The following is a 66,733-nucleotide window of genomic DNA, read 5'->3' as shown; positions in this document are numbered from 1 at the left end:
TCAATAGGAAAGCCTCTGCTCCCAAGACCAGCGACACTAATTGTAATCCATTGCATCATTTTACCCAGACCTGCAATTCTTTGTTGATCTTTCAGGTCTTTGCCTTAATAGTTGCTGTTTGTGCAGAGGTTGGCTACTGAGAATGTTTACTGAGTACTTGTTTACCACCTGTCTGACCCCTTCCATTCCACTGCCCCTATAAAGAGGGTTTCATCAGATCTGGCAGAACCCAGGAGCTGATTTTAAGGCCATAGACCCGATGAGGCCTCTGGTGCATTTGTGCTTCTTATCCTCATGCATCAGTTTTTCTACAGTCACCCCAATACTCTCCTTGTTAAGCTTCTAAAAGGCTTTTACATGAACCATATGGAGAACTATACAGGACACTGATAAGTCACAACACACCTCTTCTGCCGCTCTGTTATAAATATTGATCCTTTAGCATTATTCAATATCTGGCTTTATCCCAAATATATACATAGGGTTAGTGCAGCTTTTACATGTTAATAGCCTTTGTTTGTTAGGGTGGAGGAACATGGAGCTGTGATGTAAGGGACATTTTAGTAATGCAAGATTGATTGAGACTGCAGCAGTTTCACTGTTGACAGGAGTTTGTACAGCAAGACAGATCATATGTATTCAGTGAGGCAGTCTCCCTACAAGGACTTCCTATGTTCAGAAATCATTGGCAGACATGCAGCTTTTTTTTTTTTTAAAGTGCTATAATTTTCTAACTTGCCCTCCCCCAGTGGAAGATGGCAGTAAAATACAGGTCATATGGCAAGAGATCCACAAGTGGGAAATTCAGACACCTGCATCAACCAGATTGAAATTTAACAAAGAAGCCTCAGGGTCAGGATAATCTCAAGGACAATCAGGAGAAAAATGATAAAGGTGGATTTAGTGCTTCAAGAATTGAATTTGACATAGCTAGACCCCCTGAAACCACAGGCTCAAACCCAGAAAAGCATTTTTCAGGCCTTTGTTCCCCTTAAATAAATTACCTTCCAGGTGGCCTTCTGTGCTGTAAACTTTCAAAAAATACCCTGGCCTTTCACTCATTCAGGGAGGCAGAAACCATGTTATGCTGTCACATTGCCCCTTCTGTAGAAATAAAAATAATTTTACTGGGATTATTGGCATATATAATTTCTCATATTAAAATATAGTGAAGAACCATGAGGTATCTAAAAACATTCAATCACTTTCTGCCTGAATGATTCACAGGACCATAAGAGAGTTGGAAGAATTGGAGACGCAGGATGTGCATGTCCTTCATAACAATGCTATCAAGAAAAATTAGCAATCACTAATCATTCAGTATACAGACCTTTGAGATTCTAAAGAAAACACATTCCTTTTGTTTTCTATGCTACATCTAATCTAGGAGATTATCTGAGCTCCTCAAAGCTCACTCAGGGATTTACCTGAACAGGTAGAAGTGTTGCTGCATCTAGACAATTAGTCACAATAGAAGGCTTATGCCAGTCTTCCCAATTCAACCAGTGTAAAATGCCTGTCCATCAAGAATACATAGCCTGAATTCCTCCTGTAATTGCCCTAACCAGCCTAAATTCCTGTAACACTGACTTTCTTTAGCTAAAACTACAGTCCTGGAGTCCCAGTTCCTCCCTCTGTTCTTTGTACTAATCAGTCATTATGCTTGCTTTCATAATGCAGGATATTTATTATAGTATTAATGTAATCACAGTAGTAATGATACAGAGTTCACAAGCAAATAGTGCCTTGTGATATTTGCCAGCCTGAATCACTGCAACTTCTCCACAACAGCATGCAAGTAGGGACTTGATTTTGTGAAGTTGTGCCCGTGTGGAGCTGAAAGTCTCCATAAGGAGATATTGTTGTGGGACAGTCAAGCCTTTAGCTCCAGCTGTGTCCTTCTCTGCAGCCAAAGAACGCAACACTATAGCAATAATCTGAGGTAACCTTTAATGAGTACATTTCCCAAGCATGCCAGCTTTATTTTGTTTGTTTCTTCATGGCTCTGTACAAATAAAATGGTAAGGACAGGACTACAGAAGGTCAGGGTTTTCTTGAGATGTAGCATAGACATTACTGGCATAAATTTAAATGCTGAAATGTTTTTGGCTGGCATCTCCTCTGTTTACTCAAAATTTCCATTTTAAACTAAAGTGTTGCCTCAGTTGGGACATGAATCATTGATCTGAGTACAGGATCTCCAAAAGACCAAATCAGAACTTCACATCCAGTTATATTCAGTGATGACTGTTTTGGGTCTGGGATCCATAGCTCGTTTCCAATTCCCTATCTTGTTTTCTTGGTGTGTTTTGGGTTTTTTCCCCTTTTCTTTTTTCCAACATAAACCAAGCAAATAAACCTGCCTCACATCAGATTGACAGTATTTTATATGAATCCCACAGATGGCATCCAGGAGTTAAGAACAACCCAGCACACATGCATATGGATAACAGGAATATCTTTTACTGGATTACACAAAATAAAAGTGAAACCCCAGGTATTTCAACTACTACCTCGGAGGTGAAAGAAAAACTCCCCAAGAAAAGGCAAAAAGTTAACAACTCACCAGCAGTGATGTTTCTGCTTCTTCCTCTGGAATATGGAGTAGTAACTCAAAGGGGAAGAGAATACTGAACTGGGAGACCCTGGGTTTCTCTTCCATGAGGTGAAGCAAAGAACGAATAACCTTTAAAAAATGCTGTCTACTACCACCTAGTGGAAAACACCATTTCAGGTTCCTTGACCTACATAAATTTATAGTTTCATCTTGGGGATAGTCATGATTGTTGTTTCCCCCAAGCCCACCCCCCAATGTTATATGGAAATAGCTAGCAAAAAATTTATTTCTTTCCAAGAACTCTTTCTAAAACTGAATAACATAGTTTCTGGTCTGTCATCTGAGCTAAATCTTCAGTTTTGTCACCCGCAAAATGGAGGTAGGAAGACCAGGAAGAATTTTATTAAGTTTAATTAGCGCAAAGTGCTCTTAATAGCAAATAGAGCTTTTGGTCCAAGGATCTCAGACTACTTTGGTCCAAGTACTCAAATTACCAAGGCTTCAGTCAGCAATCCAAGAGGCAGATGTACTGCTGTGCTTGCTGTATAGAAAGATAAATAGCAGGGGTTGCAAAGTTACAGTTGCCTGAATTCACATAATAAATCAATATGAGAGCAGGAGAAAAAAATCTGCATAGTTGCAGAATTGTTGGATCCCTGCTGCTTGTATCAAGACAGTTTTACCTCTGGTAGCTTTTGGAGAGAGACCACCTTCCTTCACCTTTGTATATGCAAAATATTTTGTAAATGGAGACCAGATTCTGGCAGCCAGTGCAGTACAAACAACCCAGAACAGGTCCCTGTGCTTCTCGATAGAAGGTTGCTCAGACCACACTGGCCACACGGTATTCATCCAAACATTACCAGAGAATATAGGGAAGGGAGAGTACTAGCCCTTGCAGTAACACTAACTCAACTGGACAGCTTGTGCTTTGGATGAGGAGGTAATTTTCGTGATGCTGTTACATCTGGTACCTCAGGGGCTGTACCAAATAGATGAGATTTAGCTTGCTGAGTCAGGAGGAAGGCCTGTCTTTGGCAGAGGAAGGAGACGGGCTTAGTCACCTCTCAGCTCTTTCCTAGGTCTCTTCTCAAAAGCACAGCCCCTGCAGTTAGCCAAGGGAGAGTCCTTACATCTTGGGAAGAGGGGAGCAGGAGGGGGCCAGGAAAACAGCATGCATTTATCCTCCCTGTTCTCTTTTTCTGCCAGGTTCTAGTTGCCAGTACTGCTGAGCTGCTGAAACCCCATCTCTTGACTCTGAGGTGGTGTGGCAGCAGAAAAGGCACCGCAAGAGCCCGTGGCTGACAGCTCCTGACATTTTTGTTTTGCCAGTGCACATTCACACTGGCATTTTGCTTGCAGCTACCCACTGGATGAGCCTCTGTTACTTAAAGAGACGGTCTCCAAGCTGGGTTTTGCCACCTTACATCAAGTGCATGAGTGGCAGTTGTTCAAAGCTGTGGCAGTAAATGGCAGCTTCTATTGACAGATGTGTACAGGCAGGACCAGAGCAATTTATTTCCGCTTAATCTACTTCCAAAAGGCTGTGCACATGGTGCACAAAATGTTTTAAGTCTACTAGAGGAATTTTATAGCAGAGAATAAACCAAGATTTAAGCCACCTCCCCTGGGAGTCCAAATGGAGGTCCCTTCCTTTGCAAAGAACAGGCAGCAGCACCCTTGTGGTTGCTTACTCATCTCAGCAGAGAAGTGAGAGCAGAGAATCCCTGTGTTAACCTTCCATTGCTTGAAACCACTTGCAAGCCATTCTGAAAAAACATCCATAATCTGTTCAGAGAGGAAGGATGGGCTTGGACATTGTCATTACTTTTATCCGCTATCTCCCCATGAGTCATTTAATTCTTCATGTGAGCATGTTGTAACAAAGAGTGATGTCAGGAATGATAGAAAAACGATTGCTGCAGAATCAGTTCCCTCCAGCAAGTGGCAAAAGACGAAATAAATTATCATGGTGCTGAGGCACAAGTTAATGATCAGAATAGGCAGCACCACCATGAGCCCTCTACAAAGCTGCTTGAAATGGAACCGCCTGAATCACGCTGCGCAGACACTGGGAATCATTCACACACAGCTAGAAGAAGAGCTCCCCAAGGCAGGAGGGAGAACTGGGCCCAAACCAAAACTCACTGAGCAGCTTGAGAGCTGGAAACTGTCTGTGGCAATACTTCTCAGTTCCTTCTTTCCCTGACAGCTGAACTAACACTTGTCACAGAAGCGCAAACCAGGCAATTATAGCAAGCCTGGATGCCACAGGGCTGGACAGGCTCACTATTTATAGTTCTCTACCAGCAGAGCTTTCCCACCGTGCTGCTGCACACAGGTTAAGGTACAGTCCATGCCTTGAAGGGCTCAGTCTAAATAAAAATAGAAAAAGGACTAGCAACCCCTTTTTATGATGAGAGCCAAGGCTCAGAGATGAAAAGATAAAAAGGAAATCCACAGCAGAGTCTGGAACAATGAACTCCAACTTCTCCCCTGCAAATTGCCCTTTATTTTATTAACTCCTTCCCTGCCTGAAGTGCCACCTCTCTGCTACTCATTTAGTGCTTAGCAGTGTGATACAGTATCACTGAACTGTTCTTGCAAGCTCTGGCCTGTCTTGCCACTGTAAAATGATTTTCCCTACCTACAGCAGAAGGGAGAAGGGATGTGTGCCTGCCCTTATCTCCCTCCTGAGACCTGGGCCCATGCCCCGTTGACAGGGTGGGAAGCAGCAGACCAAAACAGCATCCTGGTGTGCTGACCCTGCTAAAGGATGAGAAACTCCCTGGAGTGGAGCAGGCTGCCAGCTTGTCGAAGTCTGTCTCCTTTGTTTCATGGAGAGAATTAAACCACAAGTTGTTTGTAAGTTGAACTTTGAAGTGTCATCTTAGTCTGAAACACTGTCACCCAACAAAGACAAACCTTACAAATCTGTTTTTTGTATTTGAAGTTGGAGACCATCCACAGACCTATTCTTAGGCATACATTTGAACTGGCCATGTTACAATCCTACCTCTATTCTCATGCAATAAAAGGCAGAGAGGATTCACTCAACCTGCGGTATCAAATACAGAGGAAAAGTCTGGAAAAGAACCACCTAAAATAGCAGTGAAGAAGTCACACTGTGACATGAACTTTTGTGTTGAGAGACAAGAAAAATTAGTATTGTAGGAGCTGGTGACTTTTTCTAATGACATATTAATGAAAACAACTGCTAGAAAATTATATGGTGATGCAAATTAGTATTTGTAGGTTTAAGGACCTGAGATCTTTCCCCTTTTACACTAAATACACTACATGCATAAGAAATAATCATTGCTGAGGCAAGTTCTCAGCTTTCTTCAAGGATTCTTTCTAGATCCACCTGACATTTCCTTTGCTAAAACATGGCTTTTAGCTCAGCAACTGATGCTCTTGCATGAGTGAACCCTCTCCTCTGCTGGCAGCTGGGTTTTGGTCAATTGGTTTGACCACTTGTGTTAAATATGATGCAACACAGTATGACAAATGCAAGCGAACATCAGGGTGAAGCGTGATGGAAATGCTGCATCCCAGCTGACAGGTCAGTGGGAGGGAGAGGAATTATTTGCCCTGGTAACAGCACATGGAAAAGCAGAAGCAGGGGGTAGGATACATTTGCAAACATCTCGTGTCCCCTAAACTTTTTTACAGCCCCTCATTAGGCTTTGCAACATCCTGAAGTAGACAATTATTACCACATTCATTTTCTGTCTTTCCCCTCTTTCAAGAAGCTGGGGAAGGAACCAGAAGACCTGACTGTGGATGTATTAACTTCCCACTATCATGTCAGCAAGACCCCATGTACCATGCACTTCCCACTGGCAAGGAAAGAAAGGTTAAAACCTTGTATGACAGGTTAACAGCATGATTTGCAGCAGCAGCTTAAATAAATGGTTGCAGGCATGAAAGACTAGCAGGCAGCTAATCCTTTAAAGACTTAAGAGCAGCTACTACTTCAGTCCAAGTAAATATTTCAAAACAAAATTAATTAGTGGTGACTGGTAGGTTTTTTTGCCTCTTTTAACAGCCCAGGCTGAAATAGTGATTCTTCCACAGAACTTATGCTTTCAGTGCCAAAACTGCTATTTCACGGGAGCAGAAAGAGTCCTCTCAAAGAAGATTCATCACAGCAGTTTTGTTCCTTACTGTAATTGCAGCCGAACTGGAAGAGCTGTACATGAGTCTCATAGGTCTGTGATGCTGTCAGAGGGGCGAGCTCTAAGAGCAGCCCGTATGCTGCTCCAGAGCTGGAGGACAGCATCGCAGCTCAGCATCCAACAGCAGTACAGTGTAGAGGAAGGAAACATTCACTTCCTGATTCTTGTGGTAAGATCTGTCCACTCAGGCCACAGAAAAAAACTCCTAATAACTGCATTACTTCCAATCAAAAGAAGTTTAACACCTTCCTAGACGTGGGTGACAGAGCATGGAAGGAAAGGCCTCAAGGTAACAAGTACACAGCCAGCACAACCCAAAATCTACCAGAGCCTGGAGAAGCAAAAAGTCAATGAAATAATTTGGAAACAACCATTTCTAATCCACAATTAGGCTTTTTTTTTTCCCTTGACCCTTGGCTCCATCTCAGAACAAAGCCAGTTCTCATGGGAGAGGGGAATCTGTCACAGCCTGCTGAAGTGTTTGGACAATTTTTAGTTAAATCCAGCATTCCTAAAAACCTCAAGCTGCTTTTGTATTAAGGAAGGAGACAGGAAATGCTGTGAACACACACATCCACATTTCACACAGGAAGCACAGAACACAGCATGCCAACGGCCTTGCAGCATGAAAGCATACCTGCGTCGAATGCAGAGCTCTAGGCAAAAGGCAAAGAACATTTCTTTCCTCCAGGTAGAGCAAGCAGAAGATGAAGGCAGAATTGCTGACTTCCTCAAGTTGGAGGAGGCAAACCAAAGGTCTTTGCTAGCTGCCAGGAGGCCAGAGAGACCCCAGGGGCAGGCAATTTGCACTTACCCTCTAACCTGATGAGCTGCAGCTCCAGAGTACAGCAATGAGGAGAGTGCCAAGGGAAAAGGCAGGATCAACCAAGGAGTCCCAGAAGCAGAGATCTTGCTGGGAGGAGCAGGACAGACACCTCAAGGGAAGGGCCAGGAGAAAGCTTTAGGAGTGGTTTAGGGAGAGGCAGAAGATATGAGAGGCAGTTGTATGAATGGGCTGATGCTTGGGACTTTTAAGGACGAGGCATGAGGGGGAGGAGTATGGAGAGAGCGTGGAGAAACTCGTTTAGGCCACAGCATAAGTGGAGCATAGCACAAATCTGATTAGAAGGGACAGGACTGTAGTGCCAAGTCATTTCTTCCTGCCCTGCAGGGTTCTGACGTCGTCTTTTATGCTAAGCAAAATCCACACTGCTCTGAGAGTAGCAGTATAGCACTGAGCCTCTCAGTGGCAAATGTTGCTGAATTTGGCTAATTGCAGTTGACAGAAAGAAGCAAACCCCGACCGCAGGGGCTGGTCTAAGTGTTCCTGCACGATGGGTACCAGAAAAGCACTAGAGATGCTGTTGCAGATTGTGCTGTTTGTTCAAACGAAGCATTTGGTTTATAGCTGTATTTATAGCATGGGGGTCATAGCCAGCGTGCTCCAAGTGAGTCATCACGTTCTCTCCCTCATCTCCACAGATGTTTCACACAACTTCTACTAAAATATTTTCAGGACTAAGATCAATAACCAGCTGGCCAGCTCAGCCCCCTTCCAACCACCCAGCTCTGCTGACAGTTCAACATCCAGCCAGGCCTTGAGGATGGGCTTATCAAAAGGGTAAGAGGAAATACAAATCACTGCTGAGAAAAGACTAACAAGGAGTTCAAAACTCAGATTTCCTCTTACTACGTCACCACAGGCTCTCTGCCCTTCCCATGAACCTCCATCAGCACAAGTACATGGAGAACCTCAGCAAGAACCATCAACAGTGATGCCAAGGAACATACACAGCATGTGGAAAGTTGCTACCTGGAGTACTTACACCGACTTTTCCAGGATCAGACTGCAGTGCTAGCAGCTGCTCCCCTGTAGAGGGAACACTGTCTTTTTACAAGGCTCTCTGTACGGACAGATGCAAAATCATGAGCCATATGATATTATATCATCAAAATAATAAGAACCACAACATTCTGGCTCTGCAAACCTTAAAACCAAAGAATTGCAAGACCCGGATAGGGGGATAAGCCCTTCAGGCTAGTCAAACACCTCACCACATGAAGCAACCGACAGCACACTGTCTGCCTCTTCTCTCAAGGGTTTATCAGAAGCATTTGTGCAATTCTTCTGAGAATTCTGCCTTTTCCTACTGGTCCTTGCCACTGCTGAGTTTATCTGCATCCCTTCTATTTTTGCCATGTGATAGAGCCCCTTTCAGGCAGGGGAGATCCTTCTACAGGATCTCTCAAAACAGGCATTAGCCATGACCTTGGAGATGCAGCCTTGGATGCGATGCTTCCTATAAACCCTCGCTGTCCCCAGCCTTGTCCAGTGCCCGAGCTGGCAGAGACCCTCACATTGCTTTTAGCAGCATCTTTGGGTGTGAAGCCTCTCCTGGAAGCCCACTGAGGTCCCTCAGCCAGCGTGTGGGCAGCAGGTTGACTCCTTAGCTCTACACTTGAATGTCACCCTTTGGTGCAAGCCTGCTGCCTGACTTCTCTTCTTGATGGAAACTGGCTGTGGGAAGTGTTAGAAAATTAGTTACACCAGCATCTTTGAGCCAGGAGCCACTGGTGGCCATCTCAGCTGGTGGCATTTGCACAACCAACAGTGGTAAGGAGCCTCCTGGAGAGGAGAGGAAGGGAACAGGCCCCATTCTGCCTCAGGGAGCACAATATGCTGTTAAAAATGAGCCACTGCAAATGAGGAGCTGAGAAAGAGCCATTTTGGACCCAGCAGCAGTTTCCAGGGCTTGCAGTTAATGTCTGCAGCTACCCAGCACTGTTTCCACTGCTACCTTGTTTGTTCTCCCCAGTTTATTCACCTAGGTGCTTCAACACTGCTTGTCTGTAAGGGGAGTTTCCTCTGATATGCTGCTGCTGCGGAGCTTTCATTAGCTTTGTTCAGTAAAATAAAGAGATTTACTTAAAATGAATCTTTGCTTTTATAAATATTACATGGGGGGGCAGAATTTCTCTGGGACTGCTGGTAGCTCAAAGGACTCTAGAATCACACTTCCACATGTCTTTCCAGCAACTTAATGGTATTATATTTAGTATGCAATCATACAGATACACCATATAGCAGCAACAGAAGAACATCACTGAGGGTACATGAATTCAAGCACTCAAACTAGAGAAAAGCCTAAGATCTGGGTGCCTGTTCTTTCTACAGAGCTTCTGTGCATAATAATACCCCATCAAGCTCTATAAATGCTGACTATTTTTTCTCTGAGACAGCTGCCTTGCCGAGTGCCCAGAATGGATGATGCTCAATAAAGGAAATAGCTATTCAGTATTATCCTCATTCATCAGTGTTCGGCCAGCGCCTTATTTGTCATTCAAGCCCTGCTCTAGAACCAGAAACTTCTTCACAGGCATTTTCCTATTACCCTCCCCACTGCAGTGAGTCAGGCTGTTCTCTCCAAACCCACAACAGCCATGATTTTACAGAAGGGGAACTGAGGAGCAGAGTCATTAACTGTGGGGTTTGGCAGCAGCATCTGGCACCCAGGGTCAAGGGAAGGATACAGCTACACAGTCGGGGAGTTCAGGGACGGCAAAGGAGCCAAGCCAGCCACACAAATCATGCATGCAGGTCCACAGCGTGGCAGGAGTGGGAGGAAAATTAAAAAGATCCTATTGTAATGTATCAGCACAGAGGCACGGAAACAACAGCCCCATTTGGGAAGAAAGCTTCGTCGTTATGTAATGTTTTAACAACTAAAAGAGCTGACAAGCACCAATTACACTCAAAGCTACACCAGAACAGCACCACTGCTACCTATGGACCAGGCTCAGAGAAACAAAACATTTGCAGTAAAATCTTCCAATCTCTTGAAATAAATGTAAACTCAAGCTATTTTGCAAGAGAAAACTGAACCCTGGCTATTAGCTACATTACAGCTAAACAATTAACAGATATTTGAATATCTAGAGACATGCTCTGGAGGAAAACCATGCTTAGAATGCAATGTGTCAATGCAAAGAATGAAGTCATTTGGATCTACGTTTTTCCAGCAGTCAACATACCTTATTTTTTTTCCCCCAGAAGTATCTTTTTTTCCAAATTAGATATAAAACAATCCCTGCAGAGAGGAAAATTTCCCTGTGGCCATCCCTCATACAGACAGCCCTGGGAGCATTAGGGCAGGCACTGTGCTGCCTGAGAACTTTGCTTCTGTCAAATAAAAAATAAGTTAATTAATTGCCTTTCCACCAGAAATGTCAGCATGTTCTTCTCTTGTCCCCTACATTTACTACTTATCCTCCTTAGTCAGCTCAGGGTTCCCAGCCTTCTACATCGTATCAGCCCCACTTGAAAACATCTTCTCCCTCCCCCTTTTCTTCTTCTATCTAAACTTCCTTTTCGCTTCCTCTCCCCTTTCCCAAAAACTAAACTAACCCACATTCTTAGCCCCTAATAGAGGCTGATTCATGGTTTTACGTCAGCAGCCACTCTCCTGGCCAGACCCAGCTTTAATTGACACATTTCAGCTGCTGCCAAGCAGTACGTGACAACATCTGGGAAGCAGGGCTGCCATCAGCCCAGGGGCTGGCGGCAGCAGGAGCGTGAGACAGGCGAGGGCTGGCGTGACGCAGCAGCGTGGGGGAGAACGTGCATAGCTGCGGCCTCCAGGGATGGCAAGGGAGATCCTGAACTCGGGTATTCCTCAGAGTGCAACACCGGGGCACCTGCAGACCAATTAAGTCAAACAAGGGAAGAGATGCAAGTTAAAGATCTTGGCTCAGGCTTTAATCTAGGGTTTATCTAGAACACTGGAGGAGATAAAAGGCAATTTTAAGAGTACTTTCAGAGTAAGGCATTCACAAAGTCACCGAATCAGAATCCTCTGGGTTGGAAAAGCCCTTGCAGCTCCTCCAGCCCAACCATGACCCTCCCCCTGACCGTTCCCAACTGCCCCAGATCCCTCAGCGCTGGCTCAGCCCGACTCTTCAACCCCTCCAGGGATCCCGGGGACTCCCCCCCTGCCCTGGGCAGCCCATTCCAACGCCCAACAGCCCCTTCTGCACAGAAATCCTTCCTCAGAGCCAGCCTGACCCTGCCCTGGGCAGCTTGAGGCCATTCCCTCGGGGCCTGGCGCTGGCTCCTTGGCTCCAGACTCATCCCCCCTCTCTGCCCCCTCCTGGCAGGGAGCTGTAGAGCATCCAGCACTGTTCTCAGTATCTCCATGGACCTGCTCTGCATTAACAGTGATACACGCATGACCCTCTTCCTTTCAAAAGTGTTCAGTCCACATGAGGCACACCTGACAATTCTGGAGTACCAGCACCAGCCTGCAAGCCATATTCAGTCACTGCTCCTGCTACATCACACAACAAAAGGAACTGGATACTTGGACCCTGATGCAAAGCAATTAGGAGTCTGGGGTCTTTGTACATGAGGTTCAAAAGGCAAATCCTGACCTTCTGGAGAAGCACGTTTTCCTGCCACACCCTGGGCACTCTGGATTGCTGCACTACAGAGGGTAATCCCAGCTCTGCCCCAAAGCCAGCCAAGGGTCCTGGAGAGCAGATGGAGCCATTCCAAAGCTGCTGGCTCAGCAAAGCCTAATGCTGATTGGAGCAACTACATTAGCAATGGGAAACAGGAGGCAACAGCAGATTCAGCTAAAGCCTTAATCTGGTTGTCCAGCACAGTTTTTAGGCCATACATCTGTGAATGTGAAAAAAACAAACTTATGATTTGTACACAGAATATAGTGACGTTTATTCATATTAAATACATCTCCTTGCATCACTACTTGTCACATACTTGTTCTCCAGGACACTGAGTTCATTCCCACTTCAGGAGACAGACGGTTTTTACTTTACATAAAATAGAGCTACCAATCTGTTTTCCCTGAAGAACATATCACTGAAGCTAGCAAAACAATACACATGGGATTTATTCAGTACAAACTATACAGAGATTTCCATTTTACTGGTCTAGGGAGTTATGCACAGCATATTATCTAGACAAGGACAAAATGATTCCAAATAGACAGATGGAATTCAGGTGTCTCCAATATCCACACTAATCAAACTCAAGATTTTTTGGTATTTAGACACTTGACTGCTGATCCAGATTCCAATTCTTCTCCCTGTGTCCATTTGGTTTAAAATAATAAGCAAAATCCAACAACAGTCCTTTTCAAGGATAAGCAGATTTTACCAAAAGTAACAGTGGCATGGGAAAAAACTTGCTTCTGAAGCATTTGCTGAGTAAATAAACCTGGTCAGTCTGGCAAGAGCTGTATAGCAAATGCACTACGTGTAAGTTATTTCATGCAAGCACAGTTTTCCCCCTATTGTATGTATCTGACTCGTATTACTCCAGACAAGCACAGGACAAGTAGATTGGAAGCATTTCTGATGGACAGAGAAGAAAAGGAGAATTTAACTATGGTGTTTGTCTGCAAAAGTAAACCCAATGATAACCACAATCTCACTGAAACCGAAAATAAACACTACAACACAGTTAGAAAAAACAAAATATCTTTACTGCTGAAACTGGCTCACCTATTTTTGGAAAATTGTTAGAATTGCCTTGCCCAAGAAGAACTTCCTACAAGCAACCAGCATTATGTGACCGAAAAGAGGAAAAATACAATAAATCACATGTTCTTCCCACCTAATGTTGCAATCCTTTTGGTCAGTTCTGTGTTCAAGCCCCCATCCCACAACTGAAAAACCTCCATCACCTTAAAACCAGGAACTGGAATCTTGTGACTGCTATACTTCATCTAGAATCTTACAGGTCCCCTCAGATATCCAGCATAACTAACAGTGCTTACCACCAACCTAATTAGAATGCAATTAAATACATTGTTCAATCATCAAAATCCGGGATATCATCATAGGAATAGCCCCGATAGCCTTTGGAAGCGTAGTATGCGATGCGCAGGTGGTAGAAGCCTGGGAGAAACACAAGGATCCCAATGATGAGCACGGGGATAGCACGGTCCGTTCCCTGCAGAAGAGAAATTCAAGTGTAGTAAGCAGAGATCTGTATGGGGGAGTCTTTCCTTTTTCTTCAGTCCTGCCTCAACTATTCATCCCTAAGGCTTGGCTAGCTGATGAAAATTAAAAAAAAATTCATCTTAAATCAGAAATATCTCAGTTTTCTTCAGGCTGAGCACTAAGTTCTCTCCTTGGCATCTCCTCCTTTCTACAGGAAACCCTCAACTGAATTCCTCCTTTGGATAGGGGTGGGTCCGAGCACTAATCACAAAGCTGCCAGCCACAGGCTGGGTGCTGCACACTTGGCCAAAAGTGAGCTTGCCTGGACTGCTTCTGATACTGCCAAACTGCTGCTGTTGCCACAATGATAAGTAGCAGCTGCCAACCGTAAAGCAACTCCATTCAGCACAAGGTAAAAGAAGAAGTGTGCCACAGAGGAGCACCAAGTCAGCTGCAAACAACAGATCCACTTTCAGTGGATCATAAATACAGAGAGATGAGAGAAGTGGTGCTGTGTCCTATATAGTGGTCTGGTATCTCCTACATTATCTTCACTAGAAGAGTGATGATCCCTGCATGAAGTTTTTCCAGGACAGCAAGCTGACCTCTGCAGGGAGGTAGCATTAAAATGCAACCATACGCCAGGGAAGACACAGAAACTCAGCCCTCCCTGGCAGATCTCCAATCCAGCTATGAACCTGCTCCAGACTTGCTAAGTGAAGACAGGGCTCTCTGAAGACAGAGAAACAGGGCTGTCAGACACCAGCAGGGCAGTGGAGGGGATTATTTTCTGGCTTCCAGGCCTTTTGCTCTGAATTTCTACACTGAACACGACAGTTCATGGCAGGCTTTGAGGAATGGACAACACAAAACTCTTAGCAGAAAGGTAATCAAACCACTTACGCCTTTGCTAATGTATCCTGCCAAGAGGAGGGCGCCTATGATAATGAGGAAGGTCCCGATCATGAAGAGAACAATAGCCAGTGCAATTGCCTTGTAGGGGATTTTTGGTGGGCTCTTCTTAAACTGAATGGAAAAAACCCCAAATATTAAACAGTTTCACTCAGCACAGTTCCCCTCCCACCACAGCAGAGACAAATCCCACAGGTAGCAGCGATGACATGGGACAAGCCGTCACAGCAGCTCCGCAGTGGAACCTCCCGCAGGAACCCTCCCCATGGAGATGCTGAACCAGCATTTACACCCCTTGCTTCCAGATCTGCCCTGATTTTCACCTCCCTCCAAAGAAATGCATCTGATGCTACTAAACCAATCTTGTTTCCAGTGAAGCTCTACAGACTTTCTGGAAAAGAAGGGCTGAAGTGGTGGCTTGCAGCCACCTGTGGACCTTTGAGGCTGCTCTGCTGGGCATGAACAGAACAGCAGCCTCCCGTGCACATGTACAGCTGTAGCAGCCTTTCTTAGTAGTTTACAGTCAAAGCAGCAGCAGAAAGAGGTTTTCTTCCCCACTTTTTACCTGCAGGTCAATATATCCATCATCAGTGCTGGAGAGCTTGGAATATTTGACTTTGCTACTGGGAATCCCAGCAGTCAGATTCGTACGTGATGGCATCATTACAAGGAACCCTGGGCATCAGCTAGAACCTGGAAAGCAATAGCAAAAAAATAATCAGAGCAAACTAGATGACAGAGTCTGAGACATATAGATCAAGTTTCTTGAGAAACAAAGTTAAGCCTGTACTGAAAGGCATCTTTGTTTTTTCATAATTTTTTTTAAAGCTTCGTATTTATGCCTAAAATACAAAAGCATGACTACAGCTGCAATAGGGTTTGCCAATATTTGAAAGCAAAGTTAAACTAAGGTAGAACTTGTGTTTATAACAAGATAGAAATTCCAGAATAATATACAATCTATAAACCAGCTCTGGTTTTGCAAGATCACACTTCCAGCAGGGAGATGTCTGAGGTCCAGCTATTTCTAAACAGAGACACTAACAAATAAACCCAAACCAGAACTAAACAAAGCAGCTTTTCAACCAGCCGGATATTTTGCAATAGATCCGTTTTGCAAAAAAAAAAACCAACCCCACCACACTGAAAACTAGAATGAGGTGTAGCTGTCATTCCCGAGACAGCTCAAGTCATGACTCAGAAGGAACATGACAAGGGGATGGAGTGGTTAGTGGATGAGGTAAACTAAAAACCAGTGAGGAGCTAAAAAAGCACAGGTCACTTGTCCATCTAGCTGCAAGGGAGGCAGTGCTCAGGGTAGAGCTGTATTTAGTTACGCCAGAGCTGTACCCTGCAATTTCACCACGCCACAAAGCCAACTCTTGTTTTGCTGCCAGCAATGACAGTCCCAGGGAGAGGGGCAGGGCCAGCTTGTGTCTGCTCCTGGGAGCCCAACTTCTCAGAAGCTGAAGCCTGGATCCAGCCTGCCACATCCCTGCCGCACTGCAGAGCCACTTCAGAGGGCCTGACATCACCCAGCAGGACCTGTGCATTGGGAGTCTGCTCACCCATGGCCTTGAACCTGCACTGCAGCCCAGGGCTACGATTCCCAGACGTGAGGCAGACAACAGGCTTCCCACACAAATTCCATAGCTTTTTTATTTTCTGAGAATGTAAGGAATAAAGAAGTGCAAATCCCAACTGTTCCAACAGGAAGGGACAAAGATGCTTTTTCCATCCACAACACTATTTGGCACCTAAGGTAACTGCATCACCTCAAAATATTTAGTCCCCACTTGAACTGAAATCCTTTGTCTCTTGCCAATTGCTGGCACATTCCCCTGCCATCAGGTCTGTTCCCCCTGCAGTAAATTTGACTTCTATAAAAAAAGCCAGCACCCTCTGATCTTAAACCCCCTCAGCTATACCTTTAACATTTATTTTTTTTTCCCTATAGCAAAACCCAAGCACAGACAAAACACATTTCTAGCCCCAATCAATAACTGAAATATCACCCGCCCACAGGGTGGGAACACTCACATCCTCAGCTCTGTACACAACTGTTTTTCAGGTCACTACTCAAATACCCCCAAGGCCTCCCACATGCCCATGCAGGAGGGGAGGAAGCCAAAAGAAAATCAGCACATCTGAAATGTGTCGGATTTCCTGCTTCTGCCCCATTTTACTCTTATGGACCAGAGGGCTTCTTACTAACTGCCTCAGTATTTACCAGGTTATTCCTAGTGGCTTCCTAGGAATTATTTCCAATTTACAGCTGCAAAAATGGTCCAGCCCTTCCCATTAGCTGCTTATCAAGAAGAAAGCAGCTAGTAGGGATAAATGTAAAAAAAATATTCAGACCACATATTTAAGGTCCAGGTTCAAGTCCACTAAGTTTCACTCGCCTTGTGCCCTACATTGGTTTAAGATCTTTAAGAGGCAAATAAATGGTGAATCATGCTGATAATTGAAGTTTCCTAACACAACGCGCTACAGTCCTGTTTTCAACAGCCCGAGCCCGCACTGCCTGGGGGAAGGCTTCCAGCAGAGCGCAGGCTCACAAGAGGAGCTTGCCAGTAACTGCAAACATGGCACTTCGAGCCAAAATCCTGTCTATCCCCTAAATAAAAACAATATATTTTTTCTACGCAGGAATAAGGAAGGGGAATGTCATTTCTCGCCCTTTCGAGAGCTCAAACCTCACACCTAACACGACACGAACACACCCGACTCCCCTCCTCCAGCCCTGAAATGGTTTCTCTGCTGCTCAACAGGAAATTCACAACGTGTCTGGGAACTCCCCAAAACTGCAGGTGCACCCCCTGCCTCCGACAGCTTCAAACTATTAATACTAAACACACACAAAGGCTGTTACCTACTATTTGCGCTGCTGGTCAAACCCATCTCCCCCGCTGTCGCTTCGCTTCCGCACTGCCCCGGCCGCAGAACAACCCAGGAAGTTTATTCCTGATGACAGCGATTTCCTTCCAGGTTAGAGCAGCAGCCTCTGCCTGGCTCAGCGCCGCTGGGTTATTTTCAGGCTCACACTCCGGATTAACAAATGGAATTAGTGTCCTTGGGCCGGCTGGCATGAACCGTGTTCTGGTCACCCAGGCCCACGTCATGCGAGACCCACCGGAGCTCATCTGGCATCTCAGGGCTGGATCTGTAGATGGTTTATAAAACAGCATGTTTGTACGCATCACCCCTACACATACTTTAAAATAAAGTCTATTTCCTAAAGGAAAATCTGGACATAATTAAACTGTCAGACACAGCACTGCCCTCCATTAGGGCCAAGTATGTGACAGACAAGCTCTTGCCAGGAAATTTCTAGCACCTGGAACAGTATTAACCCATCAGATGAAACACAGCTGGGGATCCACTTCCTCCAACTGCTCCAAACAAGGAAACTGCAGGAATTGCCATGGCTCCAGTAAATTAATAAAACATGCACTGGATTTAGACCCTGAAAAACCCAGTCTCCTTAAGTTTTAAGGAATTCTCCCTCCCTCTTATTTCTTTTCTCCTTGGTGAGAAAGGCTAAACTTCAAAAGTTTACCCTCTCAAACATGGAGAAACTTTACTAAGCCTCTCCCACTTTTTTTTTAGGGGACATCTTAATTTTCAGTGTTTGGGTAGGGCAATAGCAAAGTAAACATTCAGCAGCTTTAAGGACTTACACAGAAAGCAGCCAGTACACAAGTGCGTAGGTACTAACGTTAAAGGAAGTTTCTTACATGAGGCTCCTCAATTTTGTCATCACAGCTGTAAAAAACCAAATAATTTAGCTTATTTTTCCAGTGTGTTTACAAGTAGAATAGCATAAATAAGGGTTTGGTAATCCCCACTACAGGGGGTTGCACCAGAATTCGCTACAGTCTAGCCCAGCTTTACACAACTTGTTGAAACCCAGATTCCTTCCCTATTTCAGCATCACAAATCTTTTGATTCTTTGCTGAAGCACATTACTTGCCTGTGGGCACCCGTGACTATCCCATTTGAGAGGCATCCTCTTTGGAGTGAAAAAAGCCTCTTGGTTATCCAAGGTATCCACTACTACTGTTCTGGGCAACTGATGAAAACCTTTAGGACAGCTCGGCCAGATTTTACATCCAAGATGTTTTCTTAAAAAGGTATTGAATTAATCAGCAAGCTAAGAAAGTTCAAGAGAATAAAATGGGGTATGCTCTGGAGACACAAGAGAAAGCTCAACATGGGAACTGAAAACCATGCAGGGAGCGGTCTGCATCACAGAAGGAAGCCTCAGCCTAAACCATTTCTACTGATAGAGTAGTGCTACTACCAACAAAGAATCGAAGGCAGAGGCATTAAATCCTGTCCCCCAGCTTCAAGTAGGGACAAGTTCCTATCACAACGGTAGCCACATCATTCTGACACAGCAGAATTTGTTTCTTAAATCAGTACTGCCACCTTGTGAAATTCTTCTGCTAAATCAGTTGGGTTTTCCAAGAGTCAAGTTTTCAGGCAGTTTATGCTCAAGATACTTTTATTGCCAACTAGCAGCAGGTACGTGGCCTCCTAAAAAATAGTAAGCACACCCAAGAGCACTCCAGAGCCTCTAAGTTCTACTTACCACACAGCACCGATCAAGCCAACTGAAGTGCTTTCTAGTGTTTCTTCATTTGTGAGTCAGCGGCATTGCTCAGGTTCCAGACCGGGTATTTACAGCTAGCTGGTAGCAGTCAGGAAGCAGAGAAGCACAGTAGCTGCCTGAAGCTGTTTTTCAAACCCTATTTTTCATGATCAAGCCTTCAGGGTGAAACATGCTGTAAACCATAGTTTTGTATCTTCACCAATAAAATGAACATGATCACAAATATCCTCGATTAGGACTGCTGGTGGCACAGGTGAGGGCAGTACACGTCAACAGAAGTGTGTAAGGTGGGAGACAAAGGCAGACAATGAATGCAACCTGCTGAGGAGCAGCTCAACATCAATAACTCAGAAAGAGCAGACCCTGACCCAGGAAGGGCTCACACAGTTCAGACCAAGCTGCTTGGTCACGGCTGCACCACAGCATGTGCCCACAACGCTCTCAGACTTCAAGAGCCAGGGACAGAGAGAGCTGCCAAAGCTGATCCATGAGCTAAGGAAAGCCTGTTCCACAATCCTCTGCTTAAAGGGAATGGCATCACAGAGCAATTAATTACTCAAACTAACCACACCCCTCCAATTAAACACATCTAAATGATCAGAGAAGCTGATAATTCCAGTGCAAAAGAGCATACACATGCCTGCTGCTGTGCCCCTGGAAAAGGAGCTAGGGTACAACATAGTTTTGACAAAGCATTGATTCATCCGTCCACATTTAAACAGGATAAAACCCACGAAATTACATTTTTTATTTCCATTTTCCAAGTTTCAGTCAGAATATCAGCTTTAAAAATAAATGAAGTAAGGTCAAATAAACTCACAGCATAACTGAACAGCAACTCTAGTCAACTACAGGTCCCCAAGTGAAACTTTGGGAAACATCATCTTTACTCAAGTTAAATATTGCACCCCTTCTCTAACACAAGTTGAAAGGAGTAAGATATTTCACCTTCAGACAGCATCTAAGATTACTGGAAGTACAGGACTAGACTAGAAAAATCAAAATTTCCTATTTCTAGAGACATCAGTATAGCAAAATAGTAAGTTGAAAAATATTTACAGAGATATCTACACAATATGCCTAACAGTGCTTATATAATGCTTCAATGCACTGAAATTGCTAACACCACCATCTCCTTCTTCAAGTCAGCTGTCTTCCCCGAAGAGCTCAGATCTCCCCCTCAGTCCTACTCCAATTAAGAGCCTTCTTGTTGGTCTTCAATCTTTGGAGCCAGGTAGTATTTTAAGTGTCCCATGTCAGCAATCTTGTACTCCACAACTGGGAAAAAGAAAAAACAGTATTCAGAAGGTTCTTCAGAGAAGCCATTCAGGGAGTTCTTAATGCAGTTCTAAGCTGGCAGGTTTCTACCAGATTTTTCAAGTAGAGCTGCTTCTACTTACCAAGAGGAACATCTGCAGACATGCTGAGTGTTACTGTAGGTGACAGGGGAGTGGCTTTGGTAAAAAAGTTCAAGTACCTCAGAGCAAAGGTCAATTGGACTGGCTCATTCATCTCTATTGTAACCTAGAAAACAATCAGCCAGGTTAGACATAAATCCAAGCTGCAGCAAGTTCACTCAATTCAGACAGCGCAAAGGCAGTCATGGCTACTCCCCACTCTGTTCTGCTGAGTGCTGCTTGCAGGCCCTTGGGGTAAGGGCCTAAAGCTGGCAACAATTTGCTAACCTATAAACTAGAGAAATGCACGATCCAATCACCCAGCTTTAGCCCCCAATAAGTCAGATAATTAGTCATATTCATAGAAACCTCAACAGTGAAGACCCCACAGCAACTGTGAATGCTTAACTTACAGCTTCTTCCTCTTTATCCACATTGCTGGTCTGTGACAGTTTGATGTTTCCATTGCCCAGCTCTCCATTAGCTGAAAATTTCACACCATCTTTTGCACAGGAGATGACAACTGCATCGCCAATGTGGCTGAGATCTCTACAGATGCGTGCGAATTCAGCAGAGGGCATTTTCACTACACAACTGTATTCTTGTTCCTGTGAATGAAGTGTCACAATTAAATTTCTACCAAGAATCCCAGTGTAGTCACTACACCTGTGTTTGTCCAGGCTTTCCAAAGGAACTTATGTTACAAGCTCAAAGTCCAAGTCTGGTGGGGATATAGGAAAGCACCCATTTCTAAGAGATAGTGTAGTCAGTCATTTGAGGTACTACTTACTGGAATTCCAAGCTGCTCCACGTCAAGATCCATTAATTTCATCTCATAATCAGAAACCTTTTCCTGATCTAAAGAAACAAAGGATAGTTTGACAAGGTGTTTCTGAGAAGTTATCATCCTGAATTTAAGTTTTATTCTTTTCCCCTCTGCCAAGCAAAAACACCTCAGTTGTGACAATAAGATCCACCTTGTTTAATTGGGGCTAGAAATCAGTAAGTGACCCAAAGAGGCTGTAACAGGACAGCAATTCACTAAGAGCATCTGCACATGGCTTTTCTTACGAAGAAAGCATTGGTCAACTTGACTAGGCTTACATCTCCAGACTGTTTGAAGTGTTTGATTACCAGGTGACCCTTCCCATTTCAGAAGTATTAATTGTCATTTCCTTCCCACCCTGCATCTATGTGATTTATGAAGACTACCTAAAAATATCACTGTAGTAAATCAGTGCCCAAATCTAACACTCACTTGGTGCTTCAAACACTAGAGCCAAGGTATCCGCATTGTCTTCTGCTCGGAGAGTGATGATATCTTCGTTTCCTGCACATTTCAGTATTTTGGACATGCTAAGGGAGGGAGAAAGGGGCGTTACTCACAGGATTACAAGCAGACAGAGCAGGAACACGCATCCCTTGCCTACTACAGGGTGAAAACAAGGCCGGCAAGAAGCAGCCAGCAGCTCAGCCGCGGCACACGGAGCTGTGCGGAAGGCGCAGAGCTGGGGCTCGGCCCCCCGCTCCGTCCCCCTCCCCGGGCGGCAGAGCGAGGGCCGGGCCGGGCGGCGAGGCGCCATGGCGGGCAGGGCTGGGCCTGCCCCGCTCCCCGCCACACTTTCCCGCCACGGCGCGCCGGCAGTGACGTCACCGCCGCCGCCGGAGCCCCCCGCGCGCCGCGAAAAACGGCGCGAGAGCTCTGAGAAGGGAGGGGGAAGGGCCGAGAGTCTCCAAACGCCGCCCGCCCGCCCGCCCCAAGACCCGCTCCCCCGCTACGACGAAGGCAAAGGCGGCCCCGCGCCCCACATCTTGCCCTCATCCCCCCCTTCCCCACGGCCCAGCGGCCCTCGCCTCCCCTCAGCGCCTCAGGCCCAGGCCCGGGCCCGCTCCCCCGCCGGGAGAGGCCCCGCCGCCCTCCGCACCTGGAGAGGTTGACGCCCATGGCGATGTTGCGGTCGCAGCGGTACGTGTCGAAGCCTTCGGAGCGCAGCGTGAGCTGCACCAGGGAGACGTGCGAGGAGTCCATGCTCTGCAGGCTGATGCCGCCCGAGCCCAGGTCCCAGCAGGCCTCGGTGATAAGGTCCTTGAGGGCCTCCAGCACCCGCTTGAGCACCGAGCCCTGCACCAGCCGCGCCTCGAACATTGTCGCAGCAGCACCCAACACCGATAACCCGCGGAGCGCCGCCGGCCGCCAAAAGCCGCGGCCCGCCAAGCGCCCCTTTTATATCCTCTTCCGCCCCGCCCAACGCCGCGCCGCAGCCAATCGCCAGCGGTCCTCGCCTCCCTCAGCGACACCCTATCTACGCTCACGTAACCGGACTCCGCTCCCTCCCCCCAGGCTCTCCGACCAATCCCGGCGCCGCTCCTGCCCTTAATCCTGCCCCTTAACCTGGCGGGAGCCAATCACCACGCGGGTTACACACTCCCAGTGGCGCGAGCCCGCGTCCCGCCTCGCCGTGCGGCGATGGCCGGCGGGGCCTAGCGGGAACGGCGGCGCCGGGAGGCCGCGCTCGCCCCGGGCCGGGCTGAGGGGGGGCTCTCTGCCCGCTGCAGCCCGTCCTCCGCCTGCAGCGCCGCGGTAGTGCCCCACCAGGGCCTGTCCGTAGGGACAGCTCGACGCGCCTCTCCTCAGGCGCCAGTTCCTGACAGGAACTCCAGGCCTGAGTGACAACCGCGACAGTCTCCTCTGGGAGACAAACCCGCCATGATTCTTCCCGCGCGCGGGCCTTTCCCGATCCCTCCCCCCGGCGGCAGCTACGCACTTGCGCCCACCCATGATGGCGCCGGCGGCCTCACATCCGGGTACACCTGGGCGGGGCCAGGGCGGGCAGGCCCCGCCCCTTCTCCCTCCCGCGCCGCGGATTGGGCGGCGGCGGCCGCTCTGCCCTCGCCCGCCCCCTGGCGGCCGCGGGGGGTGAGGGCGCGGCGGCGGCGGAGCGGCGCGGAGCGGCCGCGGGCGCGGAGCCGGCATGAGCGAGCTGCGGCAGCGGCTCGGCCGGGAGCCCGGCGGGGCGCGCGACCCCGAGGAGAAGGTGGGGTGCGGGCCGGGGAGCGGAGGGGGCAGGCCGGGGAGCGGGGCGGAGAGCGGCGGGGGGGCGCGGGGCCTGCGGCGGGCGGGCGGGCTGCGCGGCCTGCGGACCGCGGGGGTCCCTTCTCCTCCCGCCGGGGCTGAGGCCGCTGCTGCGCGACCCCCGTCCTGCCCCTCACCGTGCGCCTCTCCCTGTGCTCTTGCAGCGCCTGCGGGGACCGTCGCTTGGTTTATTTACACCCCCCCTCGCGACAGCCCCAAAACCGGCCCCGAACGGGCGAAGCCGGGCCCCGGGGGTGTTTTTATCCGTAGCTGCACAACCGGTCCCGGTTCCCGCCTTCTAGGAGCGCGGAGATCTGTGCGTAAACGGATTTTGTTGGGTATCTCAAGTTGAGGTTAACAAAACCCCGCAGGTTGCTTTAGGTAAGACTTTGGTATCTCCTAAGTCATCCCTAAGTATGTACCCCCCCCTTGCAGTGGGGTGCTTGCTCTCCATCGATAGTTCAGTGAGGTTTATCGGTTTGTGTTTCTCCAAAGAAGAGCCGTGAAAAGAAAACCTGACTCTTTCCCCGTAACATCTCCTGTTCCAAACCCATGCCCAGTTGGATGCTCCGAGCTTGGCAGTCGCTCTGTGAGTCGTGTCGTCACCCTTGTCATCTTTACTCCAGCGCCTCCCCAAAGGGGAAAGGAGCAAGAGGAATAATCAGTCAAGAAAAACTTTGTAAATAATATTTTCAGGGCCACAAAGACGAAAAACTGGAGGGAAAAGCGGTTCTTTGCGGTATCGGTGTTTAATGCGCATGCGATCTTGGGAGCAACCCTGTAATTGTCCGTTTGCCCTTAGTAGCATCATATTGATGTTTCCTTTGTTAATGCATGAAGCACACGATTCAGAGAAGCGTGAAATCATGTGGCAAAACTGTCTTTTGCAATTTAAGTGTCACATTTAACGCTGTTTTGAATGCCAGTCTAACACCTGCTAGGAGCTCTACAGTCAGGTTTGAGGAAGCTTTATTGTTCTGATGTGATTAGCGAGGGAACTGGGACAGAAAGCGCTGACCGCCTCGCCAACGGGTTGCCTTGATGTAGAACTGAAGTTTCTGCTTTTTTCATAGCTTCCCTGAAGCTGCCTCACATGATTTGCCAACCTCTATTAAGAGAGCAATAAGATGGCTCCCCTTTTGTTGTTGTTGTGCACAGGGCAAAGCTGTTATCCTCTAGATAAGTACATTTGTCTCGGTTGGAATTTACTTCGCAGCAGAAAATCTTCAGGGACTTTTGTATTCCAGAACTTTTGTGGGAGTTGGAAGACGTCCCTCAGCAGCCTGGAAGGACTGGTACTGCTTAACCAGCATGCAAACAAACTCCCTCGGCCAAGCTGCGATCATGCTTTAGCTTCTTGTCATGCGTTCCCAAAGAAGGTCAGAGGGCCGCTATTTTGAGTGCAATCTTGTTATCTCCAGGCAAGTATGCTTTTTACATACAACGAGTCTTCTGAAGGGCTCCTCTAATACTACTTTTGAGTCAATGACTTCAAGTGTCTTTACTAGAGAGAGGGAACATTTATGTCATCCTGCTCATCCTAAAGCAGCTCAAATGAATTGCAAGAGAAAATAAAAAAGGAAAAGATGTTTCCAGGCACTGAAGAACAGCTCCTCTGAGGTGCTGAACGTGATGTCTCTTAACAATAGAAAGCAGTTACAGCAGGCAGAGAATTTCCCAAAACTGTTAAAATCAAGCCTGGTAGGTGGTTACCTGGTAACAGTTATCCTCCCATTAGTAAAACCCCACAGTGTTGTGCTTTCCGTGGCAGCAGACCTCAGCGGCAGATTTTTCTTTCCTCCCCTGAGATCAAGCCGTTGTGTTTTTAGCGCTTGGGAAATGCCTGGCAGAGCCTGGGAATAACATCAGTATAAAGCCAACGCAGCAAAATTGCTCATGCGCGTTCTGTTTATCGGTGGGCTTAGCCTGCCTGCAGGTATTGCTGTCGAGAGGGGAGATTCCTGTTTCTGCTTTGTCATTCAGTAAGCCTTGCCAAGAAAAATGATTTAGCAATGCATATTGTATTCTACAGAAACCCTTATGTCTTCTGAAAAGTGCTCTTAGCATATTAAAAGAAACGAGTTAAAATGAGATGTAAACATCAAGGCTGATTTTAAGATTAGACCCGGAGAGTTTTGTTTTGTACTTGTTCCCACTTTACTGTTTTGATAATGGAAAGAGAGAGGCTGGTTTCACTTTCTGGTCCTCTAACCCTTGCACAGTGTGGCAGCTTTGATGTTTTCCTCCCTGGTGGCACAGGGCAAATGCTTGTAGCTGAAACTGTGCTCCTTCAGTTGAGACCATCGTGCCAGAACATTTTAAAATCAGTTTGTGTTAAAACTTGTGCAATACACAATCTTTGTCTCAAAGGGAACAAGGCAACATCTGTTTACTCTGATCAGTGAACGCCTGATCTCTCCAGTGAAAACAGAGGGAAACCTGCTCTGGTGTTATTTGTGCTTGGTACCCATTTTCTTAGCCCAAGGACTTCTTAGATGCTGTTAACTGTTGGTGTAAGTGTGTAGATATCTGAGATTAGATGACTGAAACGAGCTCCGGTTTCTTGTTATTACAGATCCCCTTCTCCCTTGGTCTTTGGAGCCTTGTCCCTTTGCTTGGTAGACTCATTCATTATCTGAAATCAGAGGTCAATGCCTTCTCTCCTGTGTTGTGTGTATCCCATTAAATCACATTTTCTCTTCCAGCTTCCAAAGAGAACAGGAAAAGTGTGAAAGCAAATTGTTTCATGATGGATGCAGAGCTCGGGAACACCTTTGCTAGTTCAATGGGATTTTAAGGTTGCTTCTCAGTAGCGGTTTGCACTTTGTGTGGCTCAAAAGTGAGGACAAAGGGGTTTTTTTCCTTTTCTGTCCTTTTGCTAGGATGCTTGTACTGGTAGTTGTCTGAAATTAGCAGAGGGGGTCTCAGACATCTCATGGCCTAGTCCCATGGAAGGGGACAAGGGCAGGTCTGTTTAGAGGCAGGCTTATCTGGGCTGCAGATCACACCCCTGCATCACTTGTGGCTTTGTTTACCGACCCCTTTGTCACTGTCAGTCAGTGTCTGGTTGGAAATATTGTCCCTTTTAAGAGAGGTGGCAGCTGCAAGATCAAATGGAAGTGGTGCCAGCAGCCGCTCTGCTGTGCAGTGGCCCAAGCAGGTGGATTTTTCCACGGTGCAGCGTTGGGCACCTCACTGCACCTGCAGCAGCTGGGCGTGCTCCTTTCTTACAGGAAAAGTGCAGGAGCATTGCTTCGCTGGTACAAGGCCTTGGAAAGCAGGCATGAAGTGTGCAAGTGGGAAATGTTTTTGTATTTAGGAAGGGTTTGATGATGAGGACTTTTCTTCTTTCCAGCCTGGTTTTGTGGTTGGACTGACAATGTGACTTTTTATCTGGCTACATCTGTATCATGTGGTACAAAACGTGAAAGACTTTGGCTTCCAAGCCTCTTGATTTCTTGTGCTTCCGGGCATTTTGCAAGACTTCCCTAGTGATCTAAAGTGCTTTGAAGGTGCTGAGCTAAGGAAATGCTGGTGTTTGAATGCTTGTGCTGACAAGTAACTGTCCCTTAGGTCTGCTTGGGAGGGTGAAGGGTAGATGAGAATGCTGGCCTGGTCTGTGCTGGAAAGGATGCAGCGGCTCTGACTTTGGTGTTTGGCTTGGGACAGGGTGCAGGGTGTAGGGAAATCACAGAGCAGGTGCTGTGGAAATGTAGGCAATTCCAACTCCTGTTACTTCCCAGGTCACAGGAGAGCTCCTAGGATTTGGGAGCTTGTGATAACAAGATGAGGTTCTTGTAGGACCAAAACCAATAAACCACTGCAGTGACGCCTCTCTTCATCTTTATCCAAGCCTGCTTCTAGACCCACCCCAAAGGCTTATTTTTTTAATAGCTCTTAATATTATTTTAGGCTTGATACCACACATCACTTGCTTGGCTTCTGCTGAATCATGAGCCTCCTTTATTCTTGACAGACGCTAGCAATCTCAGGTCTGATGTAAGAATACATTTCAGCCTTCCTTGCCATATGATGCTCAGCTTTATGTGTGTTTACCAACAGGAGTGCATTGTTATCTGCTGTTGTTAATTATGACAAAAAGAAATTGGACTGATTGCATTTCTGATTGAGTTCATTATAACTGGCTCTTATATTTAATACCTTTGCCAGCTTCTGGCCTGCCCTGGAGCTGATGAAAGAGCTGCATGTCCTTTGGATGGTGTTTGACTCGACCGCTGCTTTTTGCAGAACGCGCAGCCTCTCCATTGAACTGCCCATTTCTTTGCTCATTTGTGGTGATGCCAGAGAAGTTTGATCACAGGAAGATTTTTGTCATTTTAAGGGTTGGATGTCTCCACCTCAGGCTGTGAGGAGATCTTTTCCTTCCCAGTCTGCATGGAGCTGTGGGCAGTGCTTGTGCATGACAAAGCGAGTTGGGAGACTCTCAACGCTCAGGTTAAACCCCACAAGTGCTTTTTTTGTTACTCAGCCCTTCGGATAATTCAGTTCTGGCTTCTGTTTCCTATCTTTATTTAATGACTGTCTGGTCTGGAGAGCTACACAAGAGACTGTCTCTCTTGGCAGTATCTAAAAGTCGCCGTTACCTCCAGGCAGATGGCTGACCTGTTTTCTGAAGTGTTCCCGCTGGGTCTTAGTGGATCTGGGAGCTTCTTACTGAGTTGCCTCTTGCTGCTCCAGCGCGATCGCGTCTTGTTATTGTGTACAATAAGGTCAGCGTAGCATGGAGTGGTGGAGGGAGGCTGTGGCACATCCACAGCTCCTGATGGATATTCGTGCTGTCTTTGACCCCGCCGTTGTAGGTTGAGGTCAGGGCTCTTGCGCAGTGCTCAGAGGAGCTGTTCTGCACGTGAGGAGTGTCTCTGTGTGCGCTTCTGAAGCCGTGTGCTTGCAGTGATATGCTGGGGGTGATTCTTGTGAATGGAGGGATGTTTGGTGCTGAGAAGAGAAATTGTGATGAGATGTTTGCATTTCCCAGCAGGGAGGAAAACTGAGGACTGATTCCCCTGTCTGTCAACCACATACCACACATTAGGTGGCAAGAAAACCATTTTATGCTCCTGCCTGCTTTTAATGAGCAGTGATGTGCACCAGGGGTAGACTAACCTTGGAGATAAAACCCTTAGGAAAACAACTTATGGGAAGATGCAGTGTTTCCAAGCAAATCAATATTTCCTTTCTGAAAGTAAAGAATACTGCCACTTTTCTTTGTATTGGCCAGGACACATCTGCAGGAGTTTGGGATAGAAAATTATTACTGTGCCTATTAATAGCTCTATTGTTTTCCCCCAAAATCTGGTCTGTGTTAGCATGTGTCCCTCCTGGTGATCTGCTTCACTTGAGTTTTCTCTGATTTATGCTTTCCAGGATTGTAAAGGACCATGAAGATTCATAAATTTCTCTTTAGAACAAGGTGTGTGAGGGTCTGTAGGTTTATGATGATAGCTGTGACTTCAGAGTATTGCTGACTTGGGTTCATCAGCATTACACTTCAACGTACCGCTCCAAGTCCTATGACTCCTTTCCCTGATTAGTTCAAATAAAGCCAATGGGATTGACTGGTAGAGAAATGTGAACAAGATTGTGGTACCACCTTATAGTCTGCAATTTAGAGTGGTGAGATTTTTTTTCTGATTAGATTTTGGAAAAATATATATAACTCCAGAGGAGTTGAGGGTCAGAAGCCATTGGCCTTGGCGTAATGCAAGTTATCATTTCGAAGGACAAAAATAGACTTTTCCTGCACTAGCCTTCCGATGAGAATAGTGTCCCCGTTGCTGCAGAGCTGTTTGTTCTCCCTCTTGTTTGTCACAGCTCTTCCAACTAACAGCAGATTGCAGTATCTGTGCAGAATCGGGCAGATGCAGCTCCAAGCCGGGGCAGCCTCTTTCAGACACTAATTCCTCGAGGACTTTAGGAGCTTTGCTTTCTCGTTTCTGTACGTGTTTCTGTGTCTGCAGGGACAACAAAGTCTGCCAGTTTGGTAAATGCCCCTGTAGCAGAGGGATGCCAGTTAGATCCAGGAGAACCCAGTGCTGAAGCCTATCTCCAAAACATCTCCATCATGTGTTTCAGGGGGGGAGGCAGGTTCCTTACTTAGCAGTAAGAAATTCTGGAGGAATGCCAGAACTAGCAATCTATTTTTGTGCTCTTTTATATACAACAGCTTCTTGAAAGGACTTGGAGCCTGATGCATTTACCTTCCTGATTTCCTGGAATAAACAAACCCTGGAGTGGGCGCTGCATTGGGGGCCAGGCAGAGGATTAACTTGTGCTAAGTGAGTCACAGGGATACGCCACTTTGGCACGAATCATATTTGCTGACACTGAGATCAGGCTCTTGTATCAGACTGTTGTTCTGCTAACTGCAGACTGTGCATACCTCCGATCACATCCCACTGGCTGAGCTTGCTTGTGTTCAAAACAAAGCGGGCCGCCATGGGAGTTTTCTTAATTATTTCAGCCGCTATGCAAACATTTATGCTTTTTGTGATGTTGTCTGCTAACGGTCTCCGTTTTTAGGCATGCCCTAATTTCTGTGCCTGTTTTCAACTGGAATATTTTTTTGGGGGGATGGGGAAGGGAGTCCCATATCAACATAAATGAAACCTGAGCTTCGCTGATTTTTTTGAGACAACGAATCAAGCAGTCACTGCTAGATGCCAGCTTGGTGGGATCTCTTGATGGGGGACATGAGAAACTTGAATTTAATTGTCCAGCAGATAACTTCACAGCCCGAGAAGTTTAAGCCCTTTCCCCTAGACCAGCACACCAGGACAGGAGCTACTTTGTGCCCACTTGCAAAAAGTCAGTTCTTTTTTGGGACCTTAGTACAAATCAAGCCTAGACGCTTGTTTGCTTCTTACTTCTAGTGTTAATGGTCTCCAAACTTCCTTCTCTTGTTTCACCCTACTGAGCTTGTAAACCTCTAAAAGAGAATATCCTATAATTAGGGAGTAACAGGACTTTTTTTTGCCTTGATATCACCTTGGTGGATCTGTCTGAGGTGGCCCAGCAGCTGTTGGAGATGGTCAGGTGCCGTGTAGGTAAAGCAGCGAAGAAGGGGAGAGGGGAACAGAGCAGTTTCCCGGGCGTAGGAAGTAAAATCAGTTTTGAAAAACATTGTGATTTTCATAACTGACGCCACTGGGTTTGTATCCATTAGAGTAATTATATTGGCCTCGATTCTGCAAATGTGCTGAGGTGAGAATAGCAGAGGCTTTAGTACAGTTGGTCTCTGTTGTTCTAGCTGTCAATTATACTGCCTGAAACAGCAGCTATATTTTTCTCTTTAGCAGTGTATTAGCATTTTCCGTCACAGCTTTTTGTTAAAATCTGGCAGGACGTCTAAATAAAACTGAGTCTTGCTTCAAGAAAGGTGCACAAATAATGGGATTTCTTGAACTAATTTAATCCACCAGCATTGAATACTTAACTGTATCTCTGTATTAGGCAGAAAATTTTTGGCAGGGAGATAGCTGACTTGTTTCTATGACAACGGAGATCATGTCATGGATATTTGGGCAAAAAAACCCCGAGCGCTCACAGCTTCCGCTGCGAGAAAGCCATGTAAAGTGTGAGCACAAATTTCTTACCACATGCTTGCAGGAGTTAAGTTGTTTAAAGACAACTAAGACAACTCGTTTCTCTGTGTATCTTTCTTTAGGGTGATAAAATACTGTTCACAAATGTTGCTTAGATCTACTGATTTCACAAATATAACAAGGAAGTAGGTATCTGGCTTTTTTTCTCTGTGTTACTCTGGTTAACCAGTCTGGAGAAACAGCCGTCACAGAGATCTGTGGGTTTTCTTCTTATCATGACTTCTGTAGAAATGAGTAAGTTAGGATAAAATGTACATTGCTATCTTGATTTTATTCCTGCATTACTTATTCCCTCGATTCTTTATGAAGCCTTCGATATTGAGATGATAAATTGAAGGAGCCGCATGGGGCTTGCCTATGGTGCTGGACAGGCAGATTTGCACAAAAAAGCCCTTCAATTTAATAGCTGCATGTTGGTAACAAAAGGCAGAAAAAGCTACTGCACCTGACTGTATTTTAATAGACTTAATGCTTACCCTGTAAAAGAAAAGGAAAAATAAAGCTAGATTCCAAGATAAGTGGAGGGAAAGTTTGTTTTGCTCTTGCTAAGGGGTTTTAATTGTTGCTTGGTTCCACATCATGCACATAGATTTCTGACATCCTGACCCACGTTTGCACTGAGTGCTCGGCTGTCCTGAAGGGAGGAGGGAGGCAGAGGGGGTATCAACAACTGAACTAGCAGGAAAATTGGTGAGGGAGAGGTGTGGTAAGAGAATATGGAATAAATACAGCTGGAGACAGCTGTTGCCCCAGTGCAGGAGCACCAGTGGGAGGTGTGGGATTGCTGAAAGGTGATGGGGTGTTTTCATTTGTCTGGGCAGCTTCTGGTTCAGTCAGACCATGGTGCAAGAGCGAAGCTTTTGGGTACCAGTGTCAGGCTGTGTTAGTTGCTACCTCCAAGTCACAGTTGGTTCGGGTGTGAGAATGAGCCTGTGGCTAAATATCTTCGATTTTGGGAAGAACCTAAGCAACAACCAAAAGAAAGGCAGAAATTAGGTCTGTGGGAAGATAAAGGAGAGAGTTTGGTCCAGCAGCTGGGTAAGGAGTCAAGTCATGATTTCTGGGTTAACTTACTGTGAGTCTGAGTCTCTCCAGGCTTTTGTTTCAAGAACAGAAAATAGGAGAAAACAGCACAGAAGAGACATCAGAAACCTGGTGTTTCTTAGGTGAGCAGCAGAACTGGTGACAGAATACCATCTATTAGACCCAGCTTCCCTGAAATGCTCTTTGTACCGGCACTGTGGGACACACTTTGCAGTCTGTAGCTTAACATAGCCCAAACCTGCCCCTTGGCTTCACAAGCTCTTTGCAGAAGCACTGACTCTGTGATGAGCTTAAATTTTCACCGGCGATAGCCCTCGGCGAGCATCACTCACCAGCGCATGTGCTGGTTTGCACTCTGTGCTTGCTGCTGCAAGCCTCTTTGTGGAAAGCGTTGCTATCCGGTGATTATCCTTTGGGGATGGATCTGTCTGGCTCGGCTGGAGGACCGGTGAGGTAGCAGTGGAAACGTGTGGGAGGGTGTTACCAAGGCAATGCCACAGCTGGATTAAGTAGTCCAGACCAGGGTGCATCACACTCAGGCTTAAACAAGTTATTTAGCATCTCGCTCAGCTGCTTAAACTGGTGGTTTGTAGGCTGATGGTTGCAATTTGCATAAAATGTATAAAAATAGTGTCAATTACTGAGTCCTCTCCATAGCCTATATCTGGCACAATGTCCTATATAATCTCAACACTCTGTTTCAGTTAGAGATCTAAGGAGGAAGAGCTGATTCCCGGCGCTGCTCGGCTGGTTTCAAAGTGAAGATGTTACAATGTACGTTAGCCCTCACTTTGACTGGCCATTTCTTCCATCAGGGAAAATGTTTTCTTCCACCTCCCATCAGGCTTAAATTGAGCAAGCAAGACCTGTAGCAGGAATGAGTCTTACATTTAATGTTGAACCCTAACAACATCCCTTTATCTTGACAAACCTCTTTGTTGCCTTCTTTGTACTCTCTGGAAATAAAGTGGCGATGCTGGTTGGAGCTGTGGGCATTGCGTGTCTGCGCACAACGTCTCCTCTTCCCGCTGCTGAGGATGAAGTAGGGAACAGCGGGATGCCTGCGCTGTTGGACTGAGCCCGTGAGGTTTTGCTCCTGCTCTTGGAGACCAAAACACTTTTCAGCACAAGGTTTGACTTGGCGTTGCACTGAAATCGGTGGAGCAGGTAACCGGTGATGTGGTTTACATCAGTTTAGCTGTACCATCCATGTCAGTGCAAGAAATCATTGGCTGGCCTGTGGCAGAGGTCGGGACTGCCTGTTCCAGCAGCTTGATTGCAACATCAGATTCCTCTGTCTCTTGAGCTATCCAGTTGCTTTCATCCTTCATGTTCTTGGCCAGGAGTAGAAGGGAGGAAGGCATCAGTGCCCTTTCCCTTTCTTTTGGTCCCTGAGCACTTTGTGAAACTTCAGATCCTCTGGGCTACAGGCAAAGAGTAATTTGCCCGCTTTGCACTTAGCTCTGCAATGTTAGCACTTTGGGGAGTAAAACGCAGGGATGCTGTCTTGGATTTGCTTCCTCGTTTCAGCGATTGGTCCTTTTATCGCATGGCTGGCGAGCCTGGGACTTGCATGAGATGATGGGTACTTGGACTGCATTAGAAAGCCGCCTGAGGTTTTTGATTGTAGCCTATACAGATGACAGTGATTGCCCTACGTACCTAAACACTTCCTTGCCCATTTGATTTGAATCAGTCACATTAATTTTTCGTCTTTAGAAATACGCAACAAGAGAACCCCCCATTTCCTGAATGGAATCTAGAAGACCAGAAGGAGAAACTTGAGTTTGGTCAGGCTAGAGCTGAAGCTTCTCTCTGTTTAGATTGCTCACAGGAGAATTCTTCAGAGAATCCTTTTCTTGGAGAAAGCATAGAGAAAGCATTGCAATGGGAAACATCGACTGGAGCTAAATGTAGTGCTACATGCATTTCCCAAACCCTGCTCGAGAACAGGGCCCCTGACCTGTGCTGTGCTACTGGATGCCAAACTCATGGTCTTCAGGGAGTTTTATCATTTCCAGTCTTTTTGCCTGCTGCCATTTGCAGCTGCCTTATGGATTTGATCTGTTGGCTGTTCCCAGCTAAATGGCACTAAATCTCCCTGAAGTCCAAGGAACAAGCAGATTTTACAGGTCACGTAAAAACCAGCTGTAAAAAAAAAGCCAAGTTGCATTTCTTTACCAGCTTGCCAGACCCACGTGAGCACTGGCAAAGGTGGTTACTTCTGGTTTCCTCTTCCTTCCCCGTCGATGGGTACAGAAAGAAGTGAGTGTGAAGCAAGGCGAGGAAGAGGCGACACGAGGTGTGGCTGGTGTGATGGCTGGTGCTGCGCTCGCCCCTGGAAGTCATCTCTGACACACCGTTGTATTTCTAGCTGCCTCCACCTGACGGTGTCTAGTTGTCCTGGTCTGTTTTAAGAACCTGGCCTGCAGCCATTGATACGTTACAGCTTGGGGAGTAATTATCTCTTCCTGCCTTAAATAAGGGACCTACTCCAGGCTTACTGCTCTAGTGAACTACAAATACTCCTGGGTTTGGTTACACCAAACCAGTCCCGGCAGATGCTTGTTGTGGTGGGGGTCCCTGCTCTCCGAGCACGGGGCAGCGCTGCCTGGGAGCCCAAAAGGGTGAAGTCACTTTGTTTGCAGAGCTCCCAGCGTTTATCAGCTTGCGTCCCTCCTTGCTTTTCCTGCAAACACGCTCTCTTTTCCGGGGGTTTTAAAATAGTGCATGGTCTGAGGTGAAATGCCTGAGACATGAGTGCTCCCCAGGGAGAGAGGCCTTTTCCTTCCTTGCTTCAAGGACTGAGGGGCAGGATGAAGCTCTGCTGCTGAAATGAAGGGCAAAATGTGCAAGTTTGAATTCGTCCTCTATTCAGGAGCTGGACTGGAAGAAAGAATGCTGCTGGGAGAGAGCATGGGACTGCCTGGGAGCCAGGAGGACATTTATAATCCTTTTTCCACCACTGGCCTGTTGCAGAGCCTTCAGTAACCTCCTGCTTCGCCTGTATTTATTTACCCCCTAAATACAGGACTTTGCTCTGAGCTAAGTGCTGGAGCAGTACGAGGGGCGGGGACAGCACATGTATTTCTTTCCAGTACATCAGGTTTCTCCTGTGGCCAGAGAGGATGGCTGGGCCTGAGCGATAAGCTGTGCTCTTCCTCTTCAGCTGTTTGAAGATGGGCTCGGTGTTATTTTTAGTGCCCGCATGTAAAGTCAGCACTTCAAAAGTCTGTCTGGAAGCCTTGAGCCTGTCTACTTGGAGGCCTTTCTGTCTGATTTGGGCAGTGTGGCATACTTGGAGATCTGCCTGTGGACTGGGAGACCTTGTAAAAATTCCTGCTAACAAGCCTGTGTCCCTTAAGCATTTGCTGGACTTGGAGATACTTATTAATCAACAGTGAGGCATCTTTAACTGTTCAGAGGGAACAGATCCTTTTCTGTGTCTGGTGCTGAAACTGATGGAGAGTAAAACTCATTGTGTATGTCACCTAAAACACTTGATGTTGTTTCTCATGGGTATAACCTTATGTAATACCCGAAATATTTTCTTCTCCTCTTTCATGCAGAAGCAGAGTTGTGATAAGTGTTACATCCAGTGGGCTGTTCTGAGTTTCTTCAAAGAGTGCCAGCATTGCGTCTAGTAAAACTCTTTGTCTCTCTTTAACTTGAAGGAGTCAGAGTCTGAGAACAAGCTGGATGCAGAGACAGCATCAGACAGTGAAAGCAGATCTGAATTTGGAGGATCAGCCCCTGTGCCGACATCAGATGACACTCCAGAGGTCCTGAACAGAGCTCTCTCCAACCTGTCGTCAAGGTAGCACTCCCTGAGCATCGTTCCCCTCTGCTGCCAAGGCCCCTGCACCTTCACTGTGGTTTTCCCAGGCCCAGCAGCATGGCGGTGGCTGCTGGAAGCTGAGTAAGCAGCTCTCAGAAGTGCTGCGCTCTCCCTCCGTGGTGTGCAAGCAGGAAGGTGCCCCCGAGGCCACAGGAAGCAGAAGATGAGGGTGCTGAGAGCACAGTGCAGTGCTCAGGGCTGTGCGTGGGAGAAGATGGGTGGCAGAGGGGTGCTGCTGCTTTGCTGCCTGCTTGGTCTTGGCAGGTGAACAGGGGCAGAAGTGTTTAGCTTTGACAGCACTTCAGCTGCGGTGGTTTTAACCATTTTAACCACTGGTGTGACCTACTTCTGCAGGAATGCATGAGAAAAACAGGCTGATAAGGACAAGGTTTAAGAGCAAACTGGGAATGCTCTCTACAGACTGCTTTGGGGGGAAAACATATCACAGAAAGTGTCTCTGCTGGGTGTGCTGTGAGATGGGAGAGGCTCAAGGCAGGATCTGTAGGAGAGTAACGAGGTTACAACGCTCCAGGGCCCATGTTTCCTCTTGAAAGGGAGTGCAGAGAGGGATAATAGTCCCCATTTTATCTGAACTTATTAATAACAACTTATTACTTGTCCAGGGTTTCGGAAACCTGTAGCAGAACAGGAACAGATGCTCTTCTGTCCTGTTTCAGTGCCCTTGGAGCTGGCTAATGCTTTCTGCATTTATTGAGGTTCATAGCAGGGAAGGCTGAGCTGAACCGTAGCCTTGCAGCTGCTGCAACCAGACCTTCATCACTAGATCAAGGTCACTCTGCAGCACTAAAAGGAAACTTGGGGGTTCCAGGGCTCAGTTTCCTTCCTGTGATGTGCAGAGAGCAGAAGTGCTGTCCTGCTTCCTGGTTTTGTTTCGAGTTTCTCTAACTTTTTTCCTTCTCTATGGCCTAGATGGAAGAATTGGTGGGTAAGAGGCATCCTCACGCTGGCAATGATCACCTTCTTCTTCATCATCATCTACTTGGGACCCATGGTCTTAATGACAATAGTAAGTCCAGAGAAGTGCCCTGATGTTCACAGCCATAGAGGGGAAAATTGCTGGGACCACTGCTGGGGTGGGCAGCTCAGAGCCTTATATTTTAGAGATCCATATTCAGCTTGCTGGATTTCTCTCTCCATGGACGAAACCTAGAAGGAGTCTGTAACTCTCTGCCCTGGTGGTCAACATTTGGCTGCAATTAAAACTAATACATGGGGTTGTTAGAAACCTCCTGCAGAAGAAATGGGAGGGAAAACCAACACAATGACTTTCCCATGTTGGATTAGAGACTCCTGCCAGACTGACAGCGACTGCTAAAGTATCCTTTGCTCTGCTCTGTTTTTTCTCTCCTTGAAGAGAGATGTTTAACCAACCTGTATTACAGCTTCCAGATGTGTTTTTGTGCAGGTGATGTGTGTCCAGATAAAATGTTTCCACGAGATTATCACAATTGGCTATAACGTGTACCACTCGTATGACCTGCCCTGGTTCAGGACGCTCAGCTGGTGAGTGAGGGGGGAGCTGCTCCCCTCCCCAGGCGTGTGTGCAGCTGTGATGCTTCATCTCACTGCAGGCAGCAAGGGGATTGTCTCCAAACCAGAGACCCTGGCATTGCTGTGTGTTGGCAAGGGCCATGTGTTAGCAGCTCTTGTAAAGGCAAAGCCCCCCAAGATCTCAATAGATCATTGTCTTGAAAGAGCCTGTATTGACCTTGATAAGGACACAGAGTGTATCAGCAGTAGCTTCACAGATGACACCAAGTGAAGTGGGAGAGTCGGTCTGCGTGAGGACAGGGAGGCTCTGCAGAGAGACCTGGATAGATTGGGTCGGTGGCCAACGTTAACGGGATGAGCTTCAACAGGGCCAAGTGCCAGGTCCCGCCCTTGGGCCACAACAACCCCCTGCATGGCCACAGGCTCGGGGAGGAGTGGCTGGAGCTGTCGGGAGAGAAGGATCTGGGGGTTCTCATTGGCAAGCAGCTGACCATGAGCCAGCAGTGTGCCCGCGTGGCCGAGAAAGCCAACGGCCTCCTGGCTTGTATCAGTGTGATGGTTTGACTCTGGCTAAATGCCAGGTATCCACCAAGTTGCTCTATCACTCCCCCCCCCCCCCCCCCCCCCCTCCTTTCCCCTTGTTTCTCAACAGGGCAAAGAGGGGAAAGAAAATAAGATAAAACAACCCTTGTGGGTAAAACAAAAGCAGTTTTAATATAAGCAAAACGAAGCGAAGGTCTGCGCGCGGAAGCGAAAGAAAACAGATTTATTCTCTACTTCCCATGAATTGGCGCTGTGGGGCCTTCTCAGGATCGGGGCTCCCATACCGTAGTGGTTGCCTCGGAGGACCAAGGGTGACCCCACCCCCTCCCTCCTTTCTCCCAGCTTTATACTGAGCAGACGTCAGAGGGTATGGAATATCCCTTTGGTTGGTTCAGGTCAGCTGTCCTGGCTGTGTCCCCTCCCAAGATCTTGCCCACCCCGTCCCGCTGGGGGAAATGTCGGAAAGAGCCTTGGTGCTGTGTAAGCACTGCTCAGCAGTAGACACCAACACCAGGGTGCTGCCAACACCCTGCAGCTCCCAGCATAAACCACAGCACCGTGAGGGCTGCTATAGGGGAAAACCAATTCCAGCTCAGCCAGACCCAGTACAATCAGCACTAGTGTGACCAGCAGAAGGAGGGAGGTGACAGTCCCCCTGTGCTCTGCACTGGGGAGGCCACACCTGGAGGGTTGTGTCCAGGTTTGGGCACCTCAGTACGAGAGAGATCTGGAGGGGCTGGAGCGAGGGCAGAGGAGGGCAACGAGGCTGGTGAGGGGCTGGAGAATCAATCCTGTGAGGAGGCAGGGAAGGAGCTGGGAGTGTTCAGTGTGAGGAGGAGGAGGCTGAGGGGAGCCCTTATCCCTCTCTGCAGCTCCTGAGAGGACATTGCAGAGAGGCTGGGGCTGGGCTCTGCTCCCAGGGGATCAGGGACAGGACAAGAGGGAACGGCTGGAAACTGCCACAGGGGAGGGTCAGGCTGGGCAGGAGGAGAAAATGTTTCCCAGCAAGAGTGGTCAGAGAGTGGAACAGGCTGCCCAGGGAGGGGGGAGTCCCCATCCCTGGGGGGGTTTCAGGGCCGTTGGGATGAGCTGTGGGGGATGTGGGGTAGGGGAGAACTTTGCAGAGTCGGGCTGAGGGTTGGACTCGATGACCCCGAGGGGCTTTTCCAACCCAAACAGTTCTGTGATTCTGTGATAGAGTTTGTCCTGTTAATGAATCTCAGAGATTTGCATTCCATGATCTGTGCCGGGGACAGCTTTGACAGGTGTCAACACTTAGAGATGGACGCGGTTGCTTGGGTGGGATGGGAGTTTTTAGGTGGTTGTGAAACAGAGTTGACTGTCGGGGCGGGAGGGCTGGGAAGAGGGCAGGAGCAGGGCTTTCGGGAAGCCCAGAGCCGGTGCTTTAGGATGCAGAAGCTGAGGCTGTTGAGGAGTGCCACCTAAAGGCAGAAACTCTTTGTGCATCAGAAGGCCAAAACCAAACCCCAGCGGTGAGTGGAGGAGCCGAACGATGCAGCCATTAGTTTAAATGAAGGTGACATTTCTACACGGGGGGGAGATAAAGTTCTGGTTGTCCTTGAGGAAAGCTTGTCTGCTTGTTGCAATGTAAAGACCTGGGGGATCAGTTGCTTTCTGTGTTTCTCCAGAAGCCTTTTAGGGTTCCTGCTAACAAGATCTGCATCCTTCACAGGTACTTCCTGCTCTGCGTAAACTACTTTTTCTACGGCGAGACTGTGACGGATTATTTCTTCACCTTGGTTCAGAGAGAGGAGCCCCTGCGAATTCTCAGCAAATACCACCGCTTCATTTCTTTCGCCCTGTACTTAACAGGTGGAGAACACATTTTCTGTGGGTTAACCTCATCTGGGCTGGAGGGAAGAAATCTCTTTGAACTACTCTTGTCCTGAGTATTGTGCCCAGTGCAGTATCCATAGCAAATGATCTCTGCTTTTCAGTGATGCTGTCACTCAGCTGCATGGTTAGAATAGTGGTGGCAAATCTCTTACATGGGGCTTTGTAGAAGAAAACTCCATAATCTGTACGGGACAGCCCAGATGGTTCATCTGTCCAGGTGCTACTTGTAGGCATTTTGTAATTTCCAAAGTAGTGTGTTTTCCCTCTCCGTGTTGCTGCTTTACTCAAGTAAAATCCTAAGGAGCTGTGCAATGTCACGGTGAAAAAACCTAATTCTTGAAGATGCATTCCCACCATTTACTTTTCTTCTGTCTCTCATCAGGTTTCTGCATGTTTGTCTTGAGTCTGGTGAAGAAGCACTATCGTCTGCAGTTCTACATGGTAAGGTTAAGTTGGAGGCAGAAGAAGGGATAATGTAGGCTGCTTGAAAACGTTGTGTAGAGGACTAAATGTCAGTAGATGCTTCTGTGCTGGTTGTGTGTTGTAATGCTGCCTGAAAGAAAAGTTCCTGTGAGCAAACTGTTTTTTAGGAAGCTGGCCCTGGCTGTATTTCCCTGCAATCATGTATTCTCTTCTCTCTACACTTGTGGATGCTAGTAAGAAACTTTCTGCACAGAGAGGACTGCGCAAGGCTACGTGACTCTTGTACTGAGGGTAGATTGCCACCAGGGTTAATTGGCTATGTCCCCCTTTTCCCAAATATCACTAGGGCGTTACTTGTGTTAGGCTGTGGACGCAACTAGTTTTGCTTTCCAATATATTCAGCACACAGGGATACAGCTTGGCTGTCTATCAGTCTTCTCCTCTCCTTGTATAGTCAGAAGTCTGAGTGAGATGTTTGGGCTAGGGGTGGGCTAAAGAGCATTTGGTCCAGCAAAAGTGTCCCCAGTGAAGGTCACCTCTGGGCTTGAGCTGAACAACATGCCCATAAATTACTACGGGTGACTGTTCCCTGCTTTTCGTGACTCTTGGTGTTTGTCGTGGTGAAGATGCATGCGAGAAATGCACGTGTACATGAGCCCTTCTCTGCCCGAGAGGTAGCTGACAGCGTCTGGTTTCTGCCAGCCGTGTGTACGGGCGGTGTCTCTAGGCAGGCTGGACTGCATGCTCTCTTCTCTTCCAGTTTGGATGGACCCACGTGACGTTGCTAATCGTCGTTACCCAGTCGCACCTCATCATTCACAACCTGTTTGAAGGAATGATATGGTGAGTTGCTGTGTGTTCTGAGTTGCTTTGATTTCTGCAGCCTGAAGTGGATGACCGTGTTTGGAGTTAAAACTTTTTCTTTTATAAAAACAAATGACCAAGGAGAAGGTGCTTCCTGTGAGGGACCAACCTGATCAGAATAGAAAAGAAAATGATTGTGTGATACCTCAGTGACTTAGCACTTGCTTTGTGCTGCTTGAGCAGAGAGTTGTTGTAAAGAAGCATCTGAAAATTGCTATGGGGTGCAGGGACCTTTCAGGCAGCCTCAGGTCCGTGTGGATGCTTTCTCTTTATACCCACATCTAGCAAATGGATGAGAAAGTGCTGCTCGGCACTTGATTTGGGATCATGTTAAAAGCAGCACTGTGAAAGGAAGAAGATTGCAGCCTGCCACCTTACTCCAGCTGCTGTACAGAGGGGGAAGCCCTTTTGGTGGTCTTCCCAAAAGCAGCAGGGCAAGGAGGTCATTTTGGCCACTTGAAGGTTGCATGTTCCTCTGTGCATCACAACCAGCTCAGAGTGCTCTGAGAGCTGCCTGCTTACAGCTAAAATGCAGCCCCTGGGGGAAAGGAGGCGACTGCCTAACAACCTGTTGTGTGTGGCAAAAGAAAATGTGCTTAAAACAGGCCATTCTGGGTAGTGACCTGCTTTTTAGTCCAGAGCACTGGAGTAATCCCTCCAGATTTCCCAAGGAGCTTCAAGTTGCTTCTGCATTGGATGGCGAGACATTGATGTGACAGCACTGCAAAGCATCTTGTGAAGCAACTGCTCATTTTGTCAAGCCTTGGAGTTGTCTTGGCACTTTCCAATAGTTTCATTCTCCTCCCATCTAGGTTCATCGTCCCAATTTCCTGTGTCATTTGCAATGATATCATGGCATACATGTTCGGGTTCTTCTTTGGGCGGACACCACTCATCAAGGTTTGTAACACTTTGGTGGATGAAACGTGCATTTTGGCTTCTTTGGGTCTTAGTCCTGTGTTCCTTATCTTCAGTTTTGTGGTTTGCTGTGGGTCTGAATCAAACCTCTAAATGAAACTTGGTGTGCGTCCCAGCCTTTGAGGCTGTAAAGTTAAATGAACCGTGTCAGACCGAGATGTTAGTGCCAGCTTCTGACCAAACTCTTATTTGGTTGTTGACACCAATTTGTATTTGCCTCAGCAATTCACAAGGGAGGAAGGGCCGCATAGGTGTGTGGTGGTGTGCGGAGGTGGATGGTTTGTAATTATCCCCTTCTCTCTCTGTCTCTGGCAGCTCTCCCCAAAGAAGACCTGGGAGGGTTTTATTGGAGGATTTTTTGCCACCGTTTTGTTTGGATTGCTGGTAAGTAGCAGTCATGGTGCTTATTTCATTGATCTTTTCCCTCCATAGGTTGACTGTTTTGTCTAAAAAAATGCAGTCAAGCTTTAAGCTCTTCCAGGTCTTGTCAGAGACATCACATTTTCCTTACTGACCAGGATTTGAGCTGGTCTGTGGCTGTTTCATGCTGTGTCCAGATACTGCAGATGGAGCAGAGTACTGGAGGAAGTTTTTAGTCCTCATTAGACCCTGTGACATGTTAATTACAACAATTATTCTTACGTTTTTCTCTCTGCTGCTGTTGGATGAATACTGTGCATCATTTCAAGGGCTGTGTGGGGAATTCAGTGCTCTTGGAATATTTTTCCCTGTTTTTATGATCATCTGTGTCTGCTTGTTTCCGTCCTCTCAACCAAGCTGTGCAGCCTGTCTCAGCCTGTTCATACAGGGCTCTGATCACTGCTTGCTGAACAGATGCACTTACTAAATGAAAATGCTTACTCTGCCTTTAGCCAATTACTTCTCAGGAGAGTAATCTTCTTAATGAGGCTGGGAGCGTGGCTCCCTCCTCACCTTGTCTCCTTGAGTGGCCTTTTCCCTTGATATGGGCTCTGCCCCATTGCTCAGGAAAATATTAATCCTGTTTTCTCTTGCTGTGTTTCTTTTTCTCTCTCCTTGAAGCTGTCCTACGTGATGTCTGGGTACCGGTGCTTCACCTGTCCGGTGGAGTTCAACAATGACACCAACAGCTTCACGGTGGACTGTGAGCCGTCCGAGCTGTTCCAGCTACAGGAGTACAACATCCCCTTGGTGCTGCAGTCTGTGGTGGGCTGGGTAGGACTCTTTCTGTTTGTTGGATTTTATTTATTGGGATGGGAAAAGAAAAGAGGAAAGAGATCAGGGGTCTATTTTGATGGTCTTTGAAAGAACATGACAAGGGATGATGGTACATCCAGAAAAAGGGGGAATTTACTGGTGCTCCATGTTGGTTGAAGTCCCAAAGGAATTGTCACAAGTCTGGTGGGACATAAACTTGCTTGAAAACCAATTGACCTAAAGCCTGGAGAGCAGAGAAGGAGGGACAAGCAGTAGACAGTGCTATTCTCATTGAAAATCCTTCTCTGACATGTTTTCCTTTCTGCAGAAGACAGTCCGGATGTACCCCTTCCAAATCCACAGCATCGCCCTGTCTACTTTCGCCTCCCTCATTGGGCCATTCGGAGGCTTCTTTGCTAGCGGATTTAAGAGGGCCTTCAAAATCAAGGTGAGTGTGGTGAAGGTCATTTGCATTTTAGAAAAGAAAGACTGGAGGGTTGTTAGCACTCTGTTGTGGTTTAACCCCAGCTGACAGCTCAGCCCCACCCAGCTGCTCGCTCCCTCCCCCCCCCCCCCCCCCCCCCCCCGGTGGGATGGGGGAGAGAAGCGGAAGAGTAAAAGTGAGAAAACTCATGGGTTGAAGTAAAGACGGTTTAATAGGTAAAGCAAAAGCCACGTGCACAAGCAAAGCCAAACAAGGAATCCATTCCCCATTGCCATGGGCAGGCGGGCGCTCAGCCGTCCCCAGGACAGCCGGGCTCCGTCACACGTAACGGTGTCCTGGGGAGACAAACGCCGTCGCTCCAAACGTCCCCCCGCTTCCTCCTTCTTCCCCGGATTTATACGCTGAGTGTGACATCACATGGTATGGAATATCCCAGATATGGAAATACGGCCCGTTGGGGTCAGCTGTCCAGGCTGTGTCCCCTCCCAGCTCCTCGTGCACCCCCAGCCTATGTGCTCTTGGCTCTGTGTAAGCCCTGCTCAGCCATGACTAAAACTGCCCTGTGCCAGCATCCCTGTTCTCAACACAAAACCAAAACACAGCCCCATACCAGCTACTGTGAAGAAAATTAACTCTGTCCCAGGCAAAACCAGGACTCGCTCTAAACAGTCCTTGTTCCTCAAGGAGGGGCAGGCTGGGTGTGTTGGGAAGGGAGGCGAGGTTTGTTCGGTCACAGATGAAATGCTGAAGTGTTTTTTTTGATCTAGGCTTTTTGATCTGAATGGGGAGAGACCTTAACATTTTCAACTGTGATCTTCTAAACCCTGCTTTGGTGCAGAACTTGAGGTAGAGGAAGAAAGACCCAGTCAGGAAGTTTTGCAATCTGAGACTTCCCTTGATATCTCGCAGCCTGGTTTTATGTACAAACAGTCGGTGTTCAGTTAAGATGCCTTGAAAGCTGAGACAGGGTTGCAAGAGATAAACATCAGCTTTCCTTGACCTTTGAGTGTCAGATCTGTCTTGAGCTTTGATGTCCCTCAGGCACTTCGTAAAGGAGAAATTTTTAAAACCAGGGAGAGATTAAACAAAATATCTTCTTACTCTGCTTCTTCCTTCTGGGTGGGATTAGAGCAAGGATATGCGTGTCGAGCATAGAGGTACATGAGGAAGTACAGGTAACGTGCATTTGAAACTGCTAAATGCAGAGAATCAGAATCATCTCGGCTGGAAAAGACTTTGGAAGATCATCTGGTCCAACCGTTAACCTCGCACTGACCGTTCCCTTTTGCTTTGCACAGGACTTTGCCAACACAATCCCAGGGCACGGAGGTATCATGGACCGCTTTGACTGTCAGTACCTGATGGCTACCTTTGTTAACGTGTACATCGCAAGCTTTATCAGGTATTTATTGCTTTGTGGTAAAGTTTGGGGGGCCCTGTCAAACTCAAAGTGATGTACAGGCTTGTAATAAGAGACAGTTGTTATCCCCGTTAGATCCCCGTTAGATCCCCATTAGTTGTTATCCCCATCTAATACAAGATGGAGAGGAAATGGAGGGTTGAAGAAGGGAAGCATCATCTAGCAGGGTTATGCAGGGCTAGAAACACAACCCTCATTTCTGAAGGTTTGTTATTCCAGTCCCTCTGAAACTCCTCCATGTCCCTTCTGTGTTCCTGTGAGTCTTGAGCAGGGTTTCGAGAGCTGAACAAGCAGAAAAATCTAATTTTATAGCATTAACAAGTATTTTGTAGCCAAGCATAAAAGAAAGTCTGTAGGTGCATAAAAGATGTACTGAAGGAGTTGAGGAACTGTCTTTATGTGGCTGCTTTGATTTTTGAGGGGGAGCATCTGCTAAAAAGGGAAGATGCATAACCCTCTCGAAATAGATTGGGGTTTTGTTTTTTTTTTCTCTTTGTTTTGTTTACACTTCAGCATCCTGTGCCTTTTGAACCCATTTCCACATCTCAAATGGAGTTAAGCTCCCTGGGTAGAACTGGTGAAGGAATGGGAACATGGCTATCACTTTAAGCCTATTATTTTAATGAAATTGCATTCGGGTTCCCAGATGGTTGAGATTTAGCAGTGTGACTCACTGATAATGATGCTTTTTGTGTTTCAGGGGTCCTAACCCGAGCAAACTGATCCAGCAGTTTTTAACCTTGCGGCCAGACCAGCAGCTGCACATCTTCAACACGCTAAAAGCACACCTTGTTGACAAGGGTATGTTAGGTAGCTTGGAGGACGCATAGACAGCTGGGCAGTTGGAACAGGACTGAAAACAGACAAGCTTCCTCGAGGAAATTCCTGGCTTGCCTGATTTAAGACAATAACAAGGCCTCATTTCACTGTAACTTTTCTTCCTTTCTTGGTAAATGTTTGCATTTGTGGGTTTTTTTAATAATATATTTATATAGCTTTGGTTCAAATGAGCAAATCTTGGGTTTGTAGCTGAAGAGGAGTTAAGGCTTGGAAGGACTGTTGGGTGAAGTAGGAGGGTACGACTGTCCTCGTGGCCTGTTCTTAACCTTCGATGCATGTGGGCAGAGCTGAACTTTTCCTGTGAGTGTGTTTGTGCAGGGAACGTGCAAAGCCTTGTCCCTACAACCGCCTCTGCGCCGGGGTGCCGGCGGGGAAGGGCAAGCCCTGCACCTCCCCTGGCTGTGGCACAAGGCTGCCTTCACGATGGCAACTCTGGGGACCATCATTTTCTCCGGTGGTAACTGTGAATGCAATGTTAATTTTCCCAGAAAGCCACGTTTATGCCTGTGTGCAGTCTCGTTGCAGACTGCCTGGTGAGCGGGAGGCTCCGTTAAACAAGGCTCCGAGAGGATCTTGTACTATTCCAGCCATACTTCCTCTGCCAGGCACCTGCATCTATTTTCACTTGCTGTTTTTTGTAGTGCCTCTCACATTCCCCCACTTTACGGCTGATATTTTGGCAAATAAGATTTTTGTAACCGATTAAACCAGAGATAGACTGGGGTCAAGGAGTCAAGAAACTGGTAGTTGCTTGTGGGAATGTGGGAGGTTCAAATTGCTTCAAAACTGAGTGGAGTAAATAGGTTTTAAAGAACATTGAAGTTTCGTTGAATAATTCCTGCCAAGTAAGAACAACCCTTTAAATAACTTGGTTCGTTTCTCCCCCATCAAATAACCTTTAAGAAACACTGAACCACACCTTTTAATTTCTTGATGGTTGGAAACCCTGCACTGGGATATTTCAATGAATTTGGAGAGCAGGTTCCAACTTGTTTTTTTTTTCTGAAGTTTGCTGGTTGGGGCTCCAGCACCCCGCTGGTGCTGTCAGCTGGGTGTTTTGTTTTTCTTTCAGGGATCATGTCTATCACCTGTTTGTTACTTGAGTTCTAGATGTCATGCTGCTGAGTTTATCATTGTGTTGCATTTCAGTCTGGGTTCATTTGCCTGCAGGCTTCTGTCCTGCTTCACTTACTAAATCTTCTCATAAAGAGTTTGTACTTAACAGCTGCAAGTTTTATCTAAGTGCTTCCCTTTATTTTTTCATACCTTTTTATTATTTAAAAATGAGAGCCCTGAAGATTGTAAAACTTTTTTGTTTTGGTGATCAGATAGTGAAAATACCCCCAGTTTACACCTCATGCATTGTTCCCAAACACAAGCTGACTGATTTTACTTCTTTCCATTAGTTTGTGCATGGGAGACAGAAACTTTACCTTATTTTAGCCTGGGGAACGAGTGACAGGGAAAGATAATACAGAAGTACATTGCTGTTTTAAACAGTTGCTGACATAAATCTTATACACAGACACCCCCGTTCTGGAGACACGTACACGCTGCAAGCTAGCTGAGCATCAATGGAAAATAAAACACCTGAAAATACTTCATAGTTTATACTCCACTCCATATTCTGATCCTGTCATTGCTTTCATTTACCCTGGGTGAGCAGGAGAGTGAGCATGTGTATAAATACATTAACGGATACCAACTTCTCTCTTGCATTTCTGTAGGACTCTTGTGTGGTAAGCTCTGTGTCATCTCCCTAAACAGGAACCACAGGGCAGAAGTTTGTGCCCGTTGTACTGCAAATACAGGTATTTGATCAAAGCACAGATTGTGGAGAAGAAGGGTCTCTTTCCACAAAGTATTTTCAGCATGGTGCTGCCAAAGTTCCTGGCTTCTGGTAGGAGTCAAGCTGCTGTGGTGGAGCCAGTTCAGGATTGCAAGTAGAAGCTTTCCTGGACTAGTTGTGGAGTCTCTTCTCTTCTGGCTTGAATTAGGCAGGGATTTATTTTCTGTCGATTTAGAGGATATTGGTCCAAGCCCATAATTTGTAAATTGGAGGGGAGAATTTAGGTGCTTTCATCTTGCTTTGCCCGGGGAGAATATTTGATCTGTGTTTCATGACAGTTTGGCCGAGTTTAGCTAGGCAAAGTGAGGGCACCTGGGCGAAGTGACAGGGTTTTGTGTAGTCCCTGAGAAGCAGTTTGCCCTGTGGGGTCAGACAAGCTGGTGCTTTTCTGGATTCTCCCTGCCCATTGCCAACATCTGCCAAAATCCCCCGTAGTGCACTGTTGGGTCCTAAGTCAGTCACCAGAAGAAGCTGTAGTGTTGATAAATATTACAAAAGTGTACTGCTCTTTATAGTAAGAAATTTTTCATATGGGTCTTTAGTCTCCTGCTCGTCTTGCTTTAAACCTTTTGTACCTCTTTAGTTGTAATTAGTGGGGCAGAAACGGAACGCAAAGCTTTTCTGCATGCTTTTGATTTTGAAGTGGCGTTTGGGCCTCTCTGAAGGGTGCAGTGCTGGCTGCGGACGCTGGAGGGCAAAGCAGTTGCATTTAGGGTCTCCCAAGGGCTGGGAGAGAAGCACCAGCAGTACTGCGTGTGGGTGGCTTCCCTGATGAGCTCCAGCTCTGTTCTTGCTTCCTTCCCAGCAGCGCAGTTCAGGGGTGGCCTTCCAGGGCTGTTGTGATCCTGAAGGGTGAAGCTACGTGGAAAGAGTTCAGCATCCTGCACTGAGTTTTAGTAAATGGCATGAGAACAGTGGAGGAGTGGGGGAGGGAGATGGGGGTTGTTAAGATTATTTGCAAGCTGTACAGCTGAACTTTTTGAGAAATGCTGGTAGGCACTGCACTGTGTGCCCCGCTGGGCTGAGAGCTGTGGCTGGCAAACCCACTTCTACACCGCTGGTGTGAATGTATGTGGTGGTACTGCTCAGCTCTTAGCGACAGCGTGCTGTCTGGGGGGGTGTTTGGGGGCTTTTCCCCATCAGCCCGGCCTGTGAGTGGCTTTTGTTTGCTGTAGATATTTCAAGTTAGACCTAGAAAGTTAGAGGAAATGGAAAGCTGATGTCTTGGCTTTGGCTGTTGTAAAGGCGTTAACTGTGATGCCAAGGGACGTGTACTGAGACACGTTGCACATCTTTCCATTGCATTAAGGCATGCAGGCCCTTGCAGCTCTCACAAGAATTTGGGTTTGGAGGGAGGCTGATGTGGCTCGTGCTGCTAGAGAGGCCAAACTGACACCAGGGATGTCTAGGTAAGGCGATGCAGGGATGATGATCACGTGAAGCTTCTCCAGCTGCAGGGCTCGAGCTCAGCACTGCACAACGGTTTTTGTTCACAGTGGGCTCCGTGACCAGAGAAGTTCCTCCTGCTTGTGCCCAGCAAGAGGGGCACAACTGAGAGCAGATCAGCAAGGGGGGGAGGTAACTATAGGCTGGTGTGTGTGCTTGGATGGGAAGGAAAAGTAGGATTTGGGCAGTGTGAGGCTTACAAGGTTATTGCTGCTGCCGGGCAGGGGACAGGCTGGTGTGGAAACTGCCTCTTCCCAAGCTGTCAGTGTGTCTCCAGCTGGAGCAGGCAGAGGGGTGTGAGTGTATTTAATAAGCGAAGGGATGGTACGTGCCTAGTAAAGCTGCTTTGGCATCGTGTGAGAAGCTGGCTGTCCTGGTGGGGCCACTAAACATTCGCATTTGCTTGCTGGTGGGTGATTTAGCGCTCGGGGTTGGACCCTGCTTTGATCCACGGTCTGAGCAGGCGTGGCTGGGCTAGGCCTGTGTAGACCAGCACCTGGTGTGCTCTGATAGGAATTTGCTTCTCCGAGGCTGGTCGTAGCCCAGATTAGTTTGCAGATCGGATGCACTGCCAGACTGTGGCCTGCAGTGCTCAGTGAAACATCGACACCTGATTTCTGCCTACGGCGTCATGTGCTGCGCTGATCAGCGTGCATTGTGTAGATACTTTTTGGGGGTGATGGGCCCAGAAGTCTGGCCCTGTGCAGCTCACGAAGCTGGAAATCCCATAGCATCAGGTAACGCTCGGCACCAGGTTGTGAAACGCCGGTACCTGCTATCCCAAGGTGTGTCTCCTCTTGCCGATGCGTGCAGGATCCTGGCACGTCTTCCTCCCCCCACCTCCCCTCACCGGCTCTGTCTGACAGGAGGAGGGCAAAGCTGGGTGGGAAGCATCTGTACAGCCCATCCAGACCCTCCTGGGGTCACAAAAAGCATCGCATGAAAGCTCCTGTGGTTCCTGCCCCCTGTAACCAGCCCCGGAGTTGCATTTTGTACTACTGTAATCTTTGTGTGCTCCTGTTCTCCAGACCTGATGTATTTCTACCATCTGCTTCTTTCTCTGTGCATTGTTCTTTTGATTAATGTTTTAGCTACACATGTAGAGTTGCCTTTCTTTGGCCAAATGTCCGAATGTGATATATTGTATATTTTAAAGTATTTACCCTATTTATATACTATATGTTACTGTTAAATAAATATAAGTTCCATTATCTGTGGTGGAGTTTTGTTCAGCGCTGCTGGCAAGTGGGGGAGATGCTGCAAACCTCCTTCCTGTGCTCTGTAAAAAAGATTGGTCTGTTTTAAACTCAGTTTTCCCCCATTCCTTGCCTCGTAGCAATCCTTCCTCGGGGATCTTCCTAAGAGCAGACCTGGCCGTGGCAAAGACACATGAAGGCTGCAGAGGGGCTGAGCACGCGGGCAGGATGGGACAATCAGTGCCCTGCACGAGGGACAAAACCAGCCGCGTTTCCAGGGTGGTTTGTAGGGGAAGCTGCGATCAGATCGTACAGGCCCATCTTGATAAAGATGAAGGAAGTGTTGGCACTGCTGCCCCCTGCAAATGAGCTCATTTTACCCTAAAGTTTTCACTGGGAATGTGAAAAATTGTTGGAGTTCCACTTAGCATAAATTATTGTTTCGTTTCAGCTGTTTCTTCTGACTTGCGTGGGGTTAGGAGAGCAGAATCCTTCTGTTTAGACAGCAAAACATACTATTTTTAGCTCTTGTGTTATTTTGACTGGTTTTGACTAATCTGCCAAGCCAAACCAACCCATCAGCAGCTCTCTTCTTGCTTCCTGTCACACTGTGTGGGCATTTTCAGACAAATTAATCCTTCAACAACAAGAAAATATGATGCCCTCTCTTTATAGGAACGAGCAAAGTTACTCTAAAGCCCCAAATCTTGTGTTGCAACACATCCCCATCAGAGGAATTGGCCAGTTAAGCAGAAAATTGCTGAGCGGCACCATGCCGTACTCAGCAGACCTATGAAGCATTAGATGCCATTACTGAGAGGTCTTGAAAGATCCCTCAGTGTTAAATCTTTTGGAAAAGGGGCTGCGAAATCTCTCGGCGGGCTGTCGGGCGACAGCAGGGCAGTGAGTCAGGCACATCATCTGACAGGCTCTGCGGCTGCCGTATCTGTGTCGCTGCTCGCGTTTCAGCTCTTCAGCTGAAGAGTCCTCCTTGTTTCTCCCCATCCTGTGCCAGTTTAATTAAATTAAACATTGAAAACTGAAAATTCCCAGTGGTAATCCTGGTGCTAGCTGTGCTCCATACCCAGAAAGCCTCAAACCAAGAAAGCCTCTGTGCGCGTGGCCTCATGCAATCCTGTCCAGACACATTTTCCATGAGATCCTGATAGAAGAAGGATGTAAAAACAGAAAAAACCCACCCTAACAGGCTGAGATTTGCCCTTTATAAGTTCCGCTAGGGCATTTGGTTCAGGAATAGGCTGCCTGGCTTGACTGCAAATTAAAAACCCCAATCTTGTGATGTCCTTTCCCAAAACGGGAGGCAGCCACCTGATGGGAGCGAGCGGGAGGCAGCTGAAGCAGCTCTCAGGGCACTTCTGAAGGGCCGTTTCGGGTTGCAGCGAGGGCTGAGCTGCTGCGGTGTACTCACACAGCGTTGGGCTGAATGGCACGATTTGGGGCTAAAACATTTGCTGTTTCCTTTCTAGAGGAGGGGAAAGTGCCGTGTGACATCCTGTTCACACAGGCAGGTGGGGAAAGGCGGCTGTTCACAAGCTGCTGCTGGGCTCTCATAAAAAAACAAAAAAAACAAAAAAACCCAACAAACCAAACAAAAAAACAGGTTGAAGAGAAAAAAAGGCTCAAAATGCATGACCCCCTAGAGCTCCTACAGCTTTCTGCAGTTGTTACTAAGAAGAGGAAAAAATGATGCTTAATTCAGGGCTCATTCAGGGCCCTCTGCTCAGGGTACAACAGAAATGGAGTTAATTCAGGCAGTTTGGGTCCGAAGCAGGATACTGGGGTTAATTTAGTCCAGATTTGGGTACGTGCTGGGCTGCTCTTGTGATAGCATCGCTTTCCACACCGTCATGTTCTCTGGACTTTCAGCAGTGGAATGTGTGAGCTGGGGTTCTCTGAGCTGCCTCCAGTCACTGCTCAAAGCAACCAATTCATTTTCCAGTTGTGATTAACCCAGATTAGCCCAACAATGTTCACCCTGGCTATTTTGCTACCAGGTGCAGGCTCTGGCTCCTTCCCTGACAGGCACATCCTCATTTTACACCATGGCACTAAAAACTCCTTAAAAGAGGCTCGGTGTGTCCCAGGCATGATGCCTGGGCTGAAAATCAGAATGGGAACCGGCGGCTGCGTCCTCTTCCAGCCCCCCGTGCTCCCCACGTCACTATTTCTGCTTCTGTTCAAGGCGACTTCCCTCTCTGCAAGGCCTGGGCTTTCCCAGTATGGGGGGGAGAGGGGGCTGGAGCCCTCCGTTAGCCCTTCAGGGCACTCTGCTCTGTCTTGAAGCTGCCCTCGCTGCTTTTTGCTCCATTTAGGTGTTTGTGAATGAAACTTGCGTTTATCCTCTGTCTCGTGAGCTGCATCCCAGTCTAATTCCACCGCAGCATGCTTTGCGGATGCGCAGCCATTTCTTTTGAGGAAAACCAGCATTAAGTGGCACAGAACAGGATACACTTGCTGTTGTGAGCAGGGAAAGGGGCTCTGCTTGATCCGGTGGTCCTGGTGAGGTCGGTGCCCACATCCCCTGGCCCTCCCTGCCCTCATACCCAAAGCCTTTCCTCCAAGAGCAGCTCCACTGCATCCCCATTTTGCTCATACCGCTGTTACAAAGTGGGTGTAAAAACCTTAAATCATCTGTGGGGACTATTCAGCAGTGGTAATAAGAAAATGAAAAAGACACCTGTGTCATCCGGGCCGTGCACACGGGGATGCATTCAGAGATGTCACCCTGTGCTGTTTGGCCGTGGCCACCTGAGCCCGCTCTGCTTTGCTGCCCAACAAAACATTTCCCGAAACTCCGTGCTGGGCTGTGTCCTTCAGTGAGCAATTTTCTAGTGCACCGACGGCACCGAGAAGGACACCCACTTCCTCAAATGCAACGAGCAGCACGCACCGAGCAACCCCAGGCAGCTGCGTTTCGGTGCAGGCTGGGGCTGGGCTGCTGCATCTACACATCAGCCAAAGAGGGGAGCAAACGGGGAGCAAAAAAAGGCGGCATCACCTTGGTGTCATCAGGGAAGCAAGACGAGAGCTTTGCAGGAAAGCAGGGCAGGAAAGTACTTTTATGGGGTTGTTCACAGCCGCTCTCAGAGGAGGGAGGAGGAAGTACGTTGGCAAATGAACCCTTGCTGAGCCGTCGCTCTTCGTGGGGGGAATCGCACCCCGGGCACAGGATCCCCACGGGACTATCCGAGCCTTTGTTTCAGGCTGTCTCCTAAGCAAGTCCCTCTTGAAAAAAAACCAAAGCCCTTCCTGATCCAAAATGTCCCTCAAGCTGCCACGGAACTGGGATTTCAACCTGAAAATGGATGCTGCAAAAATAGGTACCGTGACTGTTTCTTTATGTCCTTCTGTTTCTGCTTCAGCCTTTCAGGTGCAAGCTGGGGTCTGCCGGGGTGTCTGTGGCCAAGCCCAGCAGCAATTCTGGCTACAGCCAAGACCCAAAACCACTTCTGGCCTTGGTGGGGGGAGCTTCCCCCCAGGTACAGTTTTCGAGACAGCAGATTGTTTGCAAATGATTTACAAGAAGTGATTTGCAAAGTTGTCACGGAGGGATGCTGTGAGAGTGTGGCCAGGGCTGAGGCTCGGGGGCTGTCTCCGCAGGGTGGGGAGTGGGGACACCCGGCAGTGTGGGGTGCTGCCCACCCAGAATCCAGGGTTGGGGGGGCATTTAAACCACCTGGGCTCATTCTGCTGGCACAAGCCTTGCAGGAGGTGAAGTGCAGGCCCTGAGGCGGCAGGAGCGGTGCAGGCAAGAGGAAGCAATCTCGCTCTTGCTCAGGTTTCTTCGCCCACCCTGACGTCATTGGTTTCCTCTCACGGGTGCTAAAGAGCCCTCTGATGCCCAGCAGGACATGGACGTCTTCACCGTGTCATTTCCTGACCGACCTCCTGCCTCTGCCCAGGCTTTGCACGGTTCTCCTCCACCGCGGGATCCATCCGCAGCACGAGAACCTCTTGAGAACGCCCTTGGGAAGGAGTGAGGGAACCCACGGTGGGGTCTGTGGCCAAAATATCATGGTGGAGCCAATGCCTGCTTTTGGGTCAAGCAACCAGGGAGGGGATTTGGGGACGAGGATGCTGCGGTCGAGGAAGGGCTGCCCGAGCCCGGCCTTGTGCACGCATTGAGGCAAAGGTCCTCCATGGTCCTGGCACTGGTGCCAAAACGCGGCCAAGGCACACACTGGCAACTTGATTTCTCCCTGCAGCAGAGAGATTTGACCAAGCTGGCCTCTGCGGTGCTGAGCTCTTCCTCCCAGCAGCTTGCGTCAGCTGGCAAGGTGGTCCTGGCTGAATTTTCTTGCAAAGGCAGTTTGGATTTCTATCTGAAGGTGCTTTCACTGGGGTGGCCAAAATGTTCACTTCACACAGCCCCAAACAAAGCACTGCTGTTGCCTGGTGGTGGCTGCTGTGGCTGGGCTTGGCGATGCACGGGATGAGGCCCTGGGTGGTCCAGCAACTTGCAGGTGGATGGAGGAAGCAGTGCCATCACCTGCACTCGTCAGCTTGCACAACCGTGGTGGAAAAATCTCCACATAGTCATCATAGAAGCATCCTGGATTTCTGCATTGCCCGTTCTTAGGATAATTAATATTTTTTTTGTATAGAGGCTGCGGAGCAGTGGGTAAGTTTAATCCATAGCTCAGAAAAAAAGGCTGGGGGACACTGAGCCTGCTGGCTGCCGAGAAGCAGAGGGGGTGCAAGTGGGACACAGGCTTGAACCTATGCTGTTACCAGGAATTACATTTTTTCAAGAGAATCTGCTTTGTGATTAAATTCTGGGTGCTTTGGCTGCTGCCGCGAGCCCGTGAGATGAGGGTTGTGTGTGTGTGCAAAGACCTGAGCGTTGGGGCACAGCTCGGTGCTGCGGTGCTGCTCATGCTTTGGGGTTTCTGGCTGCGGGGACCAGCTGCTGCCATCTTCAGGGGTGCAGCAAGGATGTGACTTGCTTGTGGAAAATATTTGCAAATTAGTCACCACCTCCCTTGCTGGCTCCTCCTGGCTTTGGGACACTTCCCCCTCCACGTCCCCAGCTGTGGCCGTGGCACAAACAGCTTTTGTAAGCCCCAGGACAGCACGCCGGCCCCTGTGTGCTTCCTCATGCTGAGAAAAATGGAAAGCAATTTATTTCAATGAAGGAGAGAATTGTGTTTGCAATTTTAATTGCGAAATCTATTGCGGCACTTTTGCTTTTACTGTTTTTTATTGCCCGATGTCCCTCCTGTGAGGCAGAAGCAAAGGGGATGGCAGGGAGGGCTCTTGCCCAAGACGAGGATTTGGGACAGGAGGCAGCGTCGATGTGATACCACCCGGTGCAATTTCTCACGCTTTGGCAGGGCTCCTCTCCTCAGGGAGCAGGCAGCGGGACACAGACACCCAGTTGCAGCCTGTCCCCAGGGCTGGAGGAAGAGTGAGGATGTTTTGGAGGAAATATTCAACTTCAGAGGCAGTTACCACAGGAAATGCTTCAGGGGGCACCACAGTTGCTCATAGTGGCTCTTTCCTGCCCTGCAAGAGTGGCACAGAGGAGCAGGGCCAAGTGTGGCAGGGATGTGCTGGTGAAGGAGGAGATGATTGCAAGTGCTGGACCACCCTGGTGAGAGCCAGGGAAAAAGCTTTGCCCCTGCCCTGAATAAAATTTTCAGCTGGTCATCACACATGAGCTGGGCCTCTCACTAGCCACAAAAGGTAGAAACTTGGAAAAGTGGTAAAGGAAGGAGCCACAGCCTTGGTAGTTCTGGTTTTGTGAATGCAGAAAACTTTCCGCTGGGCAAAAATAGCCTTGCTGTCTGCAAAGCCAGGCTCCCCACAGCAGGTCCCTCCCCACGCCTCCGCATGAGCCCTGTGGTGGGGACAGCGGTTGGGGTGTGCTCACATTGTGGGTAACAAGGATCCTGCAAACTGCTATTTTGGCCTTAAATGAGCCCAAAGTACAGGGAAGAGCTGTCTCACGTGGAGAAAAATACACCTGCATGTTCTCACTGGCGCATGTGTCCGTGCATGAACACGGCCAAGCCACGGCTAAGCCTCCAGTTGCACCTTGAGTCTGGCCTTTCAGGAGGGCTGATGCTAAAGAAGGGGGACCCAGGTGTACCCCTCTGAATGCACATTCCTCATGCACCTGGGAAAGGCTGCAAAGAGGGAGAGAACAAACCTTGTTTCCAGCAAGGACTGGGCAAATTGAGCTCAAGGCTGAGAGCAGGAGGAACCCCCGGCTAGCAGTGACTGTCGCTTCCTTTCCATAGTGCGGAGCCCTGAAGCGGCCTGATGGGCTTGGAGGAAGATTAATATCTAAAAACTGTAAGAAACCATTACATTTTTCATAAAAGACACAACTTCTCCTTCCAAGTCTTGTGCCACTGGAGTACCAGTGCTGCTGGGCTGAGCTGAGCTCTTTGGGGAAGGCTGAACACAGAGTGGATGGATGGATGGATGGATGGATGGATGGATGGATGGATGGAGACACATCCCTGATTTCCACCCATCTGGGTGTGAGTTTGGACCCTGCGAGCTGTCCTGCAACAGCTCCACTTCAGATGAAGCCCCTGTGGCTACCCCTACTTGGTACAGAGACCTCACTCCGCAAATGTTAGTGCTAATTAAACAGAGCAAATATCAGCATCTCTGCTTCATCGAGGGGGAGATGAGGTGCTACGGTTGGATAGGAGAACACAGCAAAATTCAGGAGGACATCAGAGTGCTGGGTTGTGCTTTTTGCAGACCGGGGCTAGTTTGGAGCCATCCCACTCAGGATTTGCTCTTTGGCAAGGGACTGTGGTTTCTGCAGAGCAAAGCGTTCGGGGGAGGCAGGCAGTGCCCTGCACCCACTGGCTTCCACGCTCCTGGCAGCTGCTCCACCCCTGCGGATCATTCCCCAAAAATCCTTACCTCCGAGGAGTCGGCAGCTGCTGCCAGACGTGAAGGAACATGATCTCCAGAGAGCAGCGATGCTGCTCGGGAGCAGTTTGCTGAGAATTGTGTTAATATTTATGAGATTTGAGTAGTGCAGATGTTTTGGTAAAAAGCAAGGAAGCTGCCCGGAGCTTGAGGTGCAATTTGGAAACCCCATTTTGGTTTTTGCATCAGGGTAATCCCCAGTATCAGCATTTTTCAGGGGAGCTGGTGGGCAAATCCCTTGCGAAGGGCCTTGCTTACAGCCCCATGCTCAGCACGCATTGGGATACAAGCAGCATCCTCACTGCACTTTGGAGGCTGGTTTCTGGATTCACAATCCTTTTTGATTTTTTGGGAAGTGGTTTGCAATCCTGTGACAGGTTTGTAGTGGAGAGGTGAGCTCAGAGTGTCCTACGCAAGCCTGGCTCCAAAGGATGAAAGCAAAACACAGCGGGATTTCTTGCTCCGGGGGATTTCAGAAAGGGAAGCTGAGCACATTCTTGAACTGCAGCACCCTTGACCTCTGAAACCACCCTAACTGCTCAGCACCAAATGCAAAATGTTTTGTAGGCTCATGGTCCTTGTGGGTGTCTGTGCAATGAGAACATCCGTCCAGGCGTGAGACACCCCCAGTCCCAAACATCACAAGGCAGAACGGAAAATTTCTAATTTTCTCCTTTTTTAAGCTCATCCTTTGCGCTCAGCTCCCCATCAGGATTCATCGAATCTCCTCTAATGTAGCTTCTGCAGCTCTCTGCTCCGCTGACTGGCTTGGGGGAAAGCAGGTGCCTGGGGGCAGAGATACAGGGCCCCCGCAGCTCCCCTAGTCCCCACACCCCACCTCCCTCACAGCCCGAGTGCCCTCTGCCAGCCAACGCTGCGGGGCTCAGGGGCCCGAATCCTGCACCGCCCTCTCCCGCAGGACCCACACAGGTGCCGTCAGCTCCATTTTGGCAGGGGAGATATAAAACCTCAGGAAATCACCATGTGCAGAGACTAGCGAAGCTGAATTCCTCTGGAGTCATATAATGATTTTTGCCCTGCCACCATAAATGCTCACGCCACCCAGCTGGGGTGGCACTGACGTCCTCCAGTGCCCTGTCCAGAGGCAAAAATCCTTTCTGGAAATGATCCCTCCCAAGGTATTTACTATCACAGAGGCCTTTAGAGATGTCACAGGGTCACACTACCAGTCCCTGCCACCAGTCTACACGATGCAAAAAGGAGACAGGGGACACTGCTCTGCCCAGCCACTAAATCCACAGTGGCACTTTTTCCTCCCTTGGAGACTTTCCAGTCCCATTGTGTGAGAACTGCCCCACTGGAAACACCAGGCAACGCACTCCCAGAGCAAAACTGCAATTTCCAAACAGTTTTTTCCGAGCCAGGCTGGGTCATTCTGCTATCGCTGCTGCAAGCTGTTTGGGGTGGGTATAAAAAAACCACACACTCCCATTAAAAAAAAAAAGCAAAAAAAAAAAAAAGCTAATGATTTTCTTCTCACTTGCAAGACAATTACTCCCACGCAGGAAAAAGGAAGCACATACTGACAGATACTGCAGCCACTTCCTTTAAAACTCTAGCCAGTTTGCTCAGCACGGGCAGAGGGGCAGAGAGCTGCTCTTGCTGTTGAGGCTGAAGTCGGCCCTGGGGCCGCGGGGCCGCTGGCAGGTCGTCCCCGTGTGTCCCCCCCAGCCCGTCCCTCTCTTTCCTTGGCAGCCCGCTCCAAGAGCGTGATGAGCGGGGAGCCGGCGGGTGCCCAGCCGGCCTCCCCCAGCTCGCTGGAGCGGCCCTTGAAGATCGGCTGGCTGAAGAAGCAGCGCTCCATCGTCAAGAACTGGCAGCAGCGGTACTTCGTGCTGAAGGGCCAGCAGCTTTACTACTACAAGGATGAGGATGATGTCAAACCACAGGTAGGATGAGGCTGCTGGGCTTTGCTGGTCCTCAGTCTCCTGCTTCTTGTGACTTTGCTTGGAGGGAAATGGTTTGGGATGGGTCTGGAGTAGGGTATTAAAGAGGTTTTCTGCCTTTGATAACAGACATGAGATACCCTGATCAGGATCATCTTTGCACTTAAATTCTTAAAGTGCCTCCAAGCCCTGCTGGGGCTTGGTCACTCTGTGCCCAAGCAATGGGGTGCTGCAAAAAACCCAAAGCAGTTACCAGCTAGAAACTTGCTGTCATTCTCCAAGGCAACAGAAACAGGCTGGGGGGAAAGGAGCTCGTACACCACCGTTTTGTGATGCTGGTGCAGCGGTGGGTGCAGAAGGGGACAGGAGCTTTGAGAGAGGTTTCAGCCATGCACTTGGTGGGGAAGGCATCTAACAGGATGCTTTTAGGAAAAACCAAGCAGGACTTTCAGCATAGGCTGGGTGTGAGGATCTGCCCAAGACAGACCTCACGGCAGGGCTGTGGGCTGGACAGACGATAGCAAAGGGCAGCTGCTTCGTCATGACCTCCTGCCATGGTAGAGGGCAGCTGGAGGGATAATGAAAGGAAATGTCTCTCTCTCTGGCCTCCGGGTTTGTGTCCCAACCCAGCCCCATCCTTCGCAGATGGCTCAGCAGTGCGGATGCAGTCTGTGTTATTCAGCAGCTGCCCCGGTCCACCCGGCACGGCCAGAGGAAACCTGCCCCGCTGCCTTTTCCTCCGAGGCAAAAGGCTCAAAATCTCCTCAATGCTCCGGTGCACGTCAGTTCTGATGCTTCTTGAGATTCCCCAGGGGAGCACAATGTGCGCCCAACCCTTTGCACAAAACAGGAGTGTGATCATCCACTTGGGCACGATTTAAATGTCTGCACCAGTGCCCGACATCCACAGGCCTCTGGCAGCATCCTCCCTTCTTCAGCCCCTCCGGCTTGTAACAAGCCCTGTCTTACCCGCATAAACCATTTCTCTGTCTTACCCGTATAAAGCATTTCTCAGGGTACGCATTGTAGTACACTTGCCAGGAAGAAATTTATATGGATAACTTTTTAGTTTTTCAACCATTTTCTCTATACTGTAATTTATTTTTTTTAATATCCACCATCTTTTCCTTGTTTTGAGAAATTTCAGGGAAAGGTCCTCCCCTTTGCCGGAAAAGCCATTCTCTGTGCAAATTGTTACTGGTAGCAAAATGGATCTCAAGATAGCAAACGCCCGTAAAGGGAAGGCGATCAGTAGATCCCTGGGGTGAAAGCACAGAGCTGAGCCCGGCAGGATCCAGGTCCTACTTCTGGCTTTGCCCCGTTTCAGGGGTGACTGGGAGGAGCAGTCTCCCAGGTTGTAAATGGAATGTAGAAAGTGCTGTAAAAAGCCTATTGCTATTCAGGGTGCTTTTGGCAGCTCTTGCTGTGACCCTGATGCACCGTCCAAGGTCATTTCCCACCTCTCTGATCCCATCAACGATTCTGACTGATACAGCTGCAACTCGGGTGTTTGGAGCACTGAGGGTCCTCACTGCTCACAGGAGCCCGATGGCTTTCAGGAGGCTGAAATCACCGAGAAACTTTATTTCTGTGGCTCAGCCTTATTTCCTGCCCTGGGAGGCCTCCGGTGCTGACTCACAGCCCTGCTCGGCCCCCACATGCTGGTCCCCACCCATCCCCTCCAGTGCGGACCCAGCTGCCTGTGTTCACCACGACAGTTGAGGAAAGGAAGGTCCAAAGGAAATGGCTGGTTTCCAGTTGGCATTTTTTATTTCACCTCCCTTTTCTTCTTTTTCTCTACTCCTCTCCTGCAAACTTCACGTCTGGTTTCTGGGTGTAAGGGATGCTGTGTTAAAGGAACAGTTTTCCTTCCCTGGTGTAGCAGTGACAGGATGCTCCGGTGTTTTGTCAAGCCCCTTCTCCTTTGTTTGCTCTTCTTCCACTCCCAACAGGGATTAAAAAAACATGAGAAGGGAGTTAAAAAGAGGAAAGTGCAAAATAAACAGTTTTCTCATTCTGAGAATCACTTCATCAGAAAAACTGGCATTTAAGAAGTGTCCCTTATTGTTTAAAAAGTTATTTTTAGCATCCATATATATATATATATATATAGGCCACCAGCTCTTGAAATCTCTTTGACAGAAGGACTTCGATCCTCAGTGCTGACACATGGTAGTGTTGGCCTCACAGAGAAGGGACACGGGTATTCTCAGCTCCTGCTCTACTCTGTCCTAGGGCTGCCTGTCTCTCCAGGGAAGCACCATCAAGGAGGTGGCCAGCAATCCAGAGGAAGGAGGGAAATTTATCTTTGAAATCATCCCAGGTGAGGATGCTTCACTCCTCTTTGCTGCACACTTTTTTGGGCTGCACTCCTCACCCAGAATCATTTGGGCAAGTCCTGTTGCTCCCACTTCTTTTCAAGGTCCCCACAGCACTTCACTGCACATGGAAACCACTGGCTTGCTTTCAATATTCACGTCAGGGCTGGAGGAGGGCCCTGTGTCAGTGCCCACGTCGCATGCTGAGCAGCCTTGCCAAGCTGCAACATTAAACAGTTTCTGTTCCTCTCTTGCAGACCTTCAGCAAGGGTGAAATGTAAGAGCACTGCTTTACTTCCCAGCCAAATAGACATTAATGGCGAGGTTTGGAGCCAAAAACATTTAGCAAAGAAAACAACAAGAATGTATCTTTTCTCCTCCAATCTCATCTATAAATGATGCATACTTTTTTTTTTTTTTTTTTTTGTAGGAGTCTCTGGAGACCAGAACCGGGCAGGACAGGACACCTGTGTGCTCATGGCTAATTCCCAGTCTGAGATGGAGGAATGGGTTAAATCCATCCGACGAGTGCTGGGGTCATCCTCAGGAGGTAAAGGGGAGCAGGGACAGCTCTTGGAGAGGCGATTTCCTACCATCTCGTGGGCTGCAGGACTTTTGTGCAAGGGTTTCAAAGCTGGGCTTACGAGTCCTTGAAACTGGAAAACGGCGCTGCAGTTTGTAATGTCTTAGAAACCTGCTCCTGGACCCTGTGGTGCTGGGTCTGCTGCAAACACGGGCAGTGTTACGGAAATGGCAGCCAGGCATGAATGAAGATTTATGGGCTGGTTTCAATCTCTTTTGCAAACTTCCTCATTGACTTATTGACCCCAGAAAACGTTGTTCTTGAAAACGACTCATATTCAGGGATAAAGCATTGAAAAACCTTGCCTTTTACCTGCCATTTTCCTTGCTTTTCTTGCTCAGCCCAGGCTTCCTCCCCCCATTTTCTCTGCACGCACAGGCAAGGCTTGCGGCAACAGGCTCCTTGCTTCCAGCCCCCCCGGGCATCCACTTACGCCGTCACAAAACTGTGGTCAGGGAAGTATAAAACATGAGTCGATCAGAAAGGAGCACACTGTAAATTTGCCACCACAGGCAAAGCCCACAAAGGAAGCAGCAAAGGTCACTCCAGCCACTTTCTCTATAAGGATGAAATACTCAGACTTTTCCTACATGGATAAACTCCTCTAAGCAAGATCCACCAGTGAAACAGGGCTGGGAGTCTCTTTGGTTCTCTTCCAAAGGAGCACTGATCTGGGTGGTCATCCTGAGCCTCTCCTTCCTCTGTGCTTTGCCCTGACTATACACATAATATCTCTATAGGGTCCATGCCCTTCAGCTGTATAAAACAAGCATGATGGAACTCTGCTCTCCCACAGCTCCTGTGTTAATGTAAATCACAGCGGTTTAGAGGCAAGTAGGCGCTGCCAGTTTGAGCTCTTCCAGGGTGACCCTGCCATAGGCACAGAGAAGCTTCACCTAAACGGCGACACAGCTGGTTTTCCTCCACAACCCTGGTGTTTTCTGCCTCTAAACTGAAATACTCTGTGCCCCCGGGGAGGCAGCATTACTCATCTGAAATTAGGATTACATGAGCCAGAAATTTTCAGGGCATTGTCCCACCTGGCTCTAATATTTAATAACAACTCTGCATCTGATACTTGCTTAACGTTAGGAGGCTGCCAGTTTCCTCCAGCTAGCTAAAGTGACCTTCTATGATAGAAGAAGTGAATTTATAGTAGTACAGAGAGCCCTGAAGATAGCAGAGAAGTCAGGTACTATGGAGCTGCATTTTATGTCAATGCACAGGTTAACAGGCCCCGAAACTTCATGCATCAGGTTTTTGGCTTCGGTGCAAGCTGAGGCAACATGTGCTTTTAAAGCAACCCACTGCGTGGTGGAGGTTTTGGCATGAGCCCACCTGGAAGCAGCCCCATGCAACCCAGCTAGTTGTGAGCTTGTTGCACACCAAAGAGCAGCTGTGGAGTGTGAAGCAACAGCAAAAGCATCTTCAAAATCTCGGGGGGGTTTTGCAGGGCTGGCTGCCACCCTACAATGACAGCTACCTGCTGAGTGGGCTGGCATTGCCCAGGGGAGGTATCCCCAAATTAACAAATCTACCAGCTTGCAGTTAAACAAGCAATTCATTATCAGCTACCAAAGCAGAGAGGAAAAAAAAAAAAAAAAGGCAGCTATTTGCTTTTACTGTGCACAATGACAGGTTTATATTAATTATTTAAAAGAGTAAGCGAGTCATAAATGAAACATCGCCATGATGAGGCAGGTGCCGACAAGCCTTGCGGTTCCAGATGAGAGTGTTTGCTTGCATTTTCCTGGTCTGGAAGATGCACAGGAATTATTTCAGCCTTCAGAGCACGAGGTGAACGCATCACAGGCGCTGCTGGGGCAAAAATATGGTAGAGGACCATAGGACCCTCTGCCATTAATATCCCAGAGCTAGTTCGAGTTGGGATTTGTCTGCTCTGACCATGCCCCAGGCTCCGAGGAGAAAGAGATGGGATGCAGGCTGCTGCCTTCCCACCTTGGAGCTCCTCTTTTGCTGTGAGTTCAGGAGGAAAAAGCCACTGCTCCGAAGGAAAGGTACTGTCTGCTGCAAAATACTGCTCTTCTTTGCACAGGGGAGTTTCTGGAGGGTGAGAGGAAAGAGGAGGGGGGAGAAAAACAACTAAACCAGTAAGACTTCCAGCTCTATATCTCTGCAAGGCTGCTTTTCTCGTTTCCTGGTGGTCTCCTGTGCTTTCTACATCTTTCAGCTTTGTGTGATGAGCTTGCCTTCTCTCCCTGTGCCCTCACGTCAGCCTTTTTGCTGGTCCAGTCTCTGTATCAGCACCCAGCTCCAAGATAACCAAGCAGCAGGACAAGAACCAAGGCTCACTGCTGTGTTTTAATCATTTTGAGAACTGTTTGTTTGGAGGAAGAATGAGGTTTCATTTTGCTATTATTTCTTTGGAGGAAGTTCTGCTTTCCTCCAGTTTGAAGACTTCTTGTAGGTCCTGTGCTATCAGAAAAGCAGGTACTGCCGTCACATTTGCACCTGATGCACTCTGGCAGGTACCGTGCCTTTGGCAAAGCCTTTGGGCTCCTCTAACCTCTCTGTCCTTTCCCTAGTGGTGTTCGGCCAGCGCTTGGCAGAGACCATGGCCTATGAACAGAAATTTGGGCAGCACCAGGTCCCCATCCTGGTGCAGAAATGTGCTGAGTTCATCCGAGAGCACGGCGTGAGTGAGGAGGGCATCTTCCGCCTCCCTGGCCAAGACAACCTGGTGAAACAGCTCAGGGATGCGTTCGATGCTGGGGAAAGGCCATCGTTTGACCGGTAATGCTGGATTCCCCCTCTTCTACTCAACTAGGTCTCATACTCACCAAAATCTGGGGCAAAGCAGCCTGCCTTAGCCCGCAAGAACCCAGCAGTGCCTTGCAGGGAACTTGGACCCTCCAGAAGGGCTTGACAAGGAGAGAGGATTCAGCAGAAACCCCAAATGGAGGCAAAAGCAGAATCAGAGGGTGCTGAGATAAGATTCGTGGAAATAAAGGAAAGCATTTGGGAAAATCCTGGCCCCACAGGGTAATTATTAATTGCAGCAGCAGCCAAGGAAGGAGGCAAAGGGAAGACCCTACATAGCTAAGGGCAGAGGTTTAGAGAAAGGAGAGCAAGTATAGGATCTCAAATAAGCTCAGAGAACACCCTACTGCACACAGTAGAAGTTATTTCTTTCCCTGCCAGCCCATAGCCATAATATTTTCCTCCTGTTGCTTTTCCCTAGAAACATAGAGATGAGAGAGAGATTTTGGCTGCTGCAAGGCTGCATCCTCCTGACCCCCTTCCTCTGGAGGGCGAAGACGAAATGGCAAACTCCCTAAAGTGGAGAGAGCTGCCTGTCCCTGCCTGTATGTCATGGAGAGGCTTTGGGGAGAGACATTTGCTACTGCAAGCTCTGCCATGCCCTGTGCAAAATGAGAGGAGGAAGGTCATCCCCTGGTGCACCTCTTAGTGAAGCCCTCCCCTGATAACTCAGAGGCCAGCTATGAGTCCGTGCAGATGGACCACCTGCAGATGCCTCATTATCTCTGAGGAGGTTTCCCACCTCTCCCACCCCCAAGTCAGAGTTTAACCCCTTGCTTTTGGCCCCGGTTGCATGAGGCATTAGTGTCCCCTGCTGACTTGTGCAGGCTGCTCCAGGGCTTTGCCCCCCAGTTCGCACTGGTGAAGCAATGACCTGTTCTGGGATAAAGGAAAACTGGGTCCTGCCTTTCCACAGCACCTGAAGTGAGGCTTTTTGGTTTAATTCCTACCCTGCCCTGTCTGCCATAACTGAGACGAGGAGTGCCCAGGCTGCTGCATGTGTATGAAGGTGTTTGATAGCGGCTGTGGTGATGCCCCATCTATGCAGACCCGGGGTGCGGCCCCACAGAGCATCACCCGAGCTCTGAGACCACCCGCAGGTCCTGGGGGGCTTGGGGGAGGGAAGCACCCCAACCTGGGAGCTTCCCTGCACATCTGTGCAACACACTTTGCCTAAGCAGAGTGCAGGGGGCTCATCCCTTTACCGGCAGGCCTGTCACTCACTGTAAAACTTCTGTTTTCACCCAGATCTATGCAGTTTTGTTAGGAAAAACCACAGCACTTTAACCTAAAGAATCCCCACACCGTGCAAGGTAGAGCGTAATCTCTGGGAGCATAACCATCCTGGCCATCGGCTTTGCAGCTATTTCTTTCTTTTTGGGTGCCAGAGTCCTGCTGAGAGCTTTCCTGTTGTGACCTGTATGGGGGTCATAGGAAGGTGAAGCCTTTTTTTTTAATTTTTTTGCAGTGCCGTGTTTTGCAGCGGGGCACAGCGAGGGAGTTTGTCCCTTTTCCCAGCACCCTGCAACACCGAC

The 66,733-nt window shown here is 48.1% G+C and overlaps 4 protein-coding genes across 7 annotated transcripts in view; 2 read left to right on the top strand and 2 right to left on the bottom strand.

Moving 5' to 3' along the window:
* Positions 1-12,444: 12,444 nt before the first annotated feature.
* TMEM230 (transmembrane protein 230) lies at positions 12,445-17,617 on the bottom strand. 2 transcript variants are annotated; one of them, XM_074928552.1, is made up of 4 exons: positions 17,489-17,617; positions 15,179-15,306; positions 14,605-14,727; positions 12,445-13,711 (listed from the first exon to the last, which is right to left on the bottom strand). In XM_074928552.1, exons 2-4 carry the CDS (start codon positions 15,275-15,277, stop codon positions 13,571-13,573), a joined length of 363 nt encoding a protein of 120 aa, XP_074784653.1. In that variant the 5' UTR covers positions 15,278-15,306; positions 17,489-17,617; the 3' UTR covers positions 12,445-13,570. The 2 variants fall into 2 exon arrangements, with proteins under 2 accessions (XP_074784653.1, XP_074784652.1); XM_074928551.1 differs by having other exon boundaries at positions 17,493-17,607.
* A 2,340-nt stretch (positions 17,618-19,957) lies between these two features.
* Positions 19,958-22,851, bottom strand: PCNA (proliferating cell nuclear antigen). Its single transcript, XM_074928550.1, has 6 exons — positions 22,554-22,851; positions 21,887-21,984; positions 21,419-21,486; positions 21,042-21,236; positions 20,632-20,755; positions 19,958-20,509 (listed from the first exon to the last, which is right to left on the bottom strand). Exons 1-6 carry the CDS (start codon positions 22,772-22,774, stop codon positions 20,427-20,429), a joined length of 789 nt encoding a protein of 262 aa, XP_074784651.1. The 5' UTR covers positions 22,775-22,851; the 3' UTR covers positions 19,958-20,426.
* Positions 22,852-23,541: 690 nt separating this feature from the next.
* Positions 23,542-50,709, top strand: CDS2 (CDP-diacylglycerol synthase 2). Its single transcript, XM_074928368.1, has 13 exons — positions 23,542-23,663; positions 36,042-36,184; positions 37,136-37,232; positions 37,632-37,729; positions 39,954-40,093; positions 40,500-40,558; positions 41,301-41,383; positions 42,217-42,304; positions 42,638-42,706; positions 43,364-43,516; positions 43,827-43,946; positions 45,242-45,345; positions 46,064-50,709. Exons 1-13 carry the CDS (start codon positions 23,601-23,603, stop codon positions 46,191-46,193), a joined length of 1,347 nt encoding a protein of 448 aa, XP_074784469.1. The 5' UTR covers positions 23,542-23,600; the 3' UTR covers positions 46,194-50,709.
* A 3,265-nt stretch (positions 50,710-53,974) lies between these two features.
* Positions 53,975-66,733, top strand: part of ARHGAP25 (Rho GTPase activating protein 25) — an 18,432-nt gene continuing 5,673 nt past the window's right edge. The window contains exons 1-5 of one of the 3 annotated variants that reach the window (XM_074928529.1): positions 53,975-54,035; positions 59,326-59,519; positions 61,752-61,839; positions 62,268-62,384; positions 64,964-65,171. In XM_074928529.1, the coding sequence (XP_074784630.1) occupies positions 53,975-54,035; positions 59,326-59,519; positions 61,752-61,839; positions 62,268-62,384; positions 64,964-65,171 (668 nt within the window). Of the gene's footprint in view, positions 54,036-59,325; positions 59,520-61,751; positions 61,840-62,264; positions 62,385-64,963; positions 65,172-66,733 lie in introns of all 3 variants that reach the window. The other 2 variants (XM_074928528.1, XM_074928530.1) reach the window with 2 other exon arrangements.

The sequence above is a fragment of the Athene noctua genome, chromosome 28 (genome assembly GCF_965140245.1).
Source record: "Athene noctua chromosome 28, bAthNoc1.hap1.1, whole genome shotgun sequence".
In the NCBI taxonomy this organism is placed as follows: Eukaryota; Metazoa; Chordata; class Aves; order Strigiformes; family Strigidae; genus Athene; species Athene noctua.
The sequence above is the reverse complement of the archived record's forward strand: the minus strand, read 5'-3'. Positions and strand labels throughout refer to the sequence as shown.

What these genes read in the sequence shown, in the direction of transcription:
- TMEM230 (XM_074928552.1), bottom strand. Translation starts at nt 15,277, where the DNA reads ATGATGCCATCACGTACGAATCTGACTGCTGGGATTCCCAGTAGCAAA. An exon ending in ATGGATATATTGACCTGCAG is followed by an intron (nt 14,728 to 15,178) that starts GTAAAAAGTGGG and finishes TTTTCCATTCAG; the next exon opens with TTTAAGAAGAGCCCACCAAA. An exon ending in CAGGATACATTAGCAAAGGC is followed by an intron (nt 13,712 to 14,604) that starts GTAAGTGGTTTG and finishes TCTCTTCTGCAG; the next exon opens with GGAACGGACCGTGCTATCCC.
- PCNA (XM_074928550.1), bottom strand. Translation starts at nt 22,774, where the DNA reads ATGTTCGAGGCGCGGCTGGTGCAGGGCTCGGTGCTCAAGCGGGTGCTG. An exon ending in TGGATAAAGAGGAAGAAGCT is followed by an intron (nt 20,756 to 21,041) that starts GTAAGTTAAGCA and finishes ATTGTTTTCTAG; the next exon opens with GTTACAATAGAGATGAATGA. An exon ending in GTCTGCAGATGTTCCTCTTG is followed by an intron (nt 20,510 to 20,631) that starts GTAAGTAGAAGC and finishes TCTTTTTCCCAG; the next exon opens with TTGTGGAGTACAAGATTGCT.
- CDS2 (XM_074928368.1), top strand. Translation starts at nt 23,601, where the DNA reads ATGAGCGAGCTGCGGCAGCGGCTCGGCCGGGAGCCCGGCGGGGCGCGC. An exon ending in GGCGGACACCACTCATCAAG is followed by an intron (nt 42,305 to 42,637) that starts GTTTGTAACACT and finishes TGTCTCTGGCAG; the next exon opens with CTCTCCCCAAAGAAGACCTG. An exon ending in TGCAGTCTGTGGTGGGCTGG is followed by an intron (nt 43,517 to 43,826) that starts GTAGGACTCTTT and finishes TCCTTTCTGCAG; the next exon opens with AAGACAGTCCGGATGTACCC.